General features: G+C 54.6%; 11 protein-coding genes across 11 annotated transcripts; 3 read left to right on the forward strand and 8 right to left on the reverse strand.

Moving 5' to 3' along the window:
* Positions 1–1271: 1271 nt before the first annotated feature.
* On the reverse strand, positions 1272–16281 carry MDN1 (AAA ATPase midasin; the record flags this gene model as incomplete). The annotated part of the gene is made up of 2 exons (XM_066773523.1): positions 1272–8910; positions 8981–16281. 2 exons carry the CDS (start codon positions 16279–16281, stop codon positions 1272–1274), a joined length of 14940 nt encoding a protein of 4979 aa, XP_066636090.1.
* A 265-nt stretch (positions 16282–16546) lies between these two features.
* MNP1 (mitochondrial 54S ribosomal protein bL12m) lies at positions 16547–17200 on the forward strand (the record flags this gene model as incomplete). Its single annotated transcript, XM_066773524.1, has 2 exons — positions 16547–16768; positions 16871–17200. The coding sequence occupies 2 exons, from the start codon at positions 16547–16549 to the stop codon at positions 17198–17200; spliced, it is 552 nt and encodes a 183-aa protein (XP_066636091.1).
* A 408-nt stretch (positions 17201–17608) lies between these two features.
* Positions 17609–18547, reverse strand: SLS55_002039 (uncharacterized protein; the record flags this gene model as incomplete). The annotated part of the gene is made up of 3 exons (XM_066773525.1): positions 17609–18004; positions 18124–18300; positions 18392–18547. 3 exons carry the CDS (start codon positions 18545–18547, stop codon positions 17609–17611), a joined length of 729 nt encoding a protein of 242 aa, XP_066636092.1.
* Positions 18548–19200: 653 nt separating this feature from the next.
* Positions 19201–19776, reverse strand: SLS55_002040 (uncharacterized protein; the record flags this gene model as incomplete). The annotated part of the gene is made up of 1 exon (XM_066773526.1): positions 19201–19776. The coding sequence occupies one exon, from the start codon at positions 19774–19776 to the stop codon at positions 19201–19203; it is 576 nt and encodes a 191-aa protein (XP_066636093.1).
* Positions 19777–20892: 1116 nt separating this feature from the next.
* PRO3 (delta 1-pyrroline-5-carboxylate reductase) lies at positions 20893–21910 on the forward strand (the record flags this gene model as incomplete). Its single annotated transcript, XM_066773527.1, has 2 exons — positions 20893–20932; positions 21018–21910. 2 exons carry the CDS (start codon positions 20893–20895, stop codon positions 21908–21910), a joined length of 933 nt encoding a protein of 310 aa, XP_066636094.1.
* Positions 21911–22632: 722 nt separating this feature from the next.
* On the reverse strand, positions 22633–24883 carry SLS55_002042 (uncharacterized protein; the record flags this gene model as incomplete). The annotated part of the gene is made up of 2 exons (XM_066773528.1): positions 22633–22653; positions 23453–24883. The coding sequence occupies 2 exons, from the start codon at positions 24881–24883 to the stop codon at positions 22633–22635; spliced, it is 1452 nt and encodes a 483-aa protein (XP_066636095.1).
* A 1626-nt stretch (positions 24884–26509) lies between these two features.
* On the reverse strand, positions 26510–27916 carry SLS55_002043 (uncharacterized protein; the record flags this gene model as incomplete). Its single annotated transcript, XM_066773529.1, has 2 exons — positions 26510–27692; positions 27744–27916. 2 exons carry the CDS (start codon positions 27914–27916, stop codon positions 26510–26512), a joined length of 1356 nt encoding a protein of 451 aa, XP_066636096.1.
* Positions 27917–28394: 478 nt separating this feature from the next.
* SLS55_002044 (uncharacterized protein) lies at positions 28395–30176 on the reverse strand (the record flags this gene model as incomplete). The annotated part of the gene is made up of 1 exon (XM_066773530.1): positions 28395–30176. The coding sequence occupies one exon, from the start codon at positions 30174–30176 to the stop codon at positions 28395–28397; it is 1782 nt and encodes a 593-aa protein (XP_066636097.1).
* A 773-nt stretch (positions 30177–30949) lies between these two features.
* Positions 30950–31708, forward strand: SLS55_002045 (uncharacterized protein; the record flags this gene model as incomplete). Its single annotated transcript, XM_066773531.1, has 2 exons — positions 30950–30963; positions 31021–31708. The coding sequence occupies 2 exons, from the start codon at positions 30950–30952 to the stop codon at positions 31706–31708; spliced, it is 702 nt and encodes a 233-aa protein (XP_066636098.1).
* Positions 31709–33617: 1909 nt separating this feature from the next.
* Positions 33618–34979, reverse strand: SLS55_002046 (uncharacterized protein; the record flags this gene model as incomplete). Its single annotated transcript, XM_066773532.1, has 3 exons — positions 33618–33974; positions 34314–34418; positions 34662–34979. The coding sequence occupies 3 exons, from the start codon at positions 34977–34979 to the stop codon at positions 33618–33620; spliced, it is 780 nt and encodes a 259-aa protein (XP_066636099.1).
* A 22309-nt stretch (positions 34980–57288) lies between these two features.
* On the reverse strand, positions 57289–58149 carry SLS55_002047 (uncharacterized protein; the record flags this gene model as incomplete). Its single annotated transcript, XM_066773533.1, has 1 exon — positions 57289–58149. The coding sequence occupies one exon, from the start codon at positions 58147–58149 to the stop codon at positions 57289–57291; it is 861 nt and encodes a 286-aa protein (XP_066636100.1).
* Positions 58150–58620: the final 471 nt, after the last annotated feature.

Below are 58620 nucleotides of genomic sequence, written 5' to 3' on the forward strand. Positions count from 1 at the left end.
CTGTTTGCAAGCGGGCCCTTGCGGGGGTCGGCGATCGCGAAAAAAGCGGAGCTCGATGATAAGACGGGCACAGTGCATTTGCGGAGAAAAGGTGTGTGTGTGATGAGCCGGGGGAGTATCAGGGTCTTGCCTTTCCGTCTCCGGCAAAGACCGGCCATCTGATCGCCGGATTCGCCGGTCTCTTTGCGCGTGGAACGAAACGCCCTTCCATCAACACCCGCCCGGGACATGCCATCGTGGAAACGGTCTGAGGACGGCATCTCGACCATTGTGCCGGATGGAACCGGATCCGTGGCGCTGGAATCCGTGCTCTGATTGTATTTTTACTATCTTGTGCATGTTTTCAATTCATATCCATGGAGACTGAAAGGCTCATGCTCCCCACGTAGAAGCATCATGTCCTCGATCGAACTCTTTCTCAAACGACTATAAGGCCTTCCGAGCACATCCACTAAGCGCTATGGCGAGTTTGATTGTTGAGCGCAGCGACTTCGAACTATCCACACAAGCGAAATTTATTCGCAGCCCAACAACTCCGAATTTTATTCTACCAATAGAAAAACTGTTTCAGGTTCCAGAATACACCAAGTCGGTCAGAGAGTGATGAACGGGTGCCACTTTACTTGGCTTCCCATTTGTCTCTCTGTGTCAATGCGCCGAAGCCGTTGCGAACAGTAGCCGGGTTCAACTATTCAATTTCTAAACGAAATATCTGAAAGCAGGCGAGAATGACGCTTTCCTGAGCAGCTACATACAACCGCTCTCTTCTCGTAATGATACATCTCAGTCGGTGCAATCTACCAAGGCTACCACTAACGTCAGATCTCAGGCCTTATAGTCCCTGCGTAGGCAGTCAAAACAGATATTCAGATATTCAGATGTAGGTGGGATCTTGAGACTCCGTAAAGATAGTTCTCGACACAGGACTCGACAACCTACGTAACTGAGAACATGCCAGTGGGAGTGCCGGTGGACGTGGTCGGTGAATCGAGCCGACTGAGGAGAGAAGCGTCCATGAAGTCTCAATTCCGGCTGCTCTCCACAAACACACATTCGCAGAAGCAATCAGATGCAATAAAACACAAACTTTTTCTACACCCGTTACCAATACAAAAAAGCTAAACCCACCAGTAAGCACCACAAAAGCAGTCTCCAAAACGCCCCTTTCTAGTCCGCGAAGACCCTTTTCCCTTCTTCCTTTCTTCTCCTTTTTTATTTTTCCTTTTTCGTTTCCCTCTACCAATCCACCACTCCTTCACTCTCCCCCTCAATCAACCCGCCGTATCCACCACCTCGGCAAACCACTGCCTCAACGCCGTCGACAGCACTCCCGGCAACTCTCTCACATCCCTAACGACGACGTACCACCTGAACGGGAACGTGTCCATGTACCTCCGCTTTACCACCTTGCCGTCGACGAAACTGACGTCCAGCAAATCCAGGACACTGTTCTTCTTCATCATCTCCTGTCCACCACCACTGCCTCCTGCCTCACCACCAGCACCACCAGCACCACCAGCACCACCAGCACCCCCATCCACAACCACAAAAACAATCATGATCCGCTCCTCCTGCGCCTTCCGCACCAACCGCGCCACGTCGGCATGGCCATCGCAAACGCCATCCGAAATGACGACAGCAAGCTGCCACAGCTCCTTCGCCGCGCCGCTGGCCCTCAGGCGGGCCTCCGCAAAAACCTCAATGACGCGTTGAATCAGGACCTTGACGTCCGTCCTCTCCTGGTCAAAGCCGAAGCGCCTAAAGACGTTGACGCCCGCCTCAGCCCCAGTGAACGGCTTCTCAAACGGCCAAGCGACGTCGACGGCGCCGCCAAACCTCAGAACCGACATCTCGCCGGCCTCGAGGGTGCTCAGGGCCTTGCTGACGAGGGCGAGCGTCTCGAAGGCGAGGCCGGCGACGGCGCCGTCGGCCATGGACTTGGAGTCGTCGAGGGCGAGGGCGATCTGGTACGCGCGCTTGGACGGGAGCGAGCGGCGCAGCCAGATCTTGTCGCGCTTGTACTGCGACGCGATGTACGGGATGATGGCCTTCATGTTGAGCCGCTTGCCCGTGCGGTGGCCCCCGCGCATCTTGGTCGCGAGCGTGGGCGCGAGGATGAGGCGGAGTTGCTCGGTGAGCCCCTGCGCGAGCGGCCGCGTCGACGCTTCGTGGTGCTGCCAGAGGGCGCGCGCCGAGTCGAGGGAGCGCGGGAAATCATCGTCGTCGGTGATGGCGGCGGACGAGAGTTGGTGGTCGACGGCGTCGACGTCCGAGTCCGAGTCGGATAGGTCGGGGGGTTGGAGTGAGTCTTCGCGGTCGGCGTCGTGGGTGCCGTCGCCCGGTTCGCCCATGAAGGCGTTGGGTTGGCCTGTGGGTTGCTGGTCTTGGTCTTGCTCTTGGGCGGCGGGCGCGTCGCGCTGGTCGGCGTCAATGTCTTCCATCGGGACGTCATCCGGCTGCTTATCCTCGTCGGCCTCGACCTCGGCGGGTAGGTTTTCAGGTAGCTCGGCCCTGTCGTTGACATCCTGCGCCATCTCCCTGTCGAGCGCACGCGCCTGGTCTTCCTCAGCAGCGCCCAGTGCCTGCGTGTCAGCCTCAGCTTCTTCGTCCTGCAGATGCTCGAAATCCGCATCCGCCATGTCGACGTCCTTGTCCTGTTGCTGCTGCTGCTGCTGCTGCTCATCTTGCTTCTCGGACGCGTTCTGAATTTGCCGCTGCTGGTTGTACCACTTCTCGAGCATGTCGCCCAGTTTCTTGAACGGCTGGCTCTCGGCCGACTCCTGCGTCTCTTCTTCGTCCCGGCCGACGGCGTCTTGCTGCGATGCCTTGCCACGAGCGCCCTGCTCCTTCGAGTCTTGTTGCTGCTCCTCGGACGCCTCGCCTTCGGCACCATCCTCACGCTGAGCGCCGGCGGTCTGGTCCTTGTCGTCGTTCTTGTCTTCGTGCGCGTCCATGCCCAGACCGGTCTCAGCAGCATCATCATTGTCAGCCTTGTTGTCCTGCGCGTTGTCGTTGTTGTCGTCGGCACCCTTGAGCTCGCCTTCGTCGACTTGCTCCTGCTGCTCCTGCTCTTCGGGATCGGCGGCCTGGTCTTCCTTGTCTTCGTCCGCCATCTCGTCAACTTCCTCCGGCTTCTGGTCGAGGTCGACGGGCGCCTCCTCCGGCTCTCCTCCGTCTCCCTTGTCGTCATCCGGCGGCGCATTCTCATCTTCGCCCATCGCGTCGTCCAAGCCGTCGTCCATATCGCCAAGATCTTCGTCGTCGGCGTCCGACTTCTCATCGTCATCCATGTTCAGATCGTCCGGCAGATCCAGCGTCTCGCCCTCCTGCATGTGGGGATCGACGGGCTCCTGTTCGTCGGGACCACCGATCCTCTCTTCCTCCTCGGCGCCCTCCTCCGGCTCTTCGTCTTCATTCTGCTCGCCCTCGTCGCCGTCCTTCTGTTCTTTTTCTTTTTTCTTCTGTTGCTGCTCGTCGTCCTTCGCACCCGCAAGTTCATCCTCATCCTTGCTCCCAAACTCCTCGTTCCCCTCCCTATCCTTGTCCTCGTCGTCCTTGCCGCCATCATCCCACATCTTCTCATCCACCGCACTGGGCCCCAAATCATCCACATCGCCCGCCTCCTCATCCATCTCATCCTCATCCTCCTCATCACCACTTTCCTTATCATCCCCCTCCTCATCCTCGCTCTTCTCCTCGCCCATCCGCCCCTCCATCTCCTCCTCCCCCATATCCACCGCATTGTCCTCCTGCTCCTGCTCGTCCTTCTCCTCCTCCTTATCTCCATCATACTCCCGCGCCAATTCCGTCAAGTCCTCATCCTCGCCAACATCCTTACTGATATCCTCCGCGCCCTCGCCTTCACCCAGCCCCGTCCCGCCCTCGAGCTTATCATCATCGCCCTTACCGCCCTCACCCTCCTCCTCCGACGGCGTGCAGAACCCCCGCGCGCCGACGACCAAGAACGCCTTGGCGAGGCGGTACGCGAGGCGGGCCTGCGCGGCGTGCAGACGGGCGAGGCGCGCGCGCGCGCCCGCGACGGCGCCGCGGTACTGCGTGATGAGCGGCGAGAGGGCGGCGAGCAGGGCGCAGGCGGCGTGGAGGCCGTTGTTGTCGGCGGCCGCGACGTTGCGGAGCTGGTTGAGGACGCCGCCGTGCAGGGCGGCGGTGATGCGCGGTGCGTGGAGGGCTTTGCAGGACGCGGCCAGGGTGGCGCTTTCGGCGGCGAGCCAGGACGGGGCGGAAGGCGGTGAGTCGGGAGAGTCGGTGGTGGGGAGGGTGGCGTGGGTCTTTTCGACGTCTTGGATGGAGCCGAGGATGGCGTCGAGGGTGGAGAAGAGGGTGGTGGCGAGGTCGGCGATGGAGGTGGTGGCATCTTGACGGGCGTTTTCGGTGACGACGCCGTTGGTGGTGTTGCTTTCGAGCTGTAGCCAGGGGAGCAGTTGGTTCAGCGTCGCCTCCAGGACGGGATGTTGCTCGCGCCACTTGACCACGTCCCGCTTGGCCTCCTCGACAACGTCGTCGACACGGCTCGCGAGCTGCTCATGAGCGGCGGTCGAGAGACCCTTCGGCAGGGCGGGAAGCCCGTCGATCTCATTGACCAGTTCCTCAAGCGACTGCGCTCTAGACAGCAGGCCCTCGACGACCTCGGTGAAGCCAATCTTGCCCAGCTGAGCCTGAGCGCCGACGACGTGCGCCGCAACCCTAAGCATGGGCGCGATCCACGGCAAGCCGCCGGCTGGACGGCGCGACGCATCATCTCCGGGCACGACCACCGCGGACGACGACGAGACGGCCTTGATCTGCTCGACGGTCCGCCCCAGCGCTTCTTCTTCCTCCAGCACCTTCGCGACGACCTCGCGCTGCTTGAGCGAGGCGTGCAGCATGCTCTCGAAGCTGCCAATGCACCTCGCGACATCGGCGTTCGTCAGATCGCCCGAATGCTCCCTCGCGACGTCGCGCACCTGCCGCATGAGGTTGAACGTCTTGTGCAGGTACTCCTCGGCTCCCCTGGCCACGCTGCCGTCTGACGAAGACGACGACGACAATTGCGGCAGAGTGGGCAGGCGCGCCAGCACCTTGGCTAGGCCGTCCTGCTTCTCCAGCACGTCCCCGCCGACGTGGCTGCGGAAGCCCATCTCGCGCAGCTCCTTGAGCGTGTCGGCGAACAGCTTGCGCTTGCGCGACTTGAGGTGCTTGACCTCGTTCTTGTTGTCGTCCGTCAGCTTCGCCGGCGTCGCCTTCTGCAGCTCCGCGATGGACGTCTCGAGGATGTCCAGGAAGTCTTGGATGTAGGCGGCGCCGTCGCTGGTGGTGGTGGTGACCGTTCCGCCCTCGCCGTCTTTGCGGGATGCTGCTGCTGGTTGTGTCATCCTATGCATGAGCTTGACGGTGGTGGAGAGGTCCTTGAATCTGGAAGGCCGCGTCGACCAGCCGGGCACGTACTGCTCGCAGACCTGCAGCGCAGCAGCATCGACGGCCGCATCGACCGGCTGGGCGGCGGCGGCGGCGGACGCGAGCGACGACTTCGCCGGCTCGGGAAGATCTTGGCTCAGCACGGCGTCGACGGGCTTGTTGAGGATGTCGCGGAACTTGCGCACGACGCGGAAGAGCTTCTTGTGCGACGTCTTCGCGCTCTGCCGCAGCGCGTCGATGTTGCGGTCCTTCCAGCTGGCCACCTTGAGCACGTTCTTCATGTCCTTCTCCAGCGCGGCGCGGCCCTTGGTGACGATCTCGCGCACCGGCTGCGCGAAGCGCATGAAGTAGCGGATGAAGTTGTCGAGGGCCGTGCGGACGGACCTGACCGACGGCTCGTCCACTTCTCTCAGCGCGAGCTGCTCTCGGAACTGCTCGAGCAGCCGGAGGCGCTCGTGATACTGGCCTGCCGTCGTGGACAAGGCGAATTGCTCTAGCGTGCTGAGGAGTTCTTGGACGTGGTCTTCCATGGCGGCCCCCGAGCCGAGCGATTCGGTCGCAGCGATGATGGTCTGGTAGGCGACGAAGAACCAGCCCTTCGCATCGTCCTTGGCCTTCTCCACCTCGATGTCGAAGAGGCGCGCCCACGTTGTGAGTTCAAGCTGACGCCAGCTGACGAGCAGGCTCGTGACCTCATCGTACAAGGGAGCCGCGCTGAATTCCCTGCTTGCCACCTGCTGCCATTGATAGATGCATGCATGGAGCTTCTCGCCCTTGGTGAGGAACTTGGCGACGGGCTCGACGTGGCGGAAAGCGAGCAGCTCGTCGGATTCCCGGAGAACGTCGGCAAGGGTGGCATGCTCGGGCCAAACCTCTTGGATCTGGCGGAAGCGCTTCTGCACGCGGTGGATGAGAGCAACGAGCTTCTTCGCCTCGCTGACATTGGCGTCGGTGTAGAAGTTGTAGTGACGAGGCGAGGGGTTGTCCCGGAGAAGATGCTCGCTCTGCTTATTGAGGGCCAGGAAGATTGCCGGGAGCGACGTTTCGAGACCACTCCGACCGCTGGTTTCAATCTTGCTGACAAACTCCGTAGCCTGCTCGATCAGAGCTTTGACCCTCTCCGTAGGATTCTCGCGGTTGACAAAGATATCGGCATGGCAAACTGCCAGTCTTCGCGCCAACTCTTGCGGAGACTCGGCCGGTGCAGTAGGACTGTTCCCAGCATCACCTTGTTGCTCGAAGTCAGGGAACAAGCTCTGCAGTTCCGCCTCAGTGGCCTCCTCTTCCACGTCGAGGCCACCCTTGAACCGGTAAAGACCGGACTGCTCCGCAGCCTTCTCCTGATCAGCCTCCAGCTTCTCCTTCCACTGCTCGTAGAAGCTGCGGAAGATGTCGTGTGCCAAATTCCGATCGTTGATCGAAGGCGTCTTCTCCGGCTGCACGCTCAACTTGACCGCAAGAGCGCTCAACGCGTGCCAACGGAGATCCACGGGGTTAGTTTTCCGGAACGCAACAGCATCAGACGCAGGCACCAGTGCACTGGAGCTGCCTCCGAAGAAAGGCGTATGTGTCGCGACATAGTCGAAGACCTCAGCACCGACATCGGCTCCATCGTCGCCGGCGGCAAGAATGACACCGACCCTCAGGCACTGCAAGAACGTGATGACCGGCGCGGTGATGTCGTCATAGCCACGGTACCCTTCCGACAGCCTCTTGACAATCTGCTGAATGTTCATCTCCAGCGTCGCGTCGCGCAGCGCCCCCACCTCACCCGCATCGACTGCCCTCACCAGGCCGTCCAGCACCCTCAGCAGATTGCCGAATTCGCCCGACAGCTGCGCGAGCTCCGACAGCGGCGGTCTCGCGATGGCCGGGACCGACGGTTCGGTGCCCATGGCTGCGATATCCTGCTCGACGAGGCGTGTGCGCAGATTGACAGTGCGGCCGGTAAACGCCTGTTCGAAGCGGCGGAGTGCAGCAAGGCTGGCGGCAAGTCCGTCACGGTGGGTCCCGAAGAGGCTGCGCTCAACCAGTGGGCGGAGCGCGGGATCGAAAGGTCTGTCGGGCACGTAGAGCCAGAGGAAAGCGATCGCCAGGCTGATCCAGGCTTGACCGGCATTGACAGCGTTTGCACTGGGGTTGGCTGCATAGTCAAGGCTGTGCTGGAGGAGCTTGAGACCTGTGCGGAGGTAGTGATCCTGCGGCAAATCTTCCCGCAAGACGACAGCGGTGGCTGTACTCTTTTCGTGGTTCAAGAGCTCTGAATGTGCGTCAACGAGCTCCTTGAAGATACGCTGATGCAATCCGGCAAGGAGTGAAGTCTGGTCTTGAAGGAGGTCGCCAGAGCGGTGGACGAGAGATTGGCCAAGAATGTCAATCTCAGACCTCAGCAGATCCATCTGCGCCAAATTAGCGTCGTCAAGATCGACGACGTCCTTCAACAACTTGACATGGTATCCACCCTTCAGCGCAACAGGTCCGATATATCCGTAAGCTCCAAGGTACGTCGAGATCCGGGAGAGCAAGGCTTCAGCAAAGCTCTGCGCCGTCAACGGCGTAGCACTCGTTGGTCTCTGCGCCAAAAGTGTCAAAGTGGGCGTGGTAGAATAATCCTTCGACTCTCCCGCAAGCTGCGCCAAATCGGAGAACTGGCAGATGCCCTCGAAAGCTTCTGTAAACCAAGGCTTGACCATCTCCTTGCCTTCCCTGACGGCCTTCTCCACGTCGTTGATGGCAACCTCCAGCTCGCCGATCAGCTCACGAATTTCAACATCCTGACTGCGTGCAATCTGCATAGCGCCAGCCAGGGTTGACCGCACGCGAGCCAGGTCGGCCAAAGGCGCATCAGTAAGCCAAACGGAGGCATCTAAGCGGTCCGCCAAAGCCTCGAGTTTGAGCAGTTTGAGCAGGCCGTCGTACGTGGGCGGGGTGTGAGGCTTGAACCGGGTCCAGAGCAATTCCATGCTCAAGCCCGTCGACAGCTGACTATCGAGCTTGAGAGAAGCAAGACTCTTGGCCAATTTCTCCTGAAGTCCGGCCAATCGAGGTTCCTGCAGAGAAAGCAGTTGTGAAAAGACCTGATGACCGATGGCGAGGCAGACCTGGAACACGGCGTCCTCGACGGCCACGGTGTTCGTGAGATTGAAGAGGTCGAACCAGAATTGACGGATGGGTTTGATCGAGCCGAGCACGTCCTCATCAACGAAGCCGCCCTGCAGAACCTCGAGCACCCATGCAGCCAGCGTGTCGAACACGGACTGCAAGAAAGGTCCCACACCCACGAACGGGTCTTTGCTCGACTTCGACGCAGCCTTCGACGGCACCAGGCTTCTACCCAGCCTCGTGCGATCCCTGATCTTGACTTTGCCGGCCTGGTCCGTAGTGTGCTGCAGCAGAGTCTGCATCTTCTTGAGGTCCATGCAAAGATCGAGCAATCCTCCGAGCAGGTACGCGTCGTTGGAAACGTCAGGCGAGTGATCGGGACGGGCAGCTCCGCTGTACAGGACGAGGGATTGGTTGTTTAAAGGATGAATTGTCTACATACGCGCAACTACAATCAGCATACCTATCCTTTTTCTTGTTAGGAGAAGCGAGGCCACTGACCTGCGCGTTGATGAAATCTTGACTGGCCCCCATAAGTTTTGTGGTGCCACCCATCAACTCCAATGCTTTAGAAAGCCACTCCTGTGGAAGCTGAGAGAAAAAGTTCATGCTCGCTTGAAGACATTCCTCCAGTCGAGCGTCCCCAGGCAGGCTGAACAAGCCATTGGAAAGCTGTTGATAAAAGCTTCCAAGGCGAGTTGAGTCTTCTACGGACAGGTGGTCCAGCGAAGCAGCTACAAGAGAATCGGTAGATACTTCATCATAGTTGGTCCGACCGAGGAAGTCGACATGGCGGAACCTGTACATTGCTGATTCAAAAGCGAACGCATTGAGGTCATCATTGCTTCCGGCATCTTCATCTGATGTAGGAAGCAAGAAAAGCTCAACTGCTCTGTTTCTCATGGCACGAGAGAGTTCACCATGACGTGCGTCCATGGTCATGAATATACGGAAGTTGGGGTGCGGCTTGACAATCTTGGCCTCGCCATCAGCTGTCGAATGTTCGTTAATGATCAGATATCCGTTGGGCTCCAGCAGTCCGTTAAGCCTGTCGAGGACGGAAGAGCTGCAGAGATTGGCATTATCTAGAACAAGCCACTTGCCCTGCTCCAAAGCTTGAACCAAAAGGCCATCGACCCACTGAAACCTAGCTTGGTCAACGACAATGGCTTCTTTTGCGAGGGCTTCAGCTTCTGCGGTTAGTTCTCTGATCTCCGGACGACCATCCCGTGTTTGAAGCTGTGTCAGTGATTGATGAATGGAATCAAAAGAAACTTGAGAGAGGTCGACTGGAGAAGAAAGACGGACGAGACTGAGGAAAAGAGAGGAAAGTTCAGAGTCTCCCTGGACCTGACCTTGAATGACAGACGAACGCGAGAATAGACGGAGTTGTTCAAGGAAACGAAGCACTTGTCGAGAAGGATCGACTTGTTCATACCCACCGACGAGATCCATGGCATCGATATCGGCATTCATGGAAGACGTGACCAACTCGGCGCCTACGGCGGAGGCGAGTTGCTTGACGAGACTGGTCTTTCCAGAGCCCGGTGGTCCGACAAGAATGACGGGCCAGTTGAGTTGAACCGCAATCATCATCGATTCCATGACCGCAAGCTGAGACTTCCTCGGTTCATGTCTGGACGGAAGATGCTGGAGAAGATGGTGGCGGGGGAGTAGTCCTAGTCCTACCTGAATGTGATCCTTGCCTAAGTTGTGGAAGTAAGTTCGCTCAGGAACGGTTGACTTGATAGCTTGCTCGAACAAGGTGATAACGCATTTCCGATCATGCTCTGATCTGAAGCGCTGTGTAATGACGGTATCCAGGAAATCTCTTGTCATGCCACTTGGAAGTAGACCTTGCTGGGAGGTAAGCAACTGCAACCATCGCAGCGTATCTCTCAGGTTGAATTCCCAGGGACCACCGAGCGCTCCGAACTTCCGGTTGGTTACTTGGGTGTCCAGCTCCGAGATAAATCCCGTGAGAGTCTCAATATCCCTTTCGGTAGTCTCCGGGAACTGTTGCTTGCAGATAGTGACCAGATCCTCGAGTCTGAAGACATCGGCATAAACCACGGTGAAACGGTTGACGAAGGAAGCTGGAAGACCCTTCCTACCACCTCCTTGGTGGTGAGGATTCTGCGCTGCAAACACCCTGAAGCCGGGGTTCTGATGGAAGGTTTGATCCAGCTCAGAGATGTAGACTTCGCCACGGTGGTCAAGACAGGCGTTGAGACCTTCAAGCACAGACTGCGACGCCAGGTTCATCTCATCGAGCAAGACCCACTCACCGTTCTTCATGGCCTTCAGGAAAGGAGCATCCTTCCAAGCGAAAGTACCTGCCTGGGCTCCCTCGACTGGCACGTCGGATCCGAACAAGTCCATGAGATCAGTCTGCTCAGACAAATTGATACGCGTGAGAGGCATGCCCACAGCTTTGGAGATGGCGGTGACAAGAGTTGTCTTGCCGACACCAGGGTTACCTTCCAGAAGAATTGGCTTCGGCAATTGCAGCGCGCGAAGAACTCTCATGGCGTTGGACTTGGTAGTTGGCGCAGCCATGGAAAATGAAGGATCCGAGACAGCCTTGCCGATGCGGGAAATGGCAAAGTCGCCGACGGACAGCATCGAGTCGGAAGTGCCAATGGCTGCCGGGGCGAAGTAGATGGCCTTTGCATCTGCATTAACTAGCTCGCTGAGCTTCTCGAGGCAGGTGGCGCGCTCCTGGTCAATATTGGCCGCGGAGATGGCAAGTAGAGCCGCGGGATTTGCTCCGAGTGTGTCAATAAAGACCATTGCCGCACCATGGACGACTCCAAAAACTGGATCTGTAACACCACAGCGGTTGATGAAGTGGACCCATGCAAGGGTATCACGGATGGAGATGGATGACGCAGCAGAAGTATTAAACTTCTCGTTGAACCACTGAGAGAAGTTGACAATTGTCGAGGCGTGATCGGCTGCCGATGGCATGAGCTTGGCCTTCACAATCTGGGTGATGTCGTCCAGATCAGACAAAGCGGGAACGTAGATCTCTGTGAAACGGTTCCGCAGGGCTGGAGAGAGCTCCTTCTTGCCGTAGTCACCACCCGGGTTCATCGTTGCCAGAAACTGAAAGCCATCAGATGCGTTCACGCTGGAGTCCGTGGGGCCTTTTTCCGCCAGAAGAATGTTGCGAGACGACTCGAGCACACTGTTCAATCTCTCCAAGACCGAGTCGTCAGCAAGCGAGATTTCATCGAGCAAGAAATATTGCCCTGTCTTCATTGCAGTCACAAGACTGCCATCTGCCCACTCAAACAAAGATGCAAGCTTGATGCGTTGAGCGTGAATGTTCTGGCGAGACTCGCTGCTGAGGCGCTCCGGTTGCTCCTTGACAAGTTTGTCGTAGAGCGCCAACAGGTCAGCCCCGGCGAGGGTTGATATTTCGGATGCCACTTCAGCCTCCTTGAGAAGTTCACCAATGTCCTTGGCAAGCTGCTGTTCCAAGAACGCGCGGTTTCGGATAGGCCTTTGGGCACCAATGAGGTCTCCAGTCTCGGTGTTCTGGTGAGCATTGACAATGAAGAGCTGCTTCGCGAAAGCATCCGCGAGCATCTGACACACCGTTGTTTTACCACAACCAGTTTCACCCACCAGCAAGACCGGTTCGTTATGGCGGAGGGCATTGGCAACCAGAGCATATAGGCGGCGCATTGCGCGAGTCCAAACAACGCCATCGGAGGAGACATTGTCTTGGTATAAGCGCATCTCCGATGATCGCTCGGCAGAGTATAGCACGTCCTCTTCGATCTTGGTCTGTTTTATGACCTTCTCAATGATCTGCTTGACAGCCAGACGCTCTTCTGCTTTTCTTACACGTTCAGCAAGAAGCATGTAGCCTTGTTCTGCCAGCTCCTGCGACGTTTCGGGTGCGCGCATTGCCCATCGGAACAAATCACGCAAAGTGGCGAAACTCTTGGACTCGAAAAGACGACTGGACTGCCGGAGGATCGATAGCTCTCTGTACACATTGACAATGTGCTCACACCACGACCGAGGAAGCTGTGTCCGCCGTTCGAGAATGTACTTCAGCTCATTGACAGGTATGTCATCGAAGTGCAGTTCTAGGAAACGGTTGCGGAAGGCGCGCGAAAGAGTCTTTCTTCCACCGTAAAGGCCAGCTGGATTCTGCGTTGCAAAGAGCATGAAGTCCTCATGGGGCCGAACAATCTCCTGAGTTTCGGGGATAAGAAGCTCCCTGTTGTCGTCCAGCAAGCGGTTCAAGGCTTCCAAAACATCGGTGGGAGCAAGGTTCAGCTCGTCCAGAACAATCCAGTGGCCTTCGCGCAGAGCTTTGACAAGGATGCCTTCCTGGAATTGGAGCTTGCCGTCATTGCCAGAGACGTAAGTACCCAAGTATTCCTGCAAATCGGTATGTTCATGGTTGTTGATACGGACAAACTTGTTGCCGGACCTCTTCGCAAGATACTCGATCATACTCGTTTTACCGGCAGACGTGGGACCTTGGATAAGCACTGGGAAACGACGAGTGGATGCGGCACGAATAAGGTTCGTGAGGTTGCGCCAAACGAAGTTGGTAATGATGTAGTGCTCCTCCTCGGATGACTCGAACCTACCCCGGCGAAGCCATTGCGGGTCTTTGCCTGCTCCATCGAGCCACTTCTCGAAGTTGGCATCATCCACCGCTTTGCTGATGCCCTTCTTTTTCAGGTCATGATTTCTCCGACCATCGTCCCGGCGAATCTGGACGTAATCCCGTTCCTTCTCCGCAGGCTTCTGGAGGGGCGAGCCGAGTTGGGGCTTGAGGTATTTGACAACCGCGTCGGCAACAAGATCCTCAGAAGACTTGTCAAGAAATGTGAGAAAGCTCATGCAGAATCCCTCGTACAGAGCTCTCCGAAGCGAATGAAGGGGTGCAGTGTCCAAGGAGTAGATCAATGTCCGAGTAAGCGTACGCAAACTGAAGTGAGGCTTCTGATTTGCACCATCTACCAACCTGTTCTCCGCATTCAAAGCTTGGATATGCAAGTACAAGTTGGCAACATCCGCCGAGATTTTGCGGTCCCTGTGCAGGTACTGGTCCAGGTAGGTCTCCACCACGCTCTGCAAGCTCTTGAAGTCGCGGTCGGGACTTTCGACGTACAACTCCGTAAACCGGGAACGGATGCCCATCGGAAGGTCCTTCTTTCCAACGTCGGTTGCAGGGTTCATGGCTGCGAACACACGGAAATTGGGGTGAGCCTCGATTCTCTCGACGTTGCCGGTCTCGGTAAGGAGAATGGACGGCGTGCCTCCAGAGCCACCAGTGAGCAGATCAGCTAGCGCTTCGAGAGTGTCTGGTGCTGCCAGATTGATTTCGTCGAGGAGGACCCAGTCGCCATTCCTGACAGCCTTGACAATATTGCCTTCCACAAACTTGAAAGCAAAAGCGCTTGACTTGTTGGCAATCTGGGACTCGACAAGCTTGAGGTCGTTTGCAAAAGCGTCCCACTCGGATTGGGAAAAGGACGCAGGTAACTTGGGCTGCTTTTCAACCTTGCGCTTCTTCTTCTTCGGCTGATCGACTTCATCAGCTTGAGGCGCCTGATCGGGTCTTGAAGCCTTGACTGCGTCATCAACCATACGGAGAGCTTGCTGCCAAAATTTACAAACAGCCTTCCAGCGGCCTTTTGACATGTGCTCGTTCAGTTGGTTGAGAAAGAGACGGTTCTTCTCCTGGGAGAATGTGGACAGGAAGAGATCGTCGAAGCGGTCCTTCATTGGCACCATGATGCTACGAAGGTTGACGGGCTTGAAGCCGCCTAGCAAATCTCCGCTTTCGCTTTGTTGCGACAAGTTGAACACTTCCATCCTCCGGCCAAGCTCGGTAGCGAGATGTTGGATAGCAGTGGTTTTGCCGGTACCAGTCTCACCAACCAGCAAAAGTGGCTCCTGGTGGTTAACAGCCACCGTGATTCTCTCCAGGAGACGACGAGTATGGTCGTTGGCAGCGAATGGCCTTTGGTCCACGCGCCTCTTCCGTTGAGATCTCTTTACGGTAGCCCGGCCGATGGTAACTTGGGCGGCATCATCAGTCTTGTACGCAATTGTGCGTTGCAGAAGAAGATGGTCTCTCTTCTGTGGATCGACATGCAACTCCCGGGCAATGTTCGCAACAATCAACTCTCGGGCTGGGCCATATTCCAGGCTTCCGGCGAGACAATCGACTGCTTCGAGAAACATATCGTCCAAATTCCGAGGGTTAATGCGACTGCACCACTTGAACAAGTCGCGCGAAGTAACAGGCCGAATCATGCCAGACCTGCTGGCCGTGAAAGTCTTCTCTTTTGACAGCGCCTGGAGGCTACCGTAGACGCTCATGATCTGGGGCACCAGAGCCTCCGGAATATTGGAGAAGGCCCGCTGGACGATTTCTCCAAGCTCTTCCTCGCGGGGCATCTCAATACTGATGCGCTCCCAGAAGCGCGTGCCAATCATTCCAGCGCCTGGGACAATTTGCTCACCGCGAAGGTTCAGGGATGTCCGAAGGGTTGCGATAATCTTGAAGCCGCGTGCGGCACGAACGACTTCACCTCTGCTTGGGATGAGGAGCTCTCCAGATTCAATGAGAGGCAAAAGCGTGCTGATTACATCGTTCGGGGCACGGTCCAGATCCTCGATCAACACCCAGCGTCCTTCCCTCACCGCGGTGGTCAGAACACCGGGCCTCCAGGTGAAAGTGCCGGGGGTGCTTCCGGTTGTGTACATGCCAATAAGAAGTTTGGCGTCGCTCTGCTCGTTGAGATGCAGTGTCACCATGGACTCAAGCTTGTTCAGTTCTCGCGCAAGATGGCGGAGTATCAGTGTTTTGCCGGAACCAGCAAGGCCGGTCAACATGACAGGCTTGTCACCATTCAGGCTTTTGGCCACAAAAGTAAGGTTCCGCACGGTCGTTCCAGTTGGGATGAGCTGAACGCCCTCCGCAGCGGAAGGAGCGTCGGACCGGGGAAGCAAAACGCCATGGATTTCAGCGGTATGAGGGCCAAGGTCCCTTTGCGTGATTATTCTGCTAATCTGCGGGGACAGGAGGTACGCCTCACGCGCCAACCGCGCCTCCGCGAGATTCTTCTTCACCTCCGTATACCGCTTCTCTTCCCAAAGACTCAGGAACCGGTAGTCAATTGCCTTGCCTTCCCAGTCACCGCTGACGGGCTCTTGGCCGACGTATCTGGATATCATTTCCTCCTGTGCCGCGTCGGCAGCATGCAAGTACAGGCAAAGGCAACGGATCGCTAGGTATCTGACGGTTCGGTTGGGATGTGCGAGCAAGGGCTGAAGAGATAGAGGTTGAATGGACCGCCCGAAAGTCTCGTTGTCGCATACGAGAAGGCGGAAAAGTCCAAGGAGAAGGCTGGCCATGCGATCACTCGCAGCTGCGTCTGAAGCTTTGGAAGCATCATACTGCAAAGCCGAGGCGATCTCGGCTGCTCCATGAGAGAGAATAGTCTCAGCGATGTCTGAGAGGTAGGGCGCAAGTTGTAATATGCGGGCGTAAGCGGGGATGATGTCGGCGGGAGGGTACGAGGTAGCCCAGAGCGCGCGGATTTCGACGAACAACGGCTCGAAAAGCGCGAACAGGTAATCGGTGTGGCGCGGGTTCAGCGCCTCGCGGGCAAGGTCGGCCAGAAAGTCGCGATTGGAGCTCGGGCGGAGGAGGGAGCGCAGCTCCTCGGAGACCCCTTCGGGGCGCGCTTGAAGCGCAGAGATGCCCCAGCCGCATTCCATGGTCGCGCTCCGGAATCTGAACCAGGAATTGGAGGTAAAGAAAAAAGTTGCGCGGCGGCGACGGGCGATTTGGTGTTTTCGTTGGCCGCTCGCCGGTAGCCAAAATAATTTCTGAGGGCAAGAGTGATCCGTGCACCCTATGCCCCGTTAGGCAGCGGCGAGCCTTGAGATTTTGACGGCGGGAAACACGCACCACCACCGACTTCGACCCGCGTAGGAACGGCAATTGCACCCTCTCCCACCGCCAATCCCCCCAACACCCGCCATGTCGCTCTCGTGCCAGTCCGCGCTGCGCGTCTGCGCCCGCGCTGCCCGCGCCTCGCCCGCCCGTGTCTCCGTCTCCCGCCTGCAGCACGCCCGGAGATGGCAGTCCACCGACGCCGCCGCCGCCGCAGCAGCTCCCGCAAACCCCAAGATCGCCACCATCGTCGACCAGATCAGCCAATTGACCCTGCTTGAGACGGCCGACCTCGTCTCTACCCTCAAGGTGAGTGCGGGGGATCAATGCTGCCTCTCGGGCGCGTCGGCAGGCACCGTGATGCGCGAGAACAGACCCGTCCCGCTAACCCGCTTGCCCGCAAAATGACAGACGCGCCTCAACATCCCCGACATGCCCGTCGGCGGCTTCGCCGCTGGGCCCGCCGCTGCCGCCGCAGCACCCGCCCCCGTCGAGGAGGAGGAGGCTGCGCCCGCGGCGCAGGAGAAGACGCTGTTCAACCTGAAGCTGCAAAGCATCGACACGGGCTCCAAGCCCAAGATCATCAAGGAGGTCAAGAGCATGCTGGGCCTGTCGCTGGTGGACAGCAAGAAGTTCGTCGAGAGCGCGCCCAAGATGATGAAGGAGTCGGTTCCCAAGGAGGAGGCCGAGAAGATCATCGAGACCATGAAGGGTCTTGGCGCCGTCGTCGTCATGGAGTAAACGATGTTTGCTGTTGGGGGGAATGAATGTATGGAAAAACATGGAAATGGAAAGCTTCTAGAGTCTAGATTGGGCTCTATCCAACATGTGCTATGCGCGGACGGGAACCCACGAAGCGAAAGGCATGGTCGAGGTGTTATTTTGGGACTGTATTTGTATAGATGGATTCTTTTTAGTGTACAAATATGGTTTGCGTAAGGCGGGTATCAACGCCGGGGTATGGAGGCCTCGCAAACCTCCAACACTTGAAAAATAACAAAGGTCCATCACCACTCTAACGCCGTCATGATGCAGCCGTGAACTTTATCCAGTCCTCAACTCCCAACAGGCAAAGCCAATTCCCTCCATTTTTCCTTCCCAAAACGCCAACTTACTCACAGGCCGAAGCTCAAGCTTCCGGTCGAAGTCTCAAACTTCCCGATCAAACGCAATGGCCTGCCTCCGCTCCTCTGCATCCTCCTCGGCCGCGATATAATCATCCTCGCCCACATCACTGCTCTCCTCCCACAGCTTCTCAAACTCGCCATCGTTCTCCGGGTCGACCTGCCAGATGACCTCCCTCAGCCTCTTATGCCTCTCGCGGTCTTCCTCGATCCGCTGCTCCACCTGCCGCTTATCCAGCCGGACAGCACCATTGCCGCGCGGCGTGTGCTTCGCGCTGCCGGGCGGGCCGCCGCCGTTTGCCGCGGACGGCGAGCGCGCGACGGCGTCGGCGATGTTGTTGTCGCGCTCTTTGAGGCAGTCCTCGAGCTCTTGGACGGTTTGCGGGAGGAGGACTTGTTTGGATTGGAGGCCGGCGAGGACCTAGATGGACAAACGGCCAAGCAATTGTCGTTAGCTTCGCACCCAATTTCCCTAGACCCCTCCTCAGCGTGGACTGGGCGGGCGAAGAAGAAGGAGAAGAAGAACAGATCCTCACTCACCCTCCTCACGACCTTGACGTTCGCGGCGCCCGAGCCGTCCGGGGGCGCGACGGCGTCGATGACGCGCAAGATGTCGCGCTGCATCATGCGCACGAACTCGAGGTGGCTCTCGCGCTGGGCGACGTCGCACAGGTGCTCGATGAAGTACATGATGTTGGCGCGGTTGTTCATGTTATTCTGCTCTCGGGCACGCCGTCAGCTCCCATTTCCTTCCTTCTTTCCTTCGTCCCTCCTCTTCTCTCACTACACGGGAATTTTCTTCTCTCACCCTCTCCAGCTGCTCCAGGATGCACGAGTGCAGGTCCTCGTCCATGTCGCGGTACTTGAGCGCGTAGTTGGCGGCCTTCTGCGCCGACGTCACCGAGGCGTTGAGGTGCTGCAGTTGGCTCGTGAAGCGCATGCGCACTTCGAACGGGTCCGCCATGGTTTGTCGATCGGGAGGGAGGGGCGGTATTATGCGCGGGCGGTAATGCGGGGCGGGGTGTGTATCAAGCTTTCGGTTGGGGTAGGGAACGAGCGACGGCGGTGGTGGTGGAGGGGCGTGTGTTGGTTGGCGGGATGGAAGCTCTGATGCTCGGCGCGCACGGCGGGTGGGCTAGGCGCGGCGATGCGAAAGCTTGGCCTGCACGCGCGCGCGCCCCAGGTGGTGGCGTGCCGAGCACTGCATGATCAACGGCCATCATTTCGATTCGCTTCCCTTGCACCCATCGTAATCGACTTTATCAGGGAGCAGCCGAAAATCATTGGCAATCTCGAAAATCAATCTCATGATGTCTCACATGCATAACCAATGTTTTGATCCACTTCTTCCATACTGGCAATTTGCTCGACCAACTAACTTTTGTTGCGATTCAATCGGGCAGCTTCCGACCGCCCTGTCCCTTTTTTTCCCTTTCTACAAACTCTGGGTATCCTGAAAGAATCTAACGGGAAAAAAAAAACAAAAGAAAAAGTCAAAGTCGTGGTCCTGATTACATTAAGCACTAGCAGTGCAGCCAGCATTGTCGTGGTGGGTGGTGGTGGTGTTGCGCAAATCATTAGCACCACCAGCGATCGACCAATCAACCAATCAATCAATCAAGCGATGCTTCCATCCGAGCACACCTCCTCGTCCGCATAAGGGATGTGCCTGTAGTACGTGACCTCTCCCGTCTCGCACCGGTACTCGAACCAGCCGTCCGTGGTCTGGCAGTAATTCCGGCCCGCCTTGTCGATGCCGCACGCGGCGATGCTGCCCAGCACCTCCTGCTGTCCCTGCTGCTGCGGTTCCTCGTCGTCCTCGGTGCTCCTCGCCGAAGCAGTGCTGCTGTCTGCGCTCTCGACGGGGGAAGCCTCCTCTGTGGTGTCGTTGGGGAAGTTCTTCGGGACCATGATGTGTTTGATTTCGGGCTTGGCGCCGCTGTCGTCGGTGATGTCGAAGACGGAGACGTCGTCGTCGAGGTCGCGGTTTTGAGGGAGAGTTCTTGTTGCCTTGCCGGTAGAGCCGGAGACGGCGACTTCAGCACCCAAGAACAGTTTGGTCTTGGGCGCGATGGGAGCGCGCTGCTCGACGCGGTGGATGGATTGTGCGACGTTGAAGTTTGCGACAATCGGTGCGGCTTGGGAGATGGAGATGGCCGAGAAGACGGCGATGTTGAATAATGAGGAACGCATCTTGTTGGTTTTGTTGTGATGTGGACGAATGTAAAAACTTTGGTAATTGCAGAGATCGTAGCCAGCGACAGAAAAGAATGTAGCGATTGACTGGAGGAACGAACGTAGTTTCGCACTGGAGGGAATCGGAGCAGTATATGAGGGTATAAACATTGGTGAGGCTGGCCGTTAGATTAAATATCGAATTCTCGACCCAGACATGGGTCTCTCCGCTGTATCACCAACGAAGCACATGTCCGCAGCCATGTCTGGCGAGACGCGATCCATTCGCCGCCAGGGTCTCCTCTTTCCGCCTATAGTCCGACGCGCGCGGTAAATGGTGAAGCGGCCCGTCCCCGCACATGCCACCCTGTGTCGAGTGGGTCAAAAATAGAGCCGTGCTATCCCAAACGGGCGCCGGGGAAGCGAAAGAAGGAAATTCCAAGGGGCGCCTGAAAACGCGAAACAGGCAAGTGATGGACGTACAACAGCCGTGATATAGCTGGCCGAGCGGTCTAGGCTCTCCGGCAGGATCCGATCGAGAAGGCCATGGATGGAGGGACATTGAAGTACTGGCCGAGAGTTTCTCAATCGTCTGACATTCCCGCCGCATGCCGAGGATCGCCTGCCAGGGGCCACAAAGTTTATCGTTTGACATCGCGTGTTCAATGCGAATAAAGCTACCCACCGCTCGCGTTTGAGATTTTGCCATCTGCCGGGGCCGCAGGAGAAGGGAGGCTCAACCCGATTTGATTGGCTCTGGGCGACGCAAGGCAATGCCGCATTGCCTCGGAGCCGATAGCACGTCGCATAAACGGTCGAGAGCAGCTTTCAGGCGCAGGGGGGGCGGAAGGTCGAGCCGAGCATGGTGAACGAATAGATGGGCGGACAAGACGGATGACAAGAGAGGTGCACAAGTCGTCTGTCAGGAACGCGACGACGACGTGTGGCTGACTTGCATCTGTGGCTGCCGGCGGCTTGCATCGGCCCCGCCAGAGCATTTTCCGCACCCCCGCCTGCGACATTCGGAGCTCTCCCCCCACGCTCAAAACTTCCCCGCGTCCCAAATCCACCTCCACCTGCCATTGCACCTCCAGCAATACCCAGATACCCCGGAAATAGCACCTTAAAGCAACAATGGCGGACAACGGACTCACCCTCACCGTCTTGGGCTGCGGTACGTAAAACCTCCAGCTCCACAAGCTACCCTCCACCGAGCAACAGCAGCAGCATCATAGCTAACACCTCTCCCCGCCCCCCAGGCGTCATGGGCAACGCCATCCTCGGCGGCATCATGGCCGGCCTGACCGACCCCTCCGGGCCCTCGACCGCCGACGAGACCGTCCCGCCGAAGCTCCCCACCAAGTTCATCGCGTGCGACGCATGGGAGGGCGCGCCGAACGCGATCCGCAGCGTGCTCGGCAAATACAACCAGCCGCTCGAGATCCTGGTCAACGACAACCTGACGGGCGCGAAGAAGGCCGATGTGCTGCTGCTGGCGTGCAAGCCGTACATGCTGCAGGAGGTGCTCGGCGCGGCGGGCATGCGCGAGGCGCTCGAGGGCAAGCTGATCATGTCCATCCTGGCCGGCGTGTCGGTCGAGCAGATCGAGCAGACCATCTACCCGGACGGCGTGCCCGCCACCAATGCCTGCCGCGTCGTGCGCGTCATGCCCAACACGGCCGCGCTGGTGCGCCAGAGCATGACGGTCATCGCCCAGCCCACCCCGCCCCTGTCCTCCGACCAGACGGCCCTGGTGACGTGGATCTTCAACCGCTGCGGCAAGGTCGTCCAGCTGCCGCCGCACCTGATGGACGCGTGCACGTCGCTGTGCGGGTCGGGTCCCGCGTTCGTCGCGCTCATCCTCGAAGGCCTGGCGGACGGCGCGGTGGCCATGGGCATCCCGCGCAAGGAGGCGCAGCTGATGTCGGCGCAGATGATGAAGGGCACGACGGGCTTGGTGCTCGAGGAGAATCGCCACCCGTCCATTCTGAAGGATATGGTGTCGACGCCGGGCGGTTGCACTATTGGCGGGCTGCTGACGCTGGAGGAGGGCGCGGTGAGGGGCAATGTTGCGCGCGCTGTTAGGGAGGCGACGGTTGTTGCGAGCCAGTTGGGTCAGGGTGTGAAGAATGTCAACGGGACTCGTCACTGAGGGGTTTTCTGCGAGGGCTGGTCGCGCCGGCGTTCAAAGTGCGGAGGCTTCAGAGGCGGTGATTGGGAATGTTTATGAGATACGACGGGTATCAAAGGGATGACCGAAAGTCATGATACAAAAAAAGTGTCCGAAGGAGATGAAAAGAAAGCATTGAACAATTTTTAAGCTAAAGAGTCGGTGGAAACCACATGCAGTGACTGCAGATATCTCAAAGTGCCCGAGCTCCAGAAATCGAAGGCGAAAACCTTTGCTACCTGTTAAACGCCGTAGAATCGAAGGAGACATCATCACGTCACTATTATCAGTCTTACTAAAACTCTATACTCATGGTATTTTCTAATAGTCGGCTCTAGTATTGAAAAACGATTCCGCGATACGGACACTGAAACAACTTGTTTAAATATCAACAGCCAAGCCATAAGGTAATCTTTAAGACACGAATGTTTTAGAAACTAAGTTTAGCTAATTCTAAAATGAAACCATTACAAACATTATGCTCGGTCTCATGCTTAAAATAAATAATGACACAATCTTCTACAAAAACTCAAACATCTATAATTAGATTCCTAGACTAAGGCACTAACGCATTAAAAACCTCACTTACTCTTCCGATTAACCTAAACAACACAGCTTTACCAAATCATCTGCCGTTTTGCTCACTTCGGTTCCGTATCGTCAAGGTATCTAGTTCGCGACACGCTGACACCACACACGTTATCTCACTCGTACACCTTGCCGACCTTCAAAGGCCGAGAAAAAGAGACAGTTGCGATATACTTCCCCGTACTCGCACAAACAAACAAGACGAGAAGGACAAGTATGTATGAAGGGAACGAATCCCATTTCATACCAAAAAAGAAAAAAAAATTGATGAGTCGTCAAAAGATACACTCACTCCACGTTCAGGTAACAACAGCTCGAATGAACAGTTCAATTACAAAAGTACGGATGTCTACAAACGAAGTCGTCTAAAGGCCCCTCTCTCCCTTTCCAAAGGAAGCATTTTCTCCATGGTGGTATATCCCGCAAATCTCTGCGCAAGAAAAAAGAACTTGTATGACAACAAGAAATAGAAAACACCATCAGATCTTTCGATATTGGCCCGTCCCAAAGCCCAGGAAAGGGGCGAGAGGTGTTGAATGAGCCCCAGAAGGCCCTTCTCGCGAAAAGGTCTCCCATGTTTGCGCCGAGTGAGCAGCAGCAGCGGGAACTGTTGAGCTCGAAGCCTCCATCGAACGGTAACAGTCAAAGTTGCCGTCAACGGGGAAGGGAAGGGGGCTGGGCTCCAGAGAGCTCGCCTTCCGCGGCGGCGGCGGCGGCGACGACGACGACGACAAGGCCCAGCCGCCATAAATCGTCCCATCACAAAAAAACCAGCGCAGCTCCGCTCCGCTCCCGTCATTCTCCAACCCCTACCCAACCTAATCACTCACTATCACTCCCCTTCCCCCCACCGCCACCACTACCCCCCTTCAACCACGCCGGCCTCCTCCCGACCCCGACCCCGACCCCCCTCCCCCACGGCCTCCGCAAATCCACCTCCCCCTCCTCATCATCATCGCTCCACTCCGGCGCGTCGCGATCCCACTCCTCCTCGTCGCTCGCGGCCACGCGGTACGCGTACGCGCCCTCGTCCCTCTCGTCGTCGCTCGCGACCTCGTCTTCGGGGTACTCGTTGGCGTAGAAGTCCTCGGCGTTCTCGTCTTCGTCGTCCGTGTCGAATTCCTTGTCGCTGGCGGCGGCGGCATCGGCGGCGTCGGGATCGAGATAGGTTTCCCATAGAGGTTGCTGGTCGATGTCGATGACGAGGATGCCGATGTCGGTGGTGGTCGTGGGGAGTGGAGGAGGGATGGTGGTTGTGGTGGTTGTTGTGGATGATGGGGGGTTGTTATTGTCGGACGACGGCCCGTCGTAGCGGATGTACGTGTCGTAGACGTAGTCGCCGTCCTCCGAGTCGTCGCTGTCCGATTCGTGCTTGGTGTCGATATCCATACCGTCGGCGCCGTTGTTGTTGTTCTTCGCCGAGGACGAGAAGCGTTCCGGATGGCGGTCGCGGTAGCGCGGCGTGGCCTTGGGTTGGAACTTGAGTTTCTGCGGCGTGGGCGACGCCATCGTCGGCGGGTAGATGGGCGTCGGCTTGCTGGGGGTGGTGGTGGCTGCTGGAGCGGCCCTCTCCTTTTGCCCCTCGGCGTGCTCGACCTCCTGCGCGAACTTCTGCATCTCGGACAGCAGGCCAGGGTCGACAGGGGCGGTGCCACCCTTGGCGGATTTCTTGTTGGTGTTGTTCGCGGTCGCAGCCGTGGCGGGAGTGGAGGTGGGAGTGGCACCGTTTGTGCCCACGGCCGGACTCGCGCTCCTCGCCGTCCTGCCGGGCCGTTTGAGCGTTGTTGGTGGTTGCTGGTGCGGCTTTGCACCTGGTTCATCGTCGCTCATCTCGACATCCGGGCTGTTGCTGCTACTAGCTGCGCCAACGGCTGTTGCGGTCCTCGTCTTCTTCGGCTTCGACTCGACGAGGGTGGCGACATTCTTGCGCTTTTGGAGCGGGCCGCCGGGGCTCGACGAGGGGCTCGGGGCGGACTTGGTGGAGAGGTGGAAGCGCCGGGTGGCAGTGGCGGGCGCCAGGATCTTCCGGTCCGAGATGGAGGAGGGTGCGGGAGAGGCTGTGGTCGTCGTCGGTCCGGGGGAGGCGGTGGTGGCCGTGGTGGGACCGGCGGCGGCGAGGCTGGAAGTTGCACCTTCGGCCACAATGGAAGCGGAAGCGCCCCCGACAGCGGGATCCTGCTGCAAGACACGCCTGAACTCGGCGGGGTGGGACGAGGCGGGCTGATCGAGGGTGAAACGGCGCTTCTTGGGGTCGTCCTGCTTCAGTTGCTGCTGCGGAGTGTAGTGAACATGCAGCGTCTCGACCGGCTCGTCCTGTCTCTTGCGCTTGATGCGCACCGTGTGCGGCAGCATGCGTTGCTGCGACATGCTGGATGGTTGAAGGGACGGGCGGACTGGACCCCACCCGGCTCGCGCCTGTTGACCGCCTTCTCCTTTCCTCTTAGAATCGGCGACGCCGCTGTATGGCTTGAGCCTGGGCCTTGCTGGATGGTATGTGCTACTTCCGGGCAGCTGCTGCTTCGTCTGGCAGGGGATGTCAGTTACCGGTCGCGTGGGTGGAGGTTACAGCAAATGCAATCTTCCTCATCAACTCTGCTAAGCGTAGCACGGCACGGCTGATGGAGATAAACAATAGGGTGGGCAGTGAAGACATGCAGCAATGTGGGAGAGCGCGATTAATTGCTGAGACGGCTGGAATTGTGCGGCTAGGCAGCAGGACCGAGGGGCAGTGAAGATGAAAGTAGCAACGGCAGCGGGCAAGCTAGTTTTTCTTGTGAAACGCCATGCAGCAACGGGAAGAGTACAGTGACTTTGAAAGCGGAGAGGATCAAAGCAAAGACAGCGCGAAGGACTTGGCGAGCTGATCGTCCCGTGTGATGGGACAGAAATTCGAGACTTACCTGGTGAGCTTCTTTGCCAGCACTGCTGATCTGTCTCGCAAAGTAGTCGTCAGGTCCGGGATCTGAGGTGGTAAGCTGGAGCTCCGAATGCGTGTGGCGGCATGCAAAATGGATGAAGTGAGCACAGCAAAGACGTCTTTGTTTCGCCGATGATCTGCCGGCTGAGTCATCGCATTTTACCCAGTTGTTCTTTCGCCCTGCCGTGCCTGCGTACAAACCAGGAGACGAGCTCAAGCACAAATTCTTCATATTACTTCAATTAATCAGCTGCAAAAGGGGAAATCTTTTTTCATTTCCATTCAGCCTTTCAAATGAGTCGCCATGAACTGTATATTTGAGTGTGCATTGGTGCTGATATTCGAATTTAATACAGCTTTAAGAGAGCTCTGTTGATGAGTCTATGTCGATTCGATTTTGTACTACATACTCCCATCAACACACCGATACATACACCGAGATCACACAAATGCCAAGCCTTGAACGCACACCAAAAGATACAGACATGGCCATCTCCGCGTTTCAAGTCCACCCTCCTTCAAGAGCTTCCGCCCCAACAAGGTCGAGCTATGCCGTCCTTCACCGCTCAGCCCGCCCGCGGCCGCTGTAGTAATCGCTTATTGGTGCTCGGCTACGAAGCTTCTTTTGCTGCGAGGGGGAAATCGACAGGATGATGCCGAAGCCCCCTTTCAACCCCTCGTTATGGCTGAGTGAGCAGTTTCATGCCAGTCGCTCCGGCCATTGTTCGTTCGAGCCGGCGTACACCTACCGTTCGGCAGCCGTGGGCTTCGGTTATTGATACTCGGTCCCCGCGTTTATCCGGACTGCTGTGTCTAGGTACTAGGCGCGCTTCAGTGAGAGTTGACAATGCGGGGGCCGGCTTTCGCTGGCAAAGGCCATATTTTGGAAGTTGACGGGTTGTAAGTGGCAAGCCGCAGAAACCGGACGAAACGTATTGGCGTGTGACCTTCTCGAAGGAACGCAGGGTGCTTCCTCGTTTCCGTTCTGCTAGTTATCCAACTTTCAGGACCCGGTTGTGCCCGGGAAAAAAAAATCGCCCCGCCAAATATTTCTCCGCCGAGTCACCTTCATTCATTCACGAAAGGGCGCTCGAAACGAAGAAACTCGCCAGACTGCCCGCCGTAAGGCCGGCAACCAGGCATAGTCCCATGAAGCCCCCAGCAGCTTCCCGCTCTTCCACATCGACCCACTCGACCGCGCCCATCATGCACGTGCTGCCGAGGTAACCGTTGGTCAAGCCGAACAGGAGCTGCACGATCAAGTAGAAACCATCGCTGTCGACCGCCGCGCCGCGCCCACGCACGTTGCAGAGGAGGTACAGCGGGATGAACACGACGCGGCCGACGGACATGGCGAAGACGCTCTTCGGCTTCGACGTCAGGGAGAGGGACTGGAACGCGGGCAGGATGCGGCCGACCAGGTCGCCGGCGTTCCAGAAGAGGAAAGCGAGGGGGATGAAGGAGGCGGGCTGGAGGAGCTTGGGCGCGGATTCGACGGGCTGGACGCTCTTGATTTCCTGGGTGAAGACGGGGTAGACCATGGTGACGGCGAAGGTGAGGAAGACGGCGGCCGAGAGCCAGATGAGCTTGCGGAGCAGCCGGAGGAGCGGGACGGGCTCGCGCGTGTGGCCCGCTGCGGCTTCGCGTAGGTCGCCGATGCTGTCGCTGAGGTTCTTGGTGTGGTGCACCGACATGCGTCGGAACAGCAGGTAGACGAAGGCGAAGAGGGTGAGGGCGGAGATGACGGTGGCCGTCATGAAGTACGCGAAGGCGGATTTCGACGACTCTTCGGCGGCCTCCTCGTCTCCCAAGTCGTCGGTGGGTATGGACAGGACGGACGCGATTTGGGCAATCGCTGGTAGCACGCCAGCAACTCCTTGCCCGACCATGATGGCCTGTGTGTACTCTTCGCGGCCGAAGCCGGAGACATAGGCAAAGACGCCGTTCTGGCAGAGCGAGGTGCCAAAGCTCGCTGCTGCGACCATGATGATCATGAAGCTGAAATATCCCTTGGCGGTGACGTCCAGGAAGTGTCGGGTTGATATGGCAAGGAGGGTGAAGGTAACTATGTTGACTAGGAGAGCGGCCATGATTCGTTTGGGATAGGACGCGTTGGACTGGAGCTTGGCGAGAATGAGCATGGAGCCCAGATTCACCACCGTCGAGGCCGACAGTTGGGCTGACTGGAAGGTGTGCAGGATGCTGTCGTCGGAGACGAAGCGGCTCTGGAAGTAGGGCCCGGCCGCGAGGAACATGTTCCTGCATGGCATTAGTCGACGGCTCGTCACCCTTGACCTGTATCTTACTCACCAAGCCCACAGCATAGCAACCCCCAGAAGCAGGAAGATGGAATAGTCAAGCCATGAGAAAGGCGCCTTGTCCTCGCCGTCGTCTTCTATCGTGGCGCCATCTGGTGTCTCGGAACCGCCTTCCAGCGGCTCATAAGGCTGGTCTCGGTCGAGGAGCCTGCGCACTCGGTCCATCGTGCTGGAGGAAATAGGAAAGTCCTGGTGCGGAGTCTGAGGGGCCAACGATCGAGAGATGAGGTGGAAAGCGAGTCGGGCGGCGGCGAGAAAGTCGGAAGCTGAAGGGGCGAAAGCGAGGGAAAGGGAGCGCGTGGATGTGGCCGGTAGCACAGACGGGCTGAAGCTATATCCCAAGCTTCACGAGGGTAGTGGGGCGCGCGGTCAGGCGGGGACACAGAGGAGTCCGGGGAGCTGCATGTGAGGAGGTCATGACGCCCAGCGCCAAGCCGCCCGGAGACAAGGCGGCGATAGCGACAAGGGGCCGGGCCGGCCAATCACACTCACTCGTTATACGGCCAGGACTTCAGAGTATGTATATGCTTTGTGCTTTGAGCATTTCCAAAAATAAGTGGCTATCTATGAACAGTATTGCGTACAAATCTCATTTACATCCAAACGCCAGCGCCCATCTATATGTCATCCCGAGCGCCGCGGTTTACCTGGGACGCCGCAGTGGGTGCGCCTCCGTGTTGAACACCCACTCGTCAAGGCTGATCAAGGCCGGATCACTGAACGTCAGGTAGTAGTACTTGAGCGTCTCCGCCATCCAAAAGCTCTCACAGCTGTCCACCATCTTGACATTGTCCGGCTCTCCCACATCGTTGATGGCTGCGTTGCCCATCTCCGTACGCGTGTGCTTCTCCACCGCCTGGAACATGTTCCACGCCTTGTCCTGGAAGTGCCTGTCTCCCGTGATTCTGTACATGATGAAGACGCTCTCGATGGCTTCCGGCCGCAGGAGGTAGCGTCTATCGTCGAGTTTGGTCATGCCGGGCGGGATGTTGTAGCGCTCGGTATATCTCCTGGCCACGTCACGCCCGTTTTTGCTGTTGTGCTCGGCAACAGCGTCGTACCATCGTTCTTCGTCCCACAAGCATTCGTCATCCTCGTCGATGCACGGCACAGCGTGGAGGATTTCGGGCATGATGCCGGTGCGTGTGCTCTCATACCCCCAGATGCAGCCGTCCGTAAGCTGGCGGGCCGTGTCCAGTTCATCGGGGCGGTTGAATATTTTGGCTGCGATGCCGACCATGCCGCCCGCGAAGCAGGCTAGATGCTGCCCTTCGGTATCGAGTGTGATCTTGCCGTTCCCTGTGACCCTGACGGTTCCGGAGAGGAGAATATCGAGGTTGTCCTCGTTGAGCACTCGGTAAAACATGTACTTCTTAGCTGCGTCAATGGCGTTTTCGTACATGGTGCGGTACTGGTCCATGACGCCGCCCAGAAGCATCCACTGCTTGGGGAAGTATTCGTACAAGGAGTCGGACATTGCGCCAAAGGTGAAAGTATGGTCGTCGGCAAAAACCTTCTTCCTTGGATTGACGGCGATCGGCCACAGGCCAGGGACTTTGCTCTGCATCTGCTGCTGCTCAAACTCGTCGGTGATGCGCTGGATAGCATCGAAGTATTTGGGATCACCAGTAAGCTGAGAGAGCCTGGTGAACTCAAGACTCAAGGAGCCGACCTCGGCAGACACAGCAGAGCTGGACGCGTACTGTTGCCCCTGGTCGATGCCCTTCACCTTCCAATCCCAGCGGCTGACCGGCATCCGGTTCGGAGTGTCGAACGCGCGGTAAAGCATCTCGCCGAGCTCGGTAGCTTTGGTCAGCAAAATGGAGTACTTGCTACCGCTGAGGTCGTAGGCGGACATGAGTCCACCGAGGTAGCGGATGGTCGTTTCGAAGACGTTGAGAGAGCCAAGGTCCGAAGTGGTGAAGTCGACCTTGTTCAAAGCATTCACGGCCATTTCAAATTCCTCGTGCAGGCCCATGATCCATAGGGTGTCGAGGCAGTCGACCAGCGAAGCACCCCAGCCGCCAAAGGGATTCTTGTAGCCACCAGACAACGGGGTAATCTCATCCTGAAGCCATGCATGGCTCTTGTAGCCTTCCCACGATCGCACAAAGGCATCCTTGACTGCCTGCAGTCGTTCTTGTCTCTCGGCCCTGCGCGGCGCGGGCTCATCGGCAAATTGCGCGAATTGGATCTTGGGGATGGTGGTTGGCCTGACTGCCGGCAGCGAGGTGTAAGTCGAGAGAGGGTACGACTCGGGCACGTCCTTCCAGCGGATCGGTCTCTGGAGCTCGCGATCGGCGAATGTGCGCAGCGGAACGGGACTCGGAGGCTCTCTCACAGAAAGGTGTGAGACGTGGAAGAAAGCGAAAAGGGCACAGAAGGCCACAAGGCCAACGAGGGTGGAGCGGCGGATGACGGGCATGTTGCGCCGGTCTACTGGCGAGTTGAGGTTGGACGTCGATGAGCCACGGAAAGCATGAGGTCCTGGCTACCGCGGGTCAAGTAAAGTAGGGAGCGGAGAGGAGCCCGGATTGGCGCCAAGGAATGAAGGTTAGGTGAGCAATTGCGGCGGGCCAAGATGTGAGACGAGAATAGCGGGCGATACGCCGAAGGAGAGGCTGCTTGCGGCGCGGACAGAGCAGCAGTGCGGCGCGGACAGAGAAACAGAGCGACGGAAGCGACGGAGGTGAAGAAAGCGGCAGGTGGTGGAGAGTTGCCAGAAATAACACGAGGTTAAGGAGACGCATACGAGACTCGACCCTGGCACGCCTGGCGACAAAGGCGTCCGTTTGGGGCAGCGATAACCCCAAATGGCGTCACAGCCCACTCCCCACCACTGCCATTGGACGCCTATCCACTTAAATGTCCCTAAGCTTCACCTGCGCCGTCGATCAGCAAGCGCGCGCCATTGCTGTGCCGCTTCACTGCTTCTTCACGATGTGAACACCTCGCGAACAGTGGAGTTGTTGCCGTGGAGCTAGACGCCGCGGTCGGGCCAGCGCTTGTTGCTGCGAGTCGCCAAGCCCCGCGGGGCGCGCGACGGCCAGCTCGCATCACCGCGTGCCGTCGTCTCGCTGGTTTCATCAGCCACGGGGATCCGCGCCGCCGCCGCCCCCTCCGCATTTCTTTGGCGCCAGTGCGCCTCGTCTCGCCCCTCACCCGCGCTGCGCCGCACACCTCAGCCAATCTGCTCCCATGGCTGTGACCGCGTGCGTCCATCGCTCTCTCTATCACGCCCCACTCCACTGACGACCGCGTCCGTGTAGCGTCTATTTCGTCGCCGCAGGTCACAATTCGCCGGGCCTGAGCGAGCTGACCGACCGCCTCATCCGCGCCTACGACCCGTTGCCCGCCGGCAACTGGTTCCTCCACCACCGCTTCTTCCGCTCGACGCCGCAGAACACCACCGACAAGTCCCCCCCACACTTCCAGCATGTCCTCGGCCTGGGCCACCACCCCGACCGTGCGTTCGTGCACATCGCCGGCCCTGACTCGCAGCAGGAAGACCAGCAGCAGCAGCAGCCCTCCACCGTCGCCATCCCGCGGCAGCAGATGGAGCCGTACAGCCAGCTGCTGAACCTCAAGTTCGGCGCCCTGTGGATGTACCGCATGGGTTCGCAAGTCGGCGCCGGCACCTCATACTCGGTGGGTGAGTTCACCGTGCGCCTGGGCGAGCTGCGCGACACGGGCGGCCAGAACGGCCTGCGTGGGACCATAGTGTGTATCCAGACGGCAAAACAGGAGCCGGCTGATGGAGGAGACGCTCTTCCAGCGGCACCCAACGCCGACGAGGAGCTGCAGGCGGGCCAGGCGCTGGTCCGCGATGTCTGGTCACGCTTCAGCGTACCTCAAGCCAAGGAAACCATCACTTCGCGCCCGCCGGCCCGTGAGGCTGACGATCAAGTTTTTGACGAGGTCAAGCTCTGGTGCGAGGCTCTTCGCTTCCAGAAGTGAGAGAGACGCACACCGCTCGGCAAGGGCGAAGTCGGCAATCCGCCGTGTGCGACCAAGGCTCGAGATTTCCCTCCGCTAGCTAGGACGAAACCTCGACAATGGAAGCTGCATTACTTTGAACACGGCTGCAAGCATGTGGCGTGAATTGCATGACCTGCAATGCATGGCGGCTTTCCCGCCGCACGAGAGCTGCAACTTGGGGCCATGGTTTGTTCCCGCTGCAACCACTGCGTCAGGTTGGCGCGGGCATCAAGGCCTTGCTTCGACAGATTCGTATGCACCACGCTGTATCACCACATGCCGTAGCCGCGGGAGACCACCAACACCGCCAATGACGCCCAAACTCTCTTCCAACACCGCCTACCGCCACATAGCTATATACGTATTTCGGTTCCACGCTTTTGTTTGCCTTGAAGCCGCCCTATCTCGTTTCAGTTGCCTTTTTCCCCCATCCAATTCTCTCCGTCGTGGAGAGGGGAGTGAGGTTTCAGGCAACACCACGGGCAGTGGGCAGCGGAGAAACTGCCAACAAACCTCGTGCTCTATGCCTCATTTGTGTTTGACGGCTGCTGTACGAGGATGCTCGCGCCATCAGACATGGTCACACTGCTTCAAAGTGCACTCGCCTCAGGGAGGAGATACCTCCGAGTCCACATCTCGTTTGCCGATCCGCCTCGCCGGGACGAAATCACTGCAGAACAACAGGTGTCACAAAGGTCAAATTCCCCACGCGATCGGGCTCCCTCCGATCCTCGCATCCCCACCAATCGCGTGCGTGTTGTCGCGCTCCGGAACCTCCGGACCCCAGCGCAAAAGCGGATGGTCGTTGGCAGGTTGGGCGCGATCAATGGGCTGCGTGGTACGACAGGATAACAGCTTCCATATCTTGGCGGCGGTGAGTTTAGTGATACCAGATGGGGTCAGCAAGCCACCTCGAGACGCCACCGCGAGGGATTTCGGGGGTCGACGCCCTCCCCGGCCTTGGGCGGACGTGGTCGATCCGGGCTATTTTCCCTTCGCGGTTGAATGGATAGAATGGGCCAATGGATGGAAGTAGAAGCCGTGATGCGTCGAGATGAACGATGGCATATAGCCCTGCCATGGTGAAGCTGCCAAGCGCTTGCTCCAAACGAATGCGTGCGGGAACGTCTTTGAGCTGTTTATGCTGGACGACCTTCAGCCGAGTGTTCTCTGTATACGGGGGGTCCGTCAGTGTGTGGTGTAGCTCACCACCTCGCGAGAATCCCCAAAGTTCGAAATGACTTGCGAATATTTATACTTGTAAACGAAGCCACGGGCCATGACAGCATCAGTCGAGTTCTCCACTGGATGTTGTTTATAATCCTGTTTCGATCGTCTTTGGTCATCGGTTCAAGATCGAGTTCGTTCCAGATGGCTCCTTCAACAACACGGCCGCGATAGGTCCTAGTTGACGCGTCGGTCCGCTTTTTCCTAGCGCTGACCCCTTGGGCTCGCTCGCTCCCGAACAACTCTTCGCTGGATCTCAAAAGGCTTCCTTCATCTACTATATACTACCACATCAATAATGACGTCTCCCCCTCGTCCAAGGCAACCAGGCAATCCAGTCATGAGGTGGCACAATCTCGATCGCTCACGCCCCCCGCCGTCGGGATCAAAAAACAAAAAAGCCTGCCTCACAGCAGCAGCAGCAGCGGCGGCAGCGGGAGCGGGAGCAGCCACCGGAAGAGAGTTCCGTGTCAATATACATATAATATACGTAGTTCGCATATGTACGTGCGCCAGCCCTTGTTTTTCCCTTGCCCCTTCCCGCATGAAGGCGGCTGGCTGGCCGGCTATCCACACACCCGACGGTGGTGGGCATGCTCCTCCTCCCGTCACCTACATAAACACGGGTACCACCCGCCCCCTCCACCTCTCCCCCACCCACTCACTCAGCAACAAACACGCCCCCCTCAAACGCCTCCACATACTTCTCCCCCGGCACCGTCCACGCCTCCAACCCCTCGCCATCAATCCCCCCCATCAACCAACTCACCATGTTCCCAAACACCACGCTCCCCGCGGCGTTCAGGTGCGTCTTGTCGTCGGCGTCCAGGTTGTACGTCGCGGCGTCCTCCTCGCCGATGGCGTTGAGGTAGTCGATGCTCGCGCGGTTGAGGTCGATGGAGAGGGCGGCCGTGGCGTCCGCGGCGGCGAGCGTGGCGGCGCGCTGGGCGGCGAGGTTTTCGGTTATGGAGGAGTTGGAGGACGAGTATTGGCGGCGGGAGAGGGGGGTGACGAGGATCTGGGTTGTGGGGGTGGGGGTTAGTCGAGGGGGGAGTGATGTAGGGGGTTGGGGAGTTCGTTTCGTTTCCTTTTTCCCGCTCTTTGTCGTTTTTTGAGGGTAGGGAGGAGAGAGGGAGCGGCGGCAGCGGCGGCGGTCGTGGTGGTGTTGCTCCTCCTGCTGCTGCTTCCACAGCCACCTCCGCCGCCGCCACTGCCGCCACCGCCAGCTCGATGCTGTACTAATCCTGATACAAAGAGTCCGACGTCGCGGAAGGGTATGGAAGCAGAGGGCAGAGGAGGGGGTTGGGTTTGCTGTCGGCGACGGGAGAAAGGAGGGTTCGATTCTTCAAAAACGTACCGGCTTGCCGCCCGCGTCGCGCACGTCCTCGACAAACTGCTCCAGATTGGCCTTGTACTCGTCGATGCTAATGCCCTTTTCGGATTTCTGGTCGTTGTGGCCGAACTGATGATGGGGATTGCGCAATGTCAGTGCTCACGGCCCTCAATTCGCATCGTCTTGGCACAACGGAGCTTAAGGTCAGAAGAGAGAGAGAGACGACGGATAAGCCGGCTTCATTCGCAGCAAGTTGTTATGTCTCTCCCTCTCTCTGTCAACCTCGCCTGCTCACTCCCTCTACTCTTCGTTTCATCGAAGCGAATGGCGGCCCAAGTGAATCCGTGGGGAGGAACGGGGCATCATGCTCACCTGAATCGTCACGTAAGGCGTGTACTCGTCCACGGCATCCTTGACGGCCTGCAGCACGGTGTCCCAGTCGCCGCCCTCGCGAAAACTGACGGTGGTCGCGCCGTTGTGGCCATAATTGGTGCCGGTCGCGCCGTTCTGCAGCGTCGTCTCCAGGAAGCCGGAGCCCCAGCCGCCGCCGTTTGCCGACTGCACCGCCGTCGTGCTGTCGCCGGCGAGGAAGAAGGCGCCGGGCTTGTCCGCCTTGGGGACGATGACGACGGATCGGGCGAGGGCGGGGGCGCTGGCGCTCAGCAACAGGAGCGCGGCGGAGGGGAGCATCGTGGAGTTGCCTAAAGCGGTAAGGGGACGCTAGTAAACGAGTTTGCGGGGAGGAGGATGGCAATGGTGATGAACTTCTTTGCTGTGCCGCATGTTGGGTTGATTTTAAAACTATTACTGCTTGGCTGTCGCCCGTTTAACTCCCCCCTATTCTCCCATGTCCACGCCGATGAAACGGGAGCTGGCGGGTGCGCTGCGGGGGGCACGGAAGAAATGGGTGAACGGAGGCTCGTTTATACGAAGGCATAGTCTTGGAGGGTGTTTCGCGATGGTATAGCCGCCAATCAGGGCGCGGTGAAACGCGGGTCTTGCGGGCAGATTAGCCGGTCGGAAACAGAAAGGCCCGGAACGACGGCCCTCTGGCGAGCTGGACGGAAGGGAAGTCGAACAACACTCAACTGCTCGAATTCCGGGGGAGTTGAGCAGGCCGGAAGGAGCATCAACGCGCCGGCCAAGGAAGCAGCGCGGCACCACCAAGCACTGGCTTGACGTCATGGCGGCGGGCGTACCCGGGCGCGCCGTTGCTCGTTCACGTTGCTCCAGACATCTAGACCCCTATTCCTGCGGTGGGAAAAAAGCTATTTCTGCCGCGCCCGTTATGCACAATGATGTGCCTTTCCGCATCCCAAATGATGGGGGATCGACCGCCTTGGGTTTAAGCATCCTCGCATCGGCCGATCGAGGCCCTCGCCAGATCTGCCTAGCCCGAAAGGAGGCTCATCGCAATCCTCGCCTGAGGATTCTCGGCGCCACTGACGGTTGCACCGGTGACGTCGCTCCCGCCGCCTGCTGCTGCGGCTGGAATAAACAGCCCTGTCTCTCGGCAGCGCCCCGAACGGCGGTCGAGGCCGAGACTGCTGAACCGCACCACTTTCCATTCCATCCCAACCCGCCGCCGCCCTCGATCCTACACTTGCCGCCGATGCTACACGCTTTCCGCCGATTCCGCTGACTTCCCGCCGATTCGTGCACCGGACGATGGAGGCGGCTGGGACTTGGCTGGGGGGACGGACGCTGCGCCGGCTGGGGCGTGACGCCATCTATCGTACCATCGCCGACTCTTGTCAGATAATCGCTCAGATAATCGCGCTCCAGATGCTCGTCGTCCGAGAGAGAGCGTCACCGCCCAAACACACGCCTCCCCATTCCATCGTCGATGCCTGCTGCTCACCCGTCCAGCTGCGGGAAAAAGGAAGGGGCCGGCGGTACGCTTGCCTCCCTGCCTGCCTGCCTGCCTACCCGCCTGCCGGCCTGCCGCCGCGCCTCTGATCCAACTCGTCGTATAGTGGATGCGTGCTGCTGCATCCCTGCACCCGCCGCCACCACCACTGACGCGGGCACCGAACGCGGGAGAGGTGTGTCGATGAGCTCGTCCATTAGCCAGGGCCTGTCCTCATGGAGCGGAGCCAGCACCGACTGTAGTATGAGATGGTGCGGTTCTGTATTGCCCGCCGCCAATGTGACACGGCGCCAATTGCCTGGCATATGGCGCCGTGATAGACGTCGCGCTGGGCGGTTTTGGGGACAGTGGATGGCCTGATCCTTCCTGGGGAGGGGAGGGGGGACGGAGATGGGCGGCTGGCTGGCTGCCACACACGGGCTGGCACGGCTGGCGCGTGGTACAGCTTTTCTCCCTAGTTGTTGGACGCTGCTGGCCATCCTGCGTTATGTTTGTTCGCCGTGGCACGTATCGTATTGGGTGGTTTGCTTTACGCGGCGGCTGGCGCTGACGGGCATGTCGTTGTTTTGGCCGGGAAAAGGGGGGACGGGAAGTGAGGAGCGTCTCTGACATGTTCTGCGAGGAAAACTCCAGTATTAATAGGGGAATCTTCGGTCGATGGGAGTCGGGGAATGAAAGTTGGCCAATGTGGAAGTCACCGGCGGCTCACTTTTCAGCCTTGCTTGCACACTGCTCCAGTGTTTGTTCATGGGGACTTCATCTCGTCTTGCATGTGTCTGCCCATACGCAGAAGAGCGTGCCTGAGCCAAGGGGAATCAGTCATTCCAACACCTTCGTGGGAAAGGTTTTTTGTTCTTGTTATGGTCGACGATGACCCAATCCAGCAAAGCTGACTTACGTCGGGACATGGAGATTAGATCATGGAGATAGATAATGGCTTTTGAGAAATCGGATCTGGTCTTGTGGGGATCTGCTCTTGTGTGGATCTGCGGACTAAGCCTTGGAAGGATCCATGGGTCCACCCTTCCAAAACAGTTGCCGGTCAAAATGATGCGATGATTGTGGGACCCAGGGTCTCATTCCAAGCCTCTTTGACCCACTAGCCAGGACCGGATCGTGCTGCCCTTCTTCGTGACTTTCATTGGCTTGGATGAGTATGCCGTGGTTTCCCTGCAGTCGGAGGCCGAGTCCGCCTCCGCCGTTCTTGGTCCGGCTCCGCGGGTTAGAAACGATCCGCTCCGCTGCCTCGTAGTCAACGGTCCCGTCCTCTCAACAGCAGAGAAAACCGGATGACAAGCTCGATACGTATGCAGCATTGCAATTTGCTTCGTACTGCTATTACGTCCGTAACAGAGTGAACTAGTTGTTATCCCGACAGAGGCCCGAGGTCTTTTTGGCCAGATCGCCGAAGGCATGTGGGCCATGGCTCCGCTTTAGGGTTCAGGGAAGTGATGTGTCGGGCGTCCAACGAAGTTCGCCACGGTGTAGATCATTCAAACGCGAAAACTCGTTCGGGATACCCGTCGAAGACCGAGGGAGCATGAAATCTTCCCTCGTGAGCGTTGAAGGCACGATCTAGGCAGGGGCCGTCATCCGACTAGCTCCATCGCCAAAAGAGGTTTAGGCGGATTCTTTCGAGTACAGAGATTCTCAGCTCTTGGTTCTCTTTTCTAGGACGCCAGCTGTACTTCTGGAGTGGCTGTAGTCCTCTGGACCGTGTGTTTCAGGAGCTCTGTGGGATACTGGGCGTGCTGATGTACTTCGATAAAGCAGTGCCACGCATCCAGGTGCGCGTATGCCCGTTCCTTCTAACGTCAGTAGGCAGGTCACTCCCACCCTGTCGGTAAATTCTTGTTGAGAGGGCCGTGATCGTGATGTGTGGAGCCAGACTTGTCGGTGTCAGGGTCGTCTATCGTGAGCCCCACGGCAAGGGTTTCGGTTCCGTCAACGATGCTTGCAATGGCACATCAGAAACGAGCCGAACTCGCAGCTGAAGGGCTTCATCCCACATGAAACTTGTTTTTTTGCAGTACATACGTGGGGTGGGGCCGGCGGCAGCAGCCCTGGTCTTGAATAGCCGACTAAACCGGTTAACCGGACGTCCTCCCCACGACGCGCGTGGTGTTTCTTCTATATAAATACATCCCTTCGTGGTTCCGAGTACACCGCCTTCGGAGTTAGAACGCTTGGCGACCAGGGTGCCACCTAATTTGTATTGGCCGCGCGTCTGTGCGCGTGCACGGCTGGAACTTATAGTCTTACACTAAACTTATAAACTTACGATGCTTAAGCTAGATAGTAATGCTTAAATTTATAGTGTTATAGCTATTACTACTACTTAACGAGTTGCTAGAGAATTCGTCTTACGATGCTATAACACGTTATAGTCTCTATATAGTATAGTATCGTAGTAACTATAACTTTTTATCGTTCTTATAACGTATAGATCTTCGCCGCCTTTCTTATAGAGTAGGCGGCGGAGCTTTCTACGTAAGTAGAGATAATAATAGACTCTCTTTAGTATAATACTAATATAGTTATACGGGCTAGGCTTAAGCTATAAGCTTAAAAGAGAGTACTTTTTTTTTATTATAACGTATTCGCGCTAGCCGTAACGCCTAGAACGATTATACTACTTATCGTACTTATATTTAAACGTAAATTATCTTCGCTTATACTAGTATTAAGGCTTATCGTATCTACCGCGATCGCAATCGCGCTACTTACGCTCGCCGCGCTTATTATTTATAAGCCGCTATTTATAGTTATAGAGATACTAGACGAGCTATAGACGAAATTCTTAGTAGCTAAGAATATATTATTCTAGTATTTTAGCCTACGAATAAATTATTTTATATACTAGATATTTGTTTATAATAGTAGTATTAAGTATTTAGAAGAATAATAATATCTAGTTACGTACGATCGTTATTTAGATAGTATAGTAGCTACGTATTTAATTATATATATTAACTTCTTCTATATAGTTATTATATTTAATAGCTGGCCGTAGTAATAAGAGAATCTTACGATACTTCTTACTTTAGATTTACTAGATTATCTGCTTTAAGGCCTTAGATTTAGAGCTTAGCCGCGGGTAATAACGTATTACTTTAGCCTAATTCTCGTATACTCTATAAGTAGTAGTAAGAAAGCGTACGAGATTTATATCTTACTAAACGATCGATATTACTTTACGTACTATAATATTCGATATAGTATTATAGAAAAGCTATATCTTACGCTTATCTATCTACTTATAAACTAGCGGATATTTTAATAAGTTTATACGCGTTATGCCGTAAGTAGTAATACTAAGGTTATAAAAAAGATTAAAAAGAAATATATTTAAGAAGAAGTTATCGTAAAATAGTAGATATAATTAATAAGAGTCGCTTAGATTAAGCTACTACGAAGAAAGAGATAAGTAGAGCTAAATAATCGTCTTTAAGTATAACGGTAGGCTTCTTCTACTAAGCTTCGAAGTCACTTAGCAGGTAGATTTAAACCGAAGGGTTTACCTTAAAGAGATAAGAGGGGGATAATAATAATTAGACGAGAAAGTATTACGTAATTATGCGATATATAGTAAGTCGGTTACCTCCAAATTAATAGGGTTTAAATTAGAACTTTAAGTTAACTACGAAGGGTTAAGATGCTAGCTAAGAAAGTATATCTATATACTATAGAAAAGCTAGTTATAATCTGGTGTTTAGTAGTTTAGTCGTGCTAAGACGAATAAACGTCTAAACTATTAGTTTAGTAGTTCGGCGTGCTAAGCCCTACTAAACTAGTAAACTAGATCGCACGTAACCTCGGCGCTTCGGGCAGCTTCTAGAATTTCGACTTTCGGCTTCTAACGCTACTAAGCGGTCGTAATAACCGCCTTACTTACGTTCGTACCTTCGCGTCTATTTTCTACTTTCTAGATTTCGCATTTCTTACGGGACTGTAATCCGACTAGATTATCGAGTCCCTACGGTTCTACTTCCCGCGCGGACTTTCCGTTACGTATAGTCTTCTATTCTTTCTAATTCTTCTATAGGCGTTCTTCCCGTGCGGGCTTTAGCTACTGTCTAAGCCTAGTCCCGTAGGCGCTAAGTTCCCCTACGCCCGTTCTTTCCGTGCGGGATTTCTAGCCGTACGGCTCTACCGCCCGTAAGGCTCGCTAGCCCTTACGGTGCTTTCTTCCGTACGGGCTTTTAGCCCTTAGAGTTATAAAGCTCTTATGCCCTAGGGTTCGTAATACTACCCTCTACCTTAAGGATCTTCGACCCGAAGATTTACTAGTCGCATATATCTTCTAATCCTTTAGTAGTTTTTCTTTCTCTCTTCTATAAGCTTTATTATGCCTCTTAAGCGTTCTCGCGACGAGTCTTCTTATCGTACGAAGCTATCTGCCGCTACTACTCTTACTTCTATTACGCGTGCTTATTTTAACTACGAAGCTAACGGTCGCGTTTGTCGCGTAGGTTCTCGTTCTTCTCGTTGTAGAGAGTGTATTACACGGGGTTCTAGCATGTATAATGCTTAGCGTTTCTCCGTAGCGGCTAGTAAGTTTTCCTCTTCTTAATTACTTTCTCTACTAATTAACTAGTGAATCGTCTTCGTCGTTAGCAAGAGCGGATTCGGGCTAAGAAGAAAACCGAATATAACGCCCTTTAGGCTTTCTTAGAGGAGTTAAAGAAGCTCTAGTAGTAGGCCGAGAAGCGTACTTAGTTAGCTTCTATTAAGTTATCTCGTCTTCGCAAACAACGTCGCCTGCTCGAAGAGCGGGGCTTTACTATTCTAAACCGGGTTTCTATTGCTAAGAATATTACTGCTTTAGAAGAGGAGGATCGTGCGGCGTTGGAGCGGTTAGCTACTAGAGAACCCGTTAACTCTAAGAATGCTAAGAAGGGGCGATCGCCAAAGCGTTTACGTGGCGATTTCTTAGCTAATATTAGTGTAGGTTCTGCTAGCTCTCTAAGTCCCGCTACGCCGCCGGAGTCGTCCGAGCCGGTTAACCGGGCGCGGACTATGTCCCCGTTTAATTTCGCGGCCTTCCTCTCGAGCGAGGCGCCGGTATAGGACGTTTAGGGTTTCGACGGTAGAATTCCGTAATAAGGTCTCTATAGCCGTCGTAGTTCTTTAGTAGTTTCTAGGTGCTATTCTAGTTTCCCTCCTATTGTAGAAGGTATTTAAACTAACCGTTAACGTAGCCGCTATCGAGAACCTTTTCTACGATCTAGTCTTTGTTTTCGTCGGCTTTTAGGTTTTCTAGTACCATTTCCTCCGTTTGTTAAACTGTTGTGGCGTTTTCTGGAGCGGGTTTAAGGAGGGCGATGTGGAAAACCGGGTGTATCCGCATTATTTCTGGCAATTTAAGGCGGAAATTAACCTTCCTAATCTGCTTATCGATTTTAAATGGCCCTATTTTCTTAAAGTCTAGTTTGTTATTCGGACGCCTTATTCTAATATTTTTTCTAAGGAGGTAAACTTTATCCCCTCTTTTTAGCTTCGGTGCCTCCTAGTGCCGTCTATTATAATAGCGGGACATTAGAAATCCGTTATATTCGATGTCGAGACTAAGCTGTTTATAGAGTGCCTTTAGCTAGTCTACTTTAAGGATTTCTTTCTAAGTAAGAGATTCGCTTAGTACTAGTTTCTAGTAGGCTGTTAGTTCGTACCCGTAGTTGGCGTAGAACGGTAATTCCTAAGTCGTAGACGCTTTAGAGCTGTTATACGCAAATTAGGTAAGGGGTAGCAGTTTAACCTAGTTATTCTATACGTAGTTAAGGTAATAGCGAAGGTACTATTTAAGCGTCTAGTTAGTTCGTTTCGTTTGTCCGTTCGTTTGCGGGTGTGCCGTGGTTAACAGCTTATGTTTTAAACCAAGCTAACGGGTAAGAGTCTATTAGAATCGAGAAGTAAACAACCGATCTCTATCTAATACGAGCTCTTCTAGTAACCCGTAATTACCGAGAATTATTCTAAGAAACGTATAGGCGAGTTCTTCCGCGTTCGCCGTTTTAAGGTATAGCAGGTAGTACGCGTATTTAGTAAGCCTGTCGACGATAACTAGAATCGAATTATATAGAACGCCAGTTAAGGGTTTCTTTAATTGGGGTAGATTCGTAATAAAGTCTAGCGAGATAGATTACTAGGGTCTTTTCGGGGCTAGTAATGGCTAAAGTAAGCCGTACGGCGCGTGTCTCGAGGCCTTACTTCTAATGTAAAGGTCGCATTGCAAAACTACCCGTTAAACGGTTCTTCGTAGGCCCGGGAAATAGTAATTTCTAGTAATTCTCTCGATCGTCTTATCTATTTCTTAGTAACCGTATGCTAGTGCTTCGTAGATGTCTTTAACGATTTCTTCCCGAAGCTTCGCCGGGACGTAGACTAATTCTAAATATAGGATAGTGCCGTCTGCGTCTTTAGTTAAGCGCGGGTCGTCTTCTATATTTTCGAGTTTCTAGGCTATTGCGTTATGCTCGTAGGCCTCTCGGATCTTCTTCGTCTAGGCGTTACTTTCTAAGCGATACGCCGGGGCTAGTAGCCTAACCGAGGTAAGCGAGGTATCGGGTGCTTTCTTAAGCTATAATTAGGTAACTCTAAAAATAGGTGCGCACGTTCTAGCGGGTATAAGACTGCCGTCTTTCTACTTACTTAAGACTGCCGGTTGCAGTCCTAGCTTTTCTTCTATATAGTCGGCTCTTCTACTTAGCGCGTCTGCGCGAGCGTTCTCGAATCTCTTTCTATAGATAATCTTTATATCGTAGAATGCCAGCTCTTCGGCCTATCTAACTTGCCGTCGAGTTAGTTTCTTTATAGTAGTAAAGTGCGTAAGGTTCTTATAATCGCAGTAAACTATTACTTAGTATTTAGCTTCTTCGAGGTAGTGTCTCCATTCCTTAAAAGCCGTAATAATAGCTAATAGCTTCTTATCGTAGATATCGTAGTTAAGTTCCGAAGGCGTTATCTTTCTAGAATAGTACGCGATCGGGTGGAGCTTGCCTTGCTCGTCTAGTTAGCTAATATAAGCGCCGATGGCGTAGTCCGATACGTTCGTCTCTATAATAACGGGTAGCTTTAGATTATAAATACCTAGAATGGGCGCTTCGCAGAACATTCGTTTAAGAGACTCGAATATCTTCTACTACGCTTCTTTCTATTAAAACCCGTGCTCTTTACGAGTAAGTCTAGTAAGGGGCTTCGTAACCTTCGTATAGTTTAAGATAAACTTACGGTAAAAGTTAGCAAACCTAAGAAAGAATTATACTTTCTTAATAGTTCGTGGTTCGGGCCATTCTCTAATTGCGTCTAGCTTTTTCTCGTCCATGCTAATGTATCTAGGTGTAATAACAAATTCTAGAAATTCTATTTTCTGCGTAATCTATTTACACTTCTCGGGTGCTATCCGTAGGTCCTTTTTCCTAAGTGCGAGTAGTACCTTCCGAATATGTTCCCGGTATTCTTCTAAGGTGTCCGAGTAGATAATAATGTTATTTAGATACGCGGTGTAGAATACGTCTAAATACGGGCGTAGGGTATCGTTTACTAGGCTCTAGAATAACGCAGGGGCGTTAGTTAGCTTAAAGGGCATTACTATATACTCGAAGTGTTCTAGCCGCGTTTAGAAGGCGGTCTTCTATTCTTCGCCTTCTTTAATGCGGACTAAGTGGTATCCTTCGCGGAGGTCGAACTTAGTAAAGTACTTTGCGGTCTAGAACTTGTCTTAGAGTTCGTCGATTCTTAGTAATAGATAACGGTTCTTAATCGTAATGTCGTTTAATTAACGGTAGTCGATATAGAGGCGGAGCTCGCCGTTCTTTTTTAGGACGAATAGAATAGGATAGCCGGCCGGTAAAGACGAAGGCCGTATATATCCGCGCTCTAGGTTCTTTTTAATATATTTTCTTAAAGCCTCTAACTCGGTACGGGATAGCGAGTATATTAGCTTAAACGCAGACTGCGTTTCTAGAATAAGAGGTATCTCGTAGTTCTACGGCTAGTATTTCGGTAAGGATTTCTTTTCTCGTTTCTCGTAGAGGTCCGTAAATTCCCAGAATTCTTTTAGTATAGATACTATTTTAAGTAGCGGTAGTTGTTTCTCTAGAGTTATTATCTCTTCTTTAGACCTTATTCCCCCGCTAAGTTCTCTATATGTTTTCTCGCTTGCTAGATTGCCTGCAGGTATCGGCTTTCCCCTAGTTAGGCGACCGTGTAACGTTCTTTCTCTTTTTACGCTATTATATATAGGGCTAATATTCTAACGTAGCATCGTAGGTACGTCCGCTACGTTTATATAACGCGCGTAGATTCTCTAGGGGTAGTCTTCTCCGACTAACTTTAGGCTATTATCCTCTACTAGAGACCCCGTGGGTCGTTATATACGTGCGATAATTCGCTATTCTATTTCTGCGCTGGGTCGTAAGTAGAGGTAGTATATCTTATCGCCTCTACGTCTTATGCGCCTAATTGCCGCTAGAGAGATTTCGTAGACTCTAGCGAAGCTACTTGCTTCTACGCCGGGTCGTCGCTCTACGTTCTAGACTTCTAGCTTCTAGCTCTCGCTCTAGCTCTTCTAGCTTTAGCTTCTAGCTCTAGCTCTAGTCTCTGTCGTCTAGCTTATCCGTTTTGCGGTGGCGAGGTGTTTCGCGTATTATTCGTTCGAGAAGGTAATTTCCTCGGTTCTCTAGTTAATATATAGTGCATACGTTTTTAGCTATGGCATTTTTAGAATAATATCGTATTCTAGTATCTTTATAACGTCTAGGTTAATCTTCTTCTTATAGTTAGCGATAGACATTGGTGCTAGCCCTATCTTAATTCTTATCTAACCTTTTCCGTACTATGCGGGTAATCCGTCTATAGTTTAAAGAGGGTAAGGTTTATCTTTTTCTTACTAATGCAGCTGGTGCTTAATAACGAAGAATAGGTCGATGTACGTACTTTATGCGCCACTATCGATTATAGCCTAGGCTTTTTTACTACAAAAGGTTACCTATAAGTGTAGTAGCTTAAAGAGTTCTATTTCGGTAGATATAATTCCGTTCGATGTGCGTATAACCTAGTTAAGAAACCTTTCTAACGGCCCCTTCTAGGGTCTCTAGCTAGAGAGGCCGTCTAGTTTCCCGGTTAGACGAGGTCTTCGATAGTCGTATTACCTAGTTAGTCTATCTATAGTGTTGAGTTCTTTTAGAGGGTCTACTTTCTACGGCTAATTTATCTTCGCTAGCGTAGGATTCCTGCTATTACCTAATAGTGGTGGGGCGAGGTGTTATCCTTATAGCCGGGCCGCTAATATAGAGTATCTCTGCTAATAAACGTAACGCCTCGTTAGAAGAGTAGTTCGGCTAATCGTATAAGGTCTCGTTTATCTTATTCCCGCTAGGCGTTACGCGCCTCGTCGCGAAGCCATCGGCTAATCTTATCTACCGTTTAATAAGGGGACTCTCTCTAGAGTTGCTACTACTATCTATTTTATAGCCGACCTTCTAGTTTTCCTTCTCGAACCCTAAATTGCTAGGTATCTAGGCCTAGCCCGGTAGTAGATATCTAGATCGCGGTAGGGGTTACATCGTCGGTTCGGCGCACACTTTCGTATTGCCTAAGGTACTCGATAACTCGAGATAGTATAGCCGTATTACGTTCGCTTCTAGCATCGCTAGATTCGGGGGTACTATCGTAGAGTTCTCCGATATCGCTATCTATTAAGTCGTCGTTTCGAGGTAGCGTCTCGGCAAATTCGTCGATTTTCTGCTAAGCCGAGTAACGTGCTATAACTCTAATACGCCGAGGTTTCGGGTACTATTCCGTAGCGTCTTTATCGCTTTAGTAAATAGTATAATTATCGTCGTAACACGCGGTCTAACTAAGCATAGCGTGTTTGGGTATGTTAAGCGCTCTACGTCGCCTATTAATTTTCTCGAATAGGTCTACTTCTTTCGGCTAAAGCGTCGAGAAGAGCTCTCGTTAGACTTCTTAGTTACCTCTAGTAGCAGCCGCGGTGTCGCGTGCCTTCTTCTTAGAGTTATATAAGCAGCGGTACGTTCTTTTCTATTTATCGTCGTAGTAGATGCATAGCCTCTTTTCGAATCGCGACTTTTATTAGGGTGTCTATTTCTTACGCTGCGTGCGTCTGCCTTTTCTCTTATTCTATCCTCTACCCTTATTATTATTTATTAGGGTACCTCTTTAGGTATTATCTAACTCTATGGCATCGCCTTCTTTCTAAGTATGGCGGGGTCGTCGTAGCTAGGCACTATTAGCTCCGTAGGGTTTCTTATTAAACTATCGTTCGTTACGTTACCGGTCTATAAGCTAAGCTAGCTCGACGAGCTTAGATAGGTTCTCGGGCCTATCGTAGTAAACTATAGCGTTCTTAATTTTCTCTCTTAGTCTCTAGTAGTAGAAAGTTTGTAGGGTGGCGTCGAAGTACTATCCGGCAGTAAGGTAGACTGCGTTCTAGAACCGAGTAGTATAGTCTTAAATAGATCCCTTCTATTTAAGGTTTATTAGGGTGCGGGTAGCTAAGCGAGCTTCGTCGAGACCGGTAAATACTTCTTTAAGGGCCTATATAAAGGCTAAGTAGCTGCTAAAGAACTTAACCGTCGCTTCGTTTCGCTGCTCGACTAGCTTTTTCTATTGCTTCCGTTTATAGGGACGGAACTACTGCTCCGCGAAGTTACGTAGAAAGGTGCTAGCGTAGAGTATCTTTTCTATTTCGTTAGTAAACTGTCCGTAGGAGAAATAGATATAGTCGTTTAGCTAGGTAATAAAGTCCTGTGTCTTCTTACGATCTTCTCGGTATAGGTCGGGTTTCGGAATCTTAACCTTAGTAGCGGGCGCCGCTGCGGGTTCCGCGGTCGTAGTATGCGTAGATGCGGTAGATGGCGCGGGCCGGCGTTGTAGCGCTTCGAGCTTCTTCTATAGACGGGTATTTTCCTCGCTTTACTCTCGGAACTAGCCCTAAAGCCGCCCGAGCTCGCTCTAAGTGTCGTTAATTATTTGGAATAGGTCTGCCATTATAGGCTGTTAGAGACTGTTACTTATAGAAACGTCTATGTTGCTGCTTTTATTAGTAATTTCTACACTAAGGATACTTTTCTATTTTAAGGGTTGACTGTCTTTCTTCTCTTGCAAGGACGGTGGTTAAAGTATAACGGTAGGCTCCTTCTACTAAGCTTCGGAGTTACTTAGCAGGTGGATTTAAACCGAAGGGTTTACCTTAAAGAGATAAGAGGGGGATAATAATAATTAGACGAGAAAGTATCACGTAATTATACGATGCACAGTAAGCCGGTTACCTCTAAATTAATAGGGTTTAAATTGAAACTTTAAGTTAACTACGAAGGGTTAAGATGCTAGCTAAGAGAGTATATCTATATACTGTAGAAAAGCTAGTTATAATCTGGTGTTTAGTAGTTTAGTCGTGCTAAGACGAATAAACGTCTAAACTATTAGTTTAGTGGTTCGGCGTGCTAAGCCCTACTAAACTAGTAAACTAGATCGCACGTGACCTCGGCGCTTCGAGCAGCTTTCGAGATTTTAACTTTCGACTTCTAACGCTACTAAGCGGTCGTAATAACCGCCTTACTTACGTTCGTATCTTCGCGCCTATTTTCTACTTTCTAGATCTCGTATTTCTTACGGGACTATAATCCGACTAGATTATCGAGTCCCTGCGGTCCTGCTTCCCGCGCGGACTTTCCGTTACGTATGGTCTTCTATTCTTTCTAATTCTTCTATAGGCGTTCTTCCCGTGCGGGCTTTAGCTGCTGCCTAAGCCTAGTCCCGTAGGCGCTAAGTTCCCCTGCGCCCGTTCTTTCCGTGCGGGATTTCTAGCCGTACGGCTCTACCGCCCGTAAGGCTCGCTGGCCCTTACGGTGCTTTCTCCCGTACGGGCTTTTAGCCCTTAGAGTTATAAAGCCCTTGTGCCCTAGGGTTCGTAATATTAAGATAGATAAAAGTTGCTCGATTAATTTTATCTAGGCCGTCTTATTCTTTAATAACGTTAGTTTAAACTATCTAGTAAGCGCTACTAGACTATCTACTTACTAAAAGAAGTCGCTATCGAATAAGAAGATAAAGAAGTAGTAATAGCCGGCGTCGTAGAGACTTAAGATCTTATAGCTACGAGAAATTAGCTTATCTTTAATTAATACCGTATATTTACTATAGTTAGTAAAACGAACTATTATCTCGTTAATTAAAACGAAGGTCGCTAAATTAACGTATAGACGAAAGTACTTCTCTAGAATCGTAATAATTAGCTAGACCTTAGCGAAGAGATACTCGCGCTTACTAATAGAATAAGAAGAAGTCGTATAAAGATACGACTTAATAGTCTTTTAGCGGGTAATACTTATATATTCGCGTATCTTATACTAAGACTATTAGAAGCTCTTATACTAGAGCTCGAAAGACGACTTTACGCCGAAGACCTCTATATATATAATAAGACCTAGCTAGATTATAAGCTCGTCTATAAAGATATTATACTACTAGTACGCGGGCTTCGTATAGATAGCGGCGTATAGATTAGTATTAATAGTAAGAATCTCGAATATTTAGCGCTTTTAAAATAACGTAAATACGTAGAGAGAAGCCTTAGTAGTAAGATATAAGAGAAACTTAATACTAAACGATAAGCGTAGCTAGCGAGGCTAGTATTTAATAGTAAGAGGTTCGAAGTCGCTAGACGGCGGCGGCAGCGAATCTACGCTAATCTAGAGTAAATCTTTTAGCTTCTTCGTAGCCTCTTTCTTCTTCTTCTTCTTCTTTATCTTATTAACGATAAAATACGTCTTTTCTCTATTCGAGTAGTTGTCTTAATCGTCGCTAATGTCTCTTCTAAAGATGCTAGAATCGTTACTAAAGTTATACCGATAGTAAAATAATTAAAACTAACGCTCGAAGGCTTACTAGCCGTTAGTAGAAGCGGTAAAAGCCATTATAGTTTTTTCGTAAAGAATAAGAAGTAGTAAAACTTAATACTATAAGCGAAGTTTACGATAGCTAGATAGGCGGCTTATACGTACAATTACCTATTGTTCTAGCAGATTCGAGATATTTCGTGGATCCCGGCGATCGCTTACAAATTTGGGTGGTGGGCCAGGCGTAGCGCGTGCACGGCCGCGGAGATAAGAAAAGGCTTGAAACTTGCGAACCACAAAGGGATGGAGCCACGTAGTCGGGCATTCTCTAGCTCAGCGAAGCAGTGAGCGATGCTGAGGGCCCATGTTGCGAAACGGGTTAGTTGCGTTGCAGTGGGCGTCGGCCTCCGACCTGACTGCAGATGGCATCGTACCGGCGTGGCTGGGGTGCTCGTACTGGCTTACGCGCTCTATTGCTTACGTGTCTCTCCGCTGGTCCTTGTTCACACCCGTACCTCTGTACTTCTGTGCCCTGGGGCGTTGACTTGAGCGTCCTCACGCCCAAAGAAGTGCTAGTAGAGATACGGGTAGCGAGCTATGAGGAACGGGCTTGGCTTCATCTAAACAGGCTGCGAATAACGTTGTGGCGGTGTGCGGATGGGAGCGAAGGCTAAGTGCCCTAGCGCGGGCGATCTCAACACTCATCACCCATCTCAAGGATTTTCCTTACCACACTAAGCCAGGCGAGTGAGCACCAAGACCGGCTGCGCTGGAGCCGACGGAAGACTACTGTACCGTGTAGGCAGGAGACACCGAGCGGGTCGCTACGGATAGCATCGGAGCCTTGAAGCAGATCACAAGGCATCTACTCAACGGAGGGGACAAGGACTATGTAGAACTAGGGATGCTGCCGGGCGTCTACAGCTTAGTGTGTCCTCGTCCCCGAGCCCGGAGGCCCATTGGCCCGTTGCGCCTGCCGCAAAACATTGCGAGAAGTGACCAGATTGGACGCGTTGTTGCATTGCGAGTCTTACAGGGGCCAGAATCATCGTCGATTCCGAGGCCAAGCAATGCAATCCTCCTGGAGTAATGGTTATTCCCGTGTGATGGTCGCCACCATGCTCTCAGCCCTTCGTCCGTGGCCTGAGTGGGATGACTCGCATGGTTGGCGCACCCCGGGTCAGGGTTTCGTGCCCGCCGCACCCGTTATCCCAGCCATATACTGGCTTCTACCCGACAGTGCCCCGCAAGGGCAAAGGGAAGGCCTTTGCGATGTGGATATTGCTTGGGTGCCCCAGAACATAGACCCTGCTGGACCGTGCTGCTTCTATAACAGGGTTTTCCGGGTAGTGATCTCCCGAAGGCTTGCCTCCAGTGTGACCCTGTTTTCTGCGACACGGACGTCATTAGTCATTAGTGAGCAGTCCGATGCGATAGACTCGAATGGTTACACCCTTGGAAAATGTACGTGCGCGCCCAGCCTCGCGCTTGCCCAGGCGCCAGGATTGCCCTCCCCCTTTCTCCTGCGCTCTTCCTCTTCACACACGCGCCCAGTCCTCACTTGGCCCTCAGTCGAACGACAACATGCGCTGAGCCGAGATGATGACTGCTCATTGGGAGATTCCGTAAGGGCTTCTCATGCCATGCTTACCCGTACCTAGAACCCGAGCAGACTGCCGCGTCTCCTGCTATGTGACCCCGTCAGCCTCTGGTTCCAACGAACGAGAACCGCGCTTTCGCCAGCCAGAAAGGACCACACGTACCGGTACTACTCACTGCTAGCGCACCGCCCTGATCCAATTGTCGCTGGTCGTTGGAGCATTCGAAACACATTCCGCGCGACCCGAACCACCACCAGCGTCGTCACCGACCGTCGACTCACACCTTCAATACAACCGACAAGAACAGCATGGCGCATGAGAATGGCAATGATGTTGAAGATGAACAGGGACTTGGCTTTCGCTCTCGAACTCGGCCGGAGGGAAGTGCCCCAGCTTCGTCTGGGCCTGCACGCACTAGCAGAGCGACACTGCTCAAAAACAGCGACTTCAGTCAGACGCGAAACTAACAAACTCAGACACAGTGATGCCCCATCGACGACTGCACCTGTCACCTTCTCTCTACACCCTTCGAACCTAGCTGTGTCATCAGCCCCATCTCGAGCGCCCGACGACGGGCATTCGCACTTCGGATTTACCATTCTTCCTTGCCTTGTGCGATGAAAGCACCATTGAAGGCGACGGAAAGCCACGATGCCATCGCCGAACTCGCGTTCACTTGGGGCGAACAATGGGAAGGATGGCAGGTCTGACTCGCCAAGGAGCACTGATAGTGGCGACAGCAGGCGCATTTCCAAGGACCGACTTAGTGCTTCTATTTGGAATGCACACTCCAAGTCCTCGCGCTACTTATACAGCCCAGAGGCCACTTGCCCAAATTCGGGCATTGGATCGGTTCGTCTCCCCTTCACGTACCGAAGAACGATGCTGCTTCTCGAAGAAGTGGTGATGTCAACGCGGAGACTGCTCCGGAGCTAGCCGCCGTTTTTCCCAACGCCACAGAACCGCACATGCCGGAGGAAGTCTGGGCCCCAAACTAGCCGGTGGGGAATGTACGAGTGGAAAAGCAAGAAACCCATGCTTGTGACCGATGGTTGCAAGTGGCGGCACGATGGCAAATCCCTTTCCACGTGGTGGTTTGGAATAGGGGGATGACGCGATTCCACTTCACTCGATTTTGACGTGTTCTGAACTTGTTGAACGCCGGTCTAGTATGGTCGACGCTATGAATGTACTTTTTCACCGCTATTTGGTGAAGCGTTCTCGGTTTTAGGTAATTCTTGCGACCAAACATGTGCAAGTGAAGCCTTGGGTATTGCTTTTCGTGACAACCTTTAGGATGGGCTGGAATGACACTTTTGAATCGCATGTTTAGCTCTCATGTATCAAATTGCCATATCACATCGAGAAAAAAAAAGATTGTCGAGAGAATTTCACTGCTACTGAATTGACTTGAATCAGTACCATGAGGGAAACTAATGATGCTTCTCATCTAAAGCCGACACCGGCTCAGAGTCATGTCTCTCAGCAGGTATCCTGAGCCACGTGGGTATGCAAATCTAGATCAACAACGCTACAAAGATCGCTCAAGCCACCGTGCTAGATCTCTATGATGACTAGCAATACACACGGACACGCCACTCTTCCTTCCCATTGCCCTTGACTAACACTCCAGGACGAAAGAGAAACAGTGAACCGACACCCGGAGAACAAGCCTCACAACGTTGCAAACCTCTATGACCTCAAATCCAGGCACACGAGCGACACAAGCACCTGCACCTACCTCATCACACCGAAACAAAGAGGAACAATCGCAAGCACAGCCAAGCTCAAGTGAAGAAAAGCACGGAGACGCAGCGCCGACTTTCACCCCAGCTGCTGTTGCAGAGGCCAGAACACTCCGTCACTCCACCATTGCCCCCACTCTAGTTACTCGTCACCCCCATTTCAACGGAGGGATCTCACTCCATCCCAAGCCTTCACATTCCCAAAGGAATATCAACCGTCGAATCGAAGCAGTCTAGACTCCCCCTCCCCTACCGATCCCTCCCAGTCGGAGCCAGCTCCGCGCCCCCTTTTCCGATCCTAGTCGTCTTTTCTCGGCTTCCGCGTTCGTTCTCTCGTACCAACTCCTCGCTTACGTTCAAACCACCAATACACAACGAAGTTTTATTGCGAGATCGATGACAGGGACGAACAGGAAGGGAAGAGAAAAAAGTCCGCGTTCATAAAATATATTTTTACCGGTTTTCATCACATCATCAGGGAAAACCCGCCGAAGCGAAAGAGAGAAAGGAAAAAAAAAATTGGGGAGAAGAAGAAACAGGAGCACCCACGCACCCCCATACAAACCACCAACCCCCACTCTCGGCTTCTCAGTCCTCTTACCGACGAACACCCCCCACAACCCAACCCAACCCACCAGTCTAACTAACAACCGCTCACACATCCCCATACCCTACACAGTACCCACCTACCCTTGCTCGGCTTTGAAACCCGAGCGGAACTGGAGCTTTCTCTCCCCCCCCCCCCCCCCCCCCCCCCCCCCTACCCTCCCGAACCCGCCTCCCCGACATGGGTTAGGCTTGGTACTTATTTCTTTTCTTTTAGTTTTGCTTGTTGCCGACCTGATGGTAGGCAGGCAGGCAAGGGTGAGACACAGGGCACACACAATGTAGACGAAAAGGTGAGATGTAACAGGGATGTTTTTCGTCATTGGTGCATGCGAGTCCTCATCATCCTCCTTCTCTGTGCGCTTAAGGACGTGTGTGCGTGTGTGTGTGACGAAAGACGACAAGGGAGAGGGAAAATAAGCGGGTATAACGTGTTTAACGGTGTAATGGGTTTCGACGGCCTAATGGGTTATCCAATCATGGGTCGCCTCTTGTTGATGACCGAAGAAATCCCACGAGTGCTATTACAGAATCTCGTTGGCTAACCTATTACACCGTAAAACCCATTACACCATCGAACACGTTAGACGAGAGAGAAAAAGAGGGGGAAAGAGTGGATAGCGGATGGATGGAGAGAGAAACAGGAAGAGAAAGAAGAACGGGAGAAAGAGAGCGAGAGAGAGAAACACGAGAGAGAGAGAGATGAAGAGAAAAAAGACAGTATCCCGACCCCTATCGTCGGTACTAAGGGACGGATGTTTTGCATAAGGATGCAAAATGTAGAGAACAAAAACGGCGCTCGAAGCAAGCAAGCAAGCAAGTAAGCACGCCTTGCATTGACTATAGCCCCCGCCCCCGCTGTAAGCACATCTGATGCGTGGAACGAAGCAGCAGTGCCAGCGTGGTTATGCAGAGGGTGAGAAAAACCTCACCAGCGCATGTCTGATCTATGGATAGAATGGGAGGGGATAGAACAGCAATGATGCCCAAGTAGATCTCGTCTCAGGCTCGCTTGCTGCTGCAGCTACCCGCCGTGAGCATTTAGCCCGTTCGCCTGCTCAGATGGCTGGCTGGCTAGCTGACGGGGAAGAGCAGTATGCTTTTGCAAGCGGAGAGGATCGTCGAGTTAGGAAGGACAGGCCCAGGAAACGGCAAAAACACGGCAGAAAGAAGGGGGGAGGATGAAGGGTGCATGTCACGACGGCAAGGAGGGTAACGCCCGGCCGGTAAACGGGCATCAGGAAAGAGGGTTGAATATGTACATAATAGACCAGTGCTCCGGATTGCTGAACGGCTAAACGACCAGGATATGCCCGGCGGTTGGGGGAGAGGCGGGGATTGAACAGGGGTGAGGTGAGCGCTACTACTGTTCTCGAACGCAAGACACAGCCAAACAGAAAGCTTCCGCGGCAACAAAAAAACCCCCCGTTAGCGGCAGCGGCAGCGGCAGCGGCAGCGGGGGTGAACGGTCCCAGCCGCGATGATCCACATTTAAACTCCCTCCCGGTTTCTCACAACGGTCCGCAAACGCCTTTTCCTTGGCGATCATCACCCGCCTCTAAAAACGGGTCTTATCACCGACGTGTAGGTTCTGCCTAACATATCCCGATGGGCCAACGGATCGTCACTCTCCATTTTCCGGCCCAAACGATACACGTCGGAGACATTCTCCTAGCGTATGTGTCTGTATGCGATCCAGCACATCATTGATGAATGGGGAAATGAGTAGCTAGGCGAGACTGCAGCAGCAGCTGGGCATCAAGGCTAGCGAGCCATCGTCTGATATGGTTTGTATAGTCGGATGTGAAAGATGCCCGTTCCAGTTGCCGGGGGAGGAGGAAAGGATGAAGTGAGTAGTTTTGCGCGCGTCATGAGCAACAAGTAAGAAGATCGACCGTGGCACGGCAGCGTGGATCTCGCTCTCTCGCGCCTTTTGGACTGGTCTCGACCGCCGGGTGCCCCAGCCACCCCGCCAGGGAAAAAGAGACGGAGAGAGAAAAAAGAGTTAACATTATTATTGTCGAGGGTTGCCAGCAGCATGTGGGCCCGCGATGTGCAGCAGGCGCAGTTGGCCCTTGCCTTGCAACAACGGACGTCTACGATAATTGCCACGTCCCACAGGGATGGTGGGAAGCGTAGCGCGCGCGCCGCCCCTCCCCCGGTGTGCGTAGGCGCCGCAGCCGTCTTAGCTCGTAACTGCGTGCCTCATGCGAGGAGGAGCGTGGGTTGCCGGGCTCGCTCGCTCGCTGCGCTGCAGGCAGCATGCGGGAACGTGGTAGAGGAGCCGGCTGCGGGATGATGTCAACAAACGCACTCCGCCAAGGCGTCGCCGGTTCTCCTGGGATCCAGAATACAAATCCCATCCTCCCCGTGTGCTACCAACCACCACCGCCTGGGCAATGTGTTGACTCTGCTCTCCCGCCGCTACCACCCTGACGTCAAAGGTTCAAGTCCAGCAACGCTATCATTGAACGAGGTGTGATGGCGCGCATTACGCACTGCTAGCTATGCTTTGCTGCATGGGGCTTGTGGACGTCGTGATGGTGGTGGTGCTGCTGCTGCGCTGTCGGTTCCGACACTGTGTGTTTTGCCCCTGTGGCTCCGCTCGCATGCCCGTTTCATTCCAAGCGGAAGCCCCGGGCTGCAGCCATCTGGTTCATCCGGAAAGGGAGGTGGTGGGGATTTGCATTGCTGGCGCCCCCCACCTCCGCGCCTCTCATTGGCATGGCACGGTCTGCGTGACCAGGGACACCGATCCTGCCAGCGGCAAGGTCTTGGAAGTCGAAATCCGACGTGCCGTCCCGTGAACCGCTCGTCGGCGCTCGCTCCGGCCGCTGGATGCTGCCCTGCGCCACGGTCGTCCTGGCCAATCGAAGCCCCATGCTTCCCGTGCTGACTGGATCTTGTCTGCAGGTCCGTTGGGGGCGCTCATACGAGGGGTGTGTATGCTTTGGAAGCTCGCAACGGACCTCAAGGCTCAGGTTGAATCAGGGCGTGTGAACTGACCTGCTAGTAAGTAGCTTGTCGTTGGAAAGCCCACTCACCAGTGTTGCTAGCGACACAGAGGACGTAACTGTCAGAGGCAGCGTGTCGTGCTGATCAACGCAGGAGTTGCGACGTCGAGCACCAACGAGTGCTGCCGGAGTCTGGCTGAGATGACCTGTAGAGTGAGAAGGAAGCTAATATATGCACTTACGCACCTCCCATGCTGAGCTCGGTGGAAAAAGAAACTTGTGTCTGGGGAGGCATCGCATATCTGAGCTCCCGCCGAAAGGTGGGCGTCTCAGACCGCTGCGGCGCAAGGGTCACTTCTCACATACGCGCTCAGCACAGCAGCTGATCTCGATACCCGGTGCCTGACGGCTGATCCGATGGCCGGGACCACTGCTAGTATAGCGTTGGGCCGATATGCAAACGGACATGTCGCATATCTGCTCGGAGATCCCGTCTCTGGAGATTGCCTCAGCCCCGGGCCCCGAGCCGTCGAGATCTCCATCTCGGACATTAACAGGCCATCGGGTGCTGCTAGGTAGCGCCAAGCACCTCTGTGAGGCTTGCAAAATGTGACATGTCATGGTGGCAAGGAGGAGTGCAGCTTTTGGCTTCAGTTAGATGTTATCGTGGCTTCGAATGACCACAACATGACACGCGGGCATGTCCACCAGTCACATCGAATTCGGAGATTTTCTTCCACTCGGAGACTCGCCAGTCGATCAGGGATTGATCCAGGTGCCTGCCTACGGAGCAAGTTCCGTTGGGGGGAAGGCGTGTCTCACTGTTGACCCGGTTCCTGGTCAGCAGAGGACCCTGATCATGTTAGCTGTGCGGACGTGCCTGCCTAGACGAACTATCCTTCAAGCAAGCCAACAACGCTAAAAGTCTTCACGCCTGTGGGCTAAATTTAAGATGGGTTGCGCAGCAGAAGATCAAAACGTGGCATCAGGTACAACATGTGAGAAGGTGATTCCTATTCAAACCCATATGGATATCCATAGCTATGCATTACTCCCATAAGACATGCCCGTCGAGAACAAGGAAACAAGAGAACAGATATTGTTGACATGCCTTTTCGTTTAAGTGAAACAAGGAAAGCAAAGGCTTTTTTGGTCATTAGCGTCCATACTCCGAGTTACCAGCCCCGGATGACGGAGGAGTAAGCCGACACCATACGCCGCCGTGTCTGACGACAACAGCAATGGGAATAGAAAAGTAAGAACGCGGGCTATTGGTCAACACCATCATCATCAAAAGAAGGCAGCCGTGTACGTAGCAGGCCTGAGCAAGCGCCAACGAGAGCAGACAAACAAGAACGAAAAACTAGCGGCACTGCTGAACCCAGTTCTGAAGGTCGGGAAAGTCATGCATGTTGAGGATCGTCTTCTTGACCACCGACTTGACCTCGGGCTTTTGCTCGTCAGACACACCACGGACCTTTGGGATTCCCCATTGCTCCCGGATACGGTAGTAGGCGCAGGTGAGCCCACCGGAAGTCCGCTCTTGCTCCGGGTACGTGGGCCACAGGCCGGTTTCTTGGTGGCGTCGCTTTTGGCCGGCGGGGAAGCGTTCGCGGAAGTCTTTCTCGATCTCCTTCCAGGTCATGCCGCGCAAGATGGCGCAGACCATGATGAAGGCGCGCTCTTCCTCGCCATACGTGTGGCGGGGCTCGCGACGAGAGGAATCGGCACGGCTATTCCTCGACGAGCCACCCGGCGAGCCCTGGTTATAGGCCGAGGGGGAGTCGGGGTCTGAAGCATCGTGGTATTCACTCTCGGAATAGTTGGTGCTTCCGGCGGTGCTCGGCCGCCGGTAGCTGGACGCTGAATTGACCGAGGTCCACGGTGTGTGCTGGGCAGCGGCGGCCGTGTAAGCTGCAGAGTACTGCGGCTGGGCATGATGGCCACGAACAGGAAGCGGTTGGTGGTTGTACTCAGCGCCATAGCCGTAGTGGGCGTAGCCGGCGGGGTGGTACGAGCCCTGGCTGGCTCTGTGTGGGGCTGAACGGCTGCCCGGGGCGACAAAGTCGAGAGACATCCTCTCAAGCCCGCGGCAGTCTGGGCTCTGGGCGCCGGCCCGGGAATGGCCGTCGATGGGAGACGAACTGATGGAGCTGTTGCGGCTGCCATTGGACGGCGGGGTGGACGAGGAATCCTCGTTGAGAATGTTCCGGAGGTTGCTCATGACGGGTTAGGGGAAGGTAATGGCAATGTGAGAGAAGATTGGCGGGATCCTTGGAGCGGGTGCTATGGGCTGAACCTTAATTGAGTAGAGAGGAGGGAGGAGGAGTGGAGGGCTGAGGGCGTGTTCAGGGTCCAACCGCGCAGCTCTTAAAATACCTATCGAGCAGCACGTCTCGCAAGAGTTATCAAAGCATTGATCTGGTCGGCCCAGGGCTGTCGACTCTGTGTAACCGATGCAAACTTGTAAACCTCGAGAGAAAAAGCAGACAGATGTGTGATCCATGGACGCATGCTTCTGCAGGCGGCCGCTGGCCAACACCCCTACCACCAATGACCCCAGTCAGGGACGCTGTCCCCCCGAAGATGCCTGCTGTGAAGAAAATCGGCGCCGTCGCCCGTCCAGGCAAAAGGCCCTGCCCCCGGACCAATCTCATCGGATCTGGCCTGGAGGCAGATTGCGTCGATCCGGCCA

This window comes from Diplodia seriata (assembly GCF_021436955.1).
Source record: "Diplodia seriata strain FDS-637 chromosome Unknown scaffold_2, whole genome shotgun sequence".
Taxonomy (NCBI): domain Eukaryota; kingdom Fungi; phylum Ascomycota; class Dothideomycetes; order Botryosphaeriales; family Botryosphaeriaceae; genus Diplodia; species Diplodia seriata.